Source organism: Chlorocebus sabaeus, chromosome 26 (assembly GCF_047675955.1).
Source record: "Chlorocebus sabaeus isolate Y175 chromosome 26, mChlSab1.0.hap1, whole genome shotgun sequence".
Classification (NCBI taxonomy): domain Eukaryota; kingdom Metazoa; phylum Chordata; class Mammalia; order Primates; family Cercopithecidae; genus Chlorocebus; species Chlorocebus sabaeus.
In genome coordinates this window covers 45,832,788-45,902,759 of record NC_132929.1, presented here as the reverse complement: position 1 = coordinate 45,902,759, position 69,972 = coordinate 45,832,788, and the positions used below count along the sequence as shown (strand labels likewise).

At 51.2% G+C, this 69,972-nt stretch overlaps 1 protein-coding gene across 16 annotated transcripts; it reads left to right on the top strand.

The window, feature by feature from the left end:
- The first annotated feature begins 16,774 nt into the window (after positions 1 to 16,774).
- TLE3 (TLE family member 3, transcriptional corepressor) lies at positions 16,775 to 67,349 on the top strand. 16 transcript variants are annotated; one of them, XM_008016079.3, is made up of 20 exons: positions 16,776 to 17,916; positions 18,432 to 18,532; positions 19,052 to 19,115; positions 20,124 to 20,168; positions 38,484 to 38,546; positions 40,047 to 40,121; positions 48,729 to 48,930; positions 50,437 to 50,453; positions 54,265 to 54,384; positions 55,438 to 55,488; positions 56,088 to 56,240; positions 56,613 to 56,745; positions 57,252 to 57,436; positions 58,546 to 58,622; positions 59,632 to 59,881; positions 60,244 to 60,491; positions 61,812 to 61,959; positions 62,663 to 62,813; positions 63,705 to 63,781; positions 64,965 to 67,349. In XM_008016079.3, exons 1-20 carry the CDS (start codon positions 17,893 to 17,895, stop codon positions 65,070 to 65,072), a joined length of 2,292 nt encoding a protein of 763 aa, XP_008014270.1. In that variant the 5' UTR covers positions 16,776 to 17,892; the 3' UTR covers positions 65,073 to 67,349. The 16 variants fall into 16 exon arrangements, with proteins under 16 accessions (XP_008014268.1, XP_008014270.1, XP_008014260.1 ...); XM_008016069.3 differs by having other exon boundaries at positions 56,613 to 56,754; positions 57,252 to 57,451; XM_008016080.3 differs by having other exon boundaries at positions 48,726 to 48,930; positions 56,613 to 56,718.
- The last annotated feature ends 2,623 nt before the right edge of the window (positions 67,350 to 69,972 follow it).

The following is a 69,972-nucleotide window of genomic DNA, read 5'->3' as shown; positions in this document are numbered from 1 at the left end:
TTTACTCATTGAAGGGCATCTTGGTTGTTTTCAAGTTTGGGCAATTACAAAGCTGCTGTAAACGTCCCTGTGCACGTTTTTGCGTGGATATAAGTGTTTAACTCATTTGGATAAATACCAAAGAGACAACTGCTACAGCAGCAACATCCTCTCTTACACAACACCTCCCATCCTCTCCGGACCCCAGCCAAAGAACTCTTGGAAGCAGAGAGTGTGTCTTGTCCTTGTCCATCTCCAAGACTTATGTATAATGGGTCCTCAATAAATATCTGTTGAAACGAAAAATGCAAACTGCCAATCATATACGTCAGATTTTCCAGGACATTTTAAATTTCATATTCTTTTATTCTTTGCAACAAAAATGATTTAATATAAGCATAACCAAATAAAAATGAAAAATGCCTATGTAAGGCTTTCTATCTTAAAACATTTCACAGTTTTTTCTTTTTCTTTTCTTTTTTTTTTAATGCGTCCTTTGCTAGATACTGACTCCTGCTTTGGGATTCCAAATAAGCAGTTGCCAGAGGGATGGTGAGAGGGACCTAGACTGGGCATCAGACCTCAGTCACGTCCCTTTCCCACATGGGGCCATCATGTCCTCCTATGACACAAACACAGGCTGTTCTAGGAATCCCTGTCAGATGAGCCTCCCCATCCCACTACACTCTCCAGGAAAGGCAGGGGATTAGAAGGGGAGAAGGCCAGGTCTCTGTTAGCTGAGGTCCCACTCACAGAATGGGGCCCCAGGCCCCAGCAACAGGAAGGAAGAGGGTAGGAGCACCCTTAACCTCTTTCACTGGGGATAAGAGTCATGTTCATTTTAACACATTGATCATGAGAACATTCATGTTCTTGATTGATTGATTTAATTATTATACAGCTCAATGATTTAGGGACTGTTATCTACATCACCATCTCCACGACTTTTAGCACCAGGGACCAGTTTCATGGACAACAATTTTTCCATGGACAGGATGGGGATGGTTTTGGAATGAAACTGTTCCACCTCAGATCATCAGGCATTAGATTCTCATAAGCAGCACACAACCTAGATCCCTTGAATATGCAGTTCACAATAGGGTTCGCACTTCTGCGAGAATCTAATGCTGCCACTGATCTGACAGAAGGTGGAGCTGCGGCAATAATGCTTGCTCATCTCCTGCTGTGCCTCCCTGTTCCTAACAGGCCATGGCCAGATACTGGTCCATAGCCCAGGGTCCACAGCCCAGGGGTTGGGGACCCCAATCCACATTCATAGATTGAGTTCCACCCACAAATATGTATTGAGTGCATACCACAGGCAAAGGTACTCTTTTAGGGCTATGGTAGTGAACAAGACAGAGTCCCTGGCTGCCTCATGGAGATGGCATTCCAGGGCAGGAGACAGACAGTAAGCAATCAACGTAAGCAAGCTTCATGGCTTGTTAAAAGGCGCAAGGGCTACCAAAGAAACAACAGGTAGAGCAGGGAGTAGGGTCAGGAGTGGTGGGGGTGGAACTGGACTGACTCCAGTATGGTAGGCCATGTTAAAAAGGTGAGGTTCTTAGCAGGATGTGAAGGAAGAGGGAGAGAAAGTTAGCCAAGAAAACCTTGCAGGCAGAAGGATCAACCAGTGTGAAGGCAAAAGGCAGGGCTGGATCTGGCACAGAGGAGGGGATGAGTGGAGTGAGCAAGGCAGAGGGGCAGAGGACAATGGGGACAGATCCTCTCCATGATCTGTCCATGGCCCACCAGGCCACTGAAGGACTTGGGCTTTTCTTGGCTAGAAATGGGAAGCCAGGGCAGGGTTTGGAGCAGAGGACTGACATCATCATTCTGACTCCTCTGTTGAGCGCCGACTCCACGGAGGGGTGGAAGAGTGGAAACACAGAGGCCTGTTAGGGGCTGCAAGAGTCTGCCAGCAGAGGCAATATAGTGGCTGGGACCTGCTGGTAGCAGCAGAGTGGGTGACAAGAGGTGGGATTTGGGATCTGGCTGGACAGTAGAGCCATCACGATGCCCTGATGAGACTGGTGTCTACTTTAAAGGTCTAGGGTGGAAGGCCTTACTGAAGCCCTGTACTTGGGGCAGCCCTGCCAGTGGCCCATGGGAAATGGGAGATTCCAGGCTTGCTTCTTTGCCAGGTAGGCTGCTGATGCTGGGGCCACACAGAGGCGGAAAGCACCTGGTACAACTCCCCTTCTCCAGAGTGCATGGGCCCCAATCCCAGTTCCTCTTGGCCTTACCGTCAATGGCACAATGATGGTAGCTTCCTATTGCACTCACCAGAAGCTGACCTCCCAGTCACCCGGCCCCAGCATTCCAGTTAAAGAGGAAGCAAGCAGGGTCGGAAGTCGAACTCATGCCCCAGCATCCTCATACCCAGCCAGGAGCCGGGGCCTCAGGAGGGTTGGTGGGGAGAGCAGGGGAAGGGGTTCCTCTCAGCACAATTGAAATATTGTGTGTCTAGCCATTGAGCTAGGTGGTGTTTGCATATAAGGTCTGAATGCCAGCCTTTCCTGGAAACAGCACTGGCCTTTGACTCGAAGATCTACGCAATCAAGTCCTGTTCTGCAGTTATTAGCTACCTGATGATGAGTACATCAGGAAACCATTCAGGTCTCTATTGCATCATCTTTAAAATGGGGACAATAGTATCTATCCAAGAGAGCTATAAGGGAGCAGAGATGTGAAACCACCTCATGAAGTGGAAAATGCTGCACGAAGGTCAGATGAATGCTCACAGCCTGGGGGAGAGACCACACGTACCCAGCTAAACATGGAGCAGGACAGCCTGAGATGAGGGTGTCAGACGCAAGTAAAGATACCATGCTAGCCCAGAAAGGGAGGTGACTCATTCTGACTAAGGGGGTACAGACAGCAAAGGTTTCACAGAAGAAAAAAAGGATCTTGAAGAATGGATGGGTTCAAATAAAGAAGAAAGGACATTCCAGGTAGAGGGAGCAGCATGGGCAAAGGCCTGAAGTGTGGAAGGACACAGTCTATGTCTGCAGGGAGCTATGGAATGATTCTGAGCAGAGGAGTGGCAGAACCCAATTTGCTTAGAGGTCACCCTGGTTCCTAGGGAGGGATGGAGTGGAATTGCTAGGGCTGGCTGAGCAATACTGAGGCTTTAGCCAGCTGCACTCTCCAGAGGAGAGGGGAGCCCGCCCAGGTTCCCCCCGCAGTCTGGATCTGCGTGGGGGAAAGGCAGATGGAAGTGGAAAGCCAGTGAGGGTGGGAGCCTGGGCCAGGCTGAGCCAGCTGGCTGCCCCCTCCCCCTCCCCCCAAGCCTCCCTCTGCCCCAGCCCACCCCCAGCCCCTGGGAGCCTGAAGACCTGTTTGTTTTCCTTGTAAAGAGGGGAGCCCTGCCCTTTGTGAGATTTCTGCTTGGGAAGGAGCGAAATGTCTACTTGTGCTGCTGCCTGGATTTCCAGCTATTGACAGAGACTCTGACAATGAAAGCAAAGGCCAAGAGAGGCAGAGACAAGGCGGCTGATTAAAATGTTCTTCCAGGGGGTTGTTCAGCCCTGCCCAGGGAGGGCTGGCTGGAAAACCCGTACTGGAGTCCTTTCCTCCAGAGCTGTAGGCCCAGTTCTGGTGGGGCTGTGAAAATAGTTGAGGAGTTTCTGCACCCCCACCCCAATCCAGTTGATCCAGCTCCCAAATCCACTGCTGTTGTTCCACTCCTGCCTTAATAACCAGGGTCACTCATAGGACCAGAATTCGAGGCTCAGTGTTGTTTCTCAAATGAGGGCAATGATAGTGCCCACTTGGTGGGGTTTGTTACAGGTCAGGTTCCCCAAAGCACAGACTGAGATGGAGCAGAGTTGCCAATGAAAATATAGGACACCCAGTACAATTTGAATTTCAGATAAACAACGGGTGATTTTTTTTTTAGTATAAGTATGTCCCATGCAATATTTGGGACATAGTTATACTAAAAAAAAATTCATTGTTTAAAGGAAATTCAAATGTAACTGGGTGTCCTGTATTTTTATTTGCTAAATCTGGCAATCATAAAGTGGAGAATATTCCCATGCTCACTGGGGAGTGCTTCATTGCCAGCGCCTCACCTGAAACAGGACGGGGCATAGGGAAAAGTACATAGGGCTTGATGAAGTCACAAAAAGGTCCCCGCGACCCCATGGGGAGCTCTGGAGCTGGGTTGGCCCTACAGCGCTGCCTCAAAGGGGCTGGGGCACGAGGCCTCCCGGGACCCTCTCATCCTAGCATCATTTGAGGCTGGCTTGCCTGGGGAGGCAGCTGGCTGTCTTCTGCTGAAGGGGTCTCAGCTCAGCGTTTTCCTCTCCCAATACTCTCTGCAGCTGGGGCATGGGGCTTCAGTGCTGAGGGGGCTCTGGGTGCAGCAATCATGACCCTGTTGTTACACAGTTTGATGAAACATTTGTGTCAATGGCTTAGCACAAGGCTGACAACTACAAGTCAGTCATTTTAGTATCCCCTGAATAAAGGCCAGGTCACTTAGCCTGGCCCTCAACCCATCAGCCATCCAGGGCCAAGTTATCTGCTCTTCTGATCTCCCTCAGCCCCTTTTGGGGAGCCCTTTCCAAAATCATGTATGTTGGAGTATCATCTGGGAAGGCGTCCATGTTCACAGTTCCCCCATGGGTTGATGACCCCATGTGTAGGTCCTCTCTATACCTCAATTCTGCGACCCCAACCAACGGTATGATGGAGATCTTCTAAAGATTCGTTCTGAAGCCCAGCCCTATAGACACAGTTGTGGGGGCTTTGTTCTTGCTCAGTCTGTGTCTGGCCTCATTCCTGTCTGAGTTAGAAGTTACAAGTCTGAAGTTAATTAGGCTGGAGAGGACCTTCTCATCATTGGCTAAAAGAGGAACCCTGTGTGCCAACTGTGGAGGGCAGCCTCGTTCTGGCTCTCATTCTCTCTGGGTTTGGCCTCCAAAAAGAGGGAGGCTACAGGCAGGTGGGCTGGGGCTGCCTCCATGTTTCGCCCTTGCTGGCTTTGGAAGAGCGTCTCCCTACCTCTCACCCCCTACACATACACTCAAGTCTACTGAAAACCCACCCACCTCTGCATTCTCCTTTTTCGAGGACTCCAGGGGCCCTTTGATGAACATTGACTTCTAACATTGAGGCCTCTGGCTCCCCAGCTTCCCATCTCTCTGTGTCTCCCATTAATGTGAGACATATTTAAATTCTGGGAGCAGAGAATCTGGCTCTAGGTAGAAAAGCATCCAAGCTTGGATTTAGATAAAGAGGCTGAGGAGTCTGAACACATTGAGACCAAGCGGCTGATGTGTCCTCATTCATTCAGAATCACTCACAGTCATTGAAGGCTTGCTGCCAGCCGCGTTATCCTGCTTAATTCTCACAACAACACCGTGAGCAAGGTGCTAGCATTATCCCAGTTTTACAGATGAGGAAACTGAGGCTTAACAAAAACAAGTGTCTTGCCTAAGGTCCTAAAGCAAAAAAGCTGGGGTGTCAGGATTCCAACTTGTGTATCTGCAAGTGGCACTTAAGCTCTGAGTAGCATACTGTGCCTCGGTTGCATGGAGTCACCTGTTCATGTGTATGCTTAACGGCCTTGTGTCATCATTACATTCAATATCACTATTCTAATAAAACAGATAAACATCAAGGAAACATAAATGACCCCAAAAAGCCCCAGTCAGACAGAGATTGACACAGTAGGGAGGTTTGTTGGAAGAAGCAGGAGTATATCAGTCAGAGGCCAGGTGCTGGGAACAAAGATCACCCCAGTTATTTGAGACAGACATTTAATAGAAGGAATTAATATCTTAAGCTAGAGGAGAGTCCTGGAGGCTTGGCCTGCAGGAACTATGACTAGAACTCCACAGAACTCACCTGCCAGAGGCGCTGCCACCTTTTCTCTATTTTTTAATCCTAGTAAAAAACACGTAACATAAAATGTATCATCTTAACGACTTTTAAGTATAGAATTCAATAGTAACTATATCCCTGTTGTTGTGCAACAGATTTTTCGACTTTTCATCTTGCAAAACTTAAACTCTGTACTAATTGAACAATAACTCCCCACACCTCTCTCCCATCAGCCCCTGGCAACCATCATTCTACTTTCTGTTTCTATGAGTGTGATTACTTTAGATTCCTCAAATAAGTGAAATTATACAGTGTTTGGCTTTTTGTAACTTAATTATTTCACTTAGCATCACGTTCTCAAGGTTCATGCATGCTGTAGCATGTGACAGAATGTTCTTCCTTTTTAGAGCTGAATAATATTTCATTGTGTGTCTATACACACACACACACACACACATCCACATCACATCACATTTTCTTTATTCACTTATCTGTCAATGGACATTTAGGTTGCTTCCACCTCTTAGCTATTGTGAATAATGCTGCCATGAATATGGGTATGCAAATATCTCTTAGAGATTCTATTTTCGATTCTTTTGTGTATATACTCAGAAGTGGCATTGCTGGGTCATATGGTAATTTTATTTGTAATTTTTTGAGGAACCTGCATACTGTTTTGCATAGTGGCTGTACCATTTTATATTCCCCCCAACCATGCACCAAGGGTCTAATCTGTCCACACCCTTATCAACAATTCTTTTTTTAAATAACAGCCATCCCAATGGGCGTGAGGTGATATTGCATTGTGGTTTTGATTTGCATTCCTCTAACAATTAGTAACGTTGAGCATCTTTTCATATGTTTGCTGGCCATTTGTGTATCTTCTTTGGAAAAATGTCTTTCAAGTCCTTTGCCCATTTTTTAATTAAGTTATTTGGTTTTTTATTATTGAGTTGTAGGAATTCTTTATATATTCTAGATATTAACTCCTTATAGATATGTGATTTGCAAATATTTCTCCCATTCTGTAGGTTGCCCTAACCCTCCTTTTTTTTTTTTTTTTTTTTTTTTTTTTTTTTTGAGATAGGGTCTCACTCCAGTTGCTTAGGGTGAAGTTCAACAGCGAGATCATGGCTCACTGCAGCCTCAACCTCCTGGGATCAGCTGATTCTCTCACCTCAGCCTCCTGAGTAGCTGGGACTACAGGTGTGCACCACCATGCCCAGCTAATTTTGTGTGTGTGTGTGTGTGTGTGTGTGTGTGTTTGTAGAGATGGGGTTTCTCCATGTTGCCCAGGTTGATCTTGAACTCCTGGGGCTCAAGCAATACTCCCACCTCAGCCTCCCAAAGTGCTGAGATTACAGGTGTGAACCACCACACCCAGTCCCCTTTTCTTCTCTTTTAATCTATTCCTTTCATGCACGGAAGTTTTTAAGTTCTAGTCCCATTTGTCTATTTCTGCTTTTGTTGCCTGTAATTTTGGCATCACTGCCAACACATCATTGCCAAATCCAATGTCACAAAGCTTTAGCATGTGTTTTCTTCTAGGAGTTTTATGGGGTCAGAGGGCTGCCTCTTCCAGTATAGTCAGGAGGATGGGGAAATAGATGGTCTCCTCAAGAACTTCTGACTTCAGGGAGGTCTGTCATCAAAATTCAGAGCTCAGAGAGTTGCACCCTCCACCCACACAACTTACACTGGACGTTTATGAAAGCAGTGGCCAGATACTGCAACATAGGTGCAGAAAAACTCACCATCTCCGCAAACATATCACCAACCAGAAAGAACAGGTAGCCAGAGACGGTCTCTGTCTTACTGCTGTTTTCCCATCTTGCTTGGGTGGATCTAATGGGGAAGCCATGTTTTCTTCAGAACCCTTGCAGTGAGTAAGTCTAGAAGCATAATGTTCAGCTGTCAGCCTCTGCAGTGCATAACATTTCCAGTGAGGAGGTTCAAATGGAAGACAAGTACCAGGAGGCCACAGTAATAAATTAGGTGATGTATTAGGAAGTGCCAGGCCCCTACTTAGCAGAGAACAGAGCATTATTTCACTGGGACCTGGCATGAAGGAATGGCGGTTTAGTGAGGCAGGATAGTATTGGGTAGGGTAGCGCAGTGGTGATGGGCACAGCCTCTGCAGCTCAACAGGGCTTACATAGAATCCCAGGCCCACCATGCATGAGCCGTATGACTTGGCTAGGTTACTCCACCTCTCCGGGTCTTCCTTTCCTTCCCTGTAAAAGGGTGGGAGGCTGCCCCCAGAATAGTCTGTAGCCTGTCCCTTCTGAGCTGCTCAGCCCTTCCACACAGCAAGGCCTGAATTTGAGTCTACTTTCCCTACCAATGAGGCTCTGGGGGTATGAATGGGGCTTCCCAGAGTCTCCCTTTTCTAGTAGGCCATTTCACAGGAGCAAATGAGATGCAAAATTAGAGCTAAAAGACTCCCAAAGAGCGAGGAAACACAAGGTCCTCTGAATGAGGCATCACCAGGACACCTAAACTATAAAACAGGTAAAAATTGGGGCTGTTCTGATTGAGGTGGGGGAAGTGATCCCTGTGACCACTCTCTTTACTTCCTTATCTTCTTGGCACCCCCATTAACTTCTGAGGATCCCAGGACCTCCTTAGAGCACAATTTGAAAGCTTGACTGGTTTATAGAAAGAATCAATTCCAGTGCCAGAAAGCCTAAGTTTGGTCAGAACTCACCATCGTCAACTGTGTGGTGGTGGACAAACTACCTAACCTTCCCTGGCCCTCAGCTTCTTCATCTGCCATGGGCATCATTTTCCTCACTCTCCATGTTGCGTCTTAACTAGGAACCCACAGACACGACAATGCTTTAAGCAGAAAACACAAGACAAAAGTAAGATGGTGTTGGTTTTGTTTGTACCTTGTCTCATCTTATAGCTTTTTTATGGTAGGTTACTGGTCAAATAATAAGTAGGAACTCCAGGCCCTCAAAATTGAGTCTCTTTTTTTTGGTTTCAATTCCACTCCAACATCAAAATCTATAGTCTTCTATGTGCCTTTCTTGCAACTGAGGCCCCTTTACCCCCTTTCTTGCCCCTATCTCTCTCTATTTCCAGAACTCCAAGGTCCACTTGCAGCTTGGACTTTCAGAGTCCCCATCAGTCTCCTGTGTTTGCCCCCCAACCTTGTTTCAACCCACCCCTCTCTGGTTGCCCCTATCTCCCTCCTGCAGAATCACAACTTCAGGAAGGGCACTCCCCAAAAAGGCAAAGAATACCCCATCACTAGGCCACACCTCCCTGCCAAACTCTACACAACTTAATTCCATTTAGCCTTCCACCCTGACATCTTTCAGGGATGTGCCAACGGCAACTTTTGTGACTATTTTCCAATGTTACACAGGCACCTAATGACCTAGGACTGTTGTCCCCACTTGGAGGAGCTGCCAGAGGATCCCAGGACTTCTCTAGCATTAGCTCTTCATAAAGTGACTTTATCTGAATGACTAGATAATTGCTAACTTGTAGGGCAATCTTTAAAATGGCTCAAATGCGGCACAAGGTAGGAACCTAGAACTGGGGGGATTTGAATTACTTTCTAGTAGAGAGGGCACTGAGAGGAGAGGACAGAGGGTAGGCTTTGGAGACAGAGGGGACTGGGCTCACCAATCAGCTTCTTCCCTTCCTGCACATGTGACACTTTGCTTCCTGTAGCTCAGTTTACTCACCTGCAAAATAGGGACATAGAGAACGGCCCTATTTGTTAAGATTACATGAGATAGTATATGTCAGGGTCTCTCAATTTCAGGACTATTGGCATTTGGGGCTGGATAATTCTTTGTTGAGGAGGGTGTTCTGTGCATTGCAGGATATTTCGAGGCATCTCTGTTCTGTACCCAAAGGCACTGCTACCCTGAGCTGTGAAAACCAAAAATGTCTCCAGATATTGCCCAAATTCCCCTTGGAAGCAAAACCACCCTCAGTTAAGAGCCACTGGTATATGAGAACACACTTGATACCCAATCAGACTCTCACTATTGCTGGATGTATGTGACAAACTCACATTTATAAATTTGTTTATTAAAAAGATACAAAGCTGATAACAGATCTGGGAGTGAAAATCAAATCTGTCAGGCAAATACTCTCTCATCTCTCGTTCCCTCCTCCTTCCCTGCCCCAACTCAGAACCTCCATCAAAGACCAGGTGTGCCTGGCGCGAATTCTGCCTAAATGATCCAGACTGACCCCAGAACTCCCCTCCACTGGCCTGGATAATTCTTACAGCGTGGGCCTCCACCCTTGTGAAGTTGAATGCATTAATACCAGCAAAATATTTCTTAATCTCCTAAGCCTCAGCTTTGAATCCTTAAAAAGGAAAGAAAGAAACGGCACAAATCTTTTAATTAGAACGCCCAATCACTTCGATAAATATTTACCCGGTTCCGGCATGAGGCATGGAAACCCTGCGCCATTAGTCAATAGAGGTCAGCAAAGTGCACCATGGGAACAGCGGGATGCAATTCAGCTCGGCTTTGGAGCGGGTGTGGGGGAGAATGTTTCCAGTCTTATTCTTCTGCTAAAGACAGGTGAACAAACACATTCCATGCCTACCCTGCACACCTGCCCCTCACAAAGTCTCAGGTGGGCATGAGGGCCTCATTGTAAATCATCGCCTGGTAGTCTGGCTTGCAAAGCTTTCTGGAGAGAGGCAGTGGCCTCTTCCGTTAGTTGGGCCATGGAGCAAACCAAACCATTCCCCAGTGAGTGTTCTCTGGAGTGTCCTGGCTGGGCACCTTTGCTCCTATCTGGAACTCTCTTCCTTCCTTCCCACTGAGCCACAGCAAGGTCCACCCTCTACAGGCAACTTCCCTAATAGTCCTGGTCCCCCCACCCCCACCCCCACCCTCCTACCCAATACTATTTCCCTGCACAGGTTCTATTTAGCTCTGAGGGCCTAGATACAGCCTGGAATACAACCTGGAATTGGGGACAGTCTCGCCTTGTGTATGTTTTCGAAGGCAAGGGCTTTCCTTAGATTTTGGAGGTAAGCTTTCCGTAAATTCTTGCCAGGTGAGAAATTAGGTACCATTATTCTCATTTGTCAGAGGTAAAAATGGAGACCCCAGGAGTTTGGGGGTCTTGCCCAAGATCTTGCAGATCTTCAGGCCTCCTGAAGCCCAGGTTGGTGCTGCCACACAGTCCAGATGAGTGGATCCCTCTCTCCTGGCTGTAGTAACCTTCAGAGGCATCCTCATTGGAGCCTGAAATGGGAGTGGGGATGGGAGCAGGGTCTTAGAGAAGCAAGCTCTTAGCTCTGTTCCCCAGAGAGCAAAAACAGCTTGTTGGGAGGCAAAACTAGGAAAAGACCCAAGGAAGCAGAAACGACCCAGGTGCTGGGGAAGGAGGAAGGGAAGGGTTTTGTTAGAAATATTTATTCTTCCTGCCCGCTCTGCCCACCGCAACTTCTGTCCATCCTTTTGAGCTGAGCTAAGCGCCACCCTTCCAGGAAGCCCTTCCAGATCCACCCTTCTCACAACTGTTCTTCCCTACTTCATACTTTATAGGCTTATTTCTTGTGGCTTGTCTTCTCAGAAATGCTACGAATTCCACTGTGGTGGCCGACAGATCTCTCTCTGCCTCTATCCTGACTCCCACCTCACCCCAGGGTTAGCTCTGAATTGCCCCTCCCCATTCCTTCCTTCCCGCCTCCTGCATGCTCCAAGGGTCCTTGGGCTGCAGGGATGCCCAAGGTCATCTGAGGACCCTGATAAAGAATGGGATTCCCAGAGAGGGAGAGGAAGGCCCAGTGACCTCAGGAGGGCCTTCTTGAGAGCCCAGAGGAGAGGAGCTAGGTATTCCCACTTGGGCGTGGCTGTGCCTATGTAGAATAAGGTTAGGGCTGCTGCCTGGCTTGCTCCCACCAGGGCTTCCTAGCCTCTCCAGGCACTCAGAAAATATTGGAGGAGTTGAATCACCCAGATAGTTGTGTGTTATCATCATGGCCACCACAGCTAACTGTTATCGATCACTTAATGTGCCAGGTTCTATACTAAGTACACCGCATGCATTATCTCCATTGATTCTCAGGACAATCCTCTCAGGTACTGGATTGTTATCTCCACTTTACAGATGAGGAAATGGAGGCTTAGCAAGATTAAATAAGTCCCTCAAGGTCACATAGCTTGAATCAGTCAAAGAATGGGAAGACGGAGTTGGGAGACCCTGGAAAGTTCTCTCCCTCCACTAGCCTCTGTCGCCTTCCCTGAGATGAGGTGGCTGCAGGATGAGCTCCCTCTGGGACCCTCTGGGGCCCTCCAGGTTCCTGTGGTCCCTCTTGCAGCCCTGGCCTGCATTCTCAGGAAAGCCAAGCTTGTAGATACAGCAGGGCGTAGTAGTTAAGGGCAGGGACACTGATGCCCAAATGCCTGGGTCCATCGGTCACTGATGTGATCTTGGGCACATCATTGTACCTCTGTGTATCCATTTCGCCATCTGTAAAATGGGGGTGATACTCATGGCATCCACTTCATTTCTTGTGTATTAAATGTGTTCATATTTGTCAAGTGCTTAGAGTAGCACTGCACACAGCTTGAGCACTATTTAAGAGTTTGTTAAATAAATAAAAATTTCCCTTCCTTTTGCTCTGTGTCGAGGTCCTTGCTTGTGGGGGAAGGTCTGGAATGCCTGGTGAGTGGAGGGGTGAGGGTAGGGGGGGACAGAATTACTCTAGTGATGAAGACAAAGCCCAAGAATCAGAGGAGCCTTATAGAATCAACCAAGAGGGCGGGGCATGGTGAGGGAGATTTCTGTCCTCTCTGAGCAGTTCCAACAAGAGGCTTCCAAAAATCAAAGCCAGTGGAAGGGATGACAGGGAAAGGTTTGCAACCCCACACATGGCACTGTGATCAGTTCCTCAAATAGGTGACCACAGCCTGGTGGCTGGCCTGAGCCATACCCTTTAATTCCTAAGAAAGGGGGTAAAACATATATTAACTCAGCTAAAGTGCTTGACGAATATTTTAAAAGAATCAGAGAAGTGGCTCCTCGGACTGGCAGACAGTCGCTCACCAGCCACCTTGCACCCCAGATGAGGGGCTGGGGGCTGGGGAGCCGCTGCTCTGTAAATCCAGGCCGGGCTTTCTGTCTCACCCGGGTGACTTTTTTTTTTTTTTTTTTTTTTTTTTAAAATGTGCCAGGAATTCCTCTCCCACGTGGGGTGGACTCCGAGGTACTCAATTAAGCAGCCAATGAAAAGTCAGCTCTCCGGTAGCAAATGACCCTGACACTTCTTGTAACATAAACAGTTGAAACGTTTCCAATTAGAACTGGAGACAGAGACGTTTGAACTCTTTCTCTCGACTCCCCTCCTTCTTTAAAATAATTGTCAAGCCTTTGGACGGGGTGTTGTATACATGTTTTTTATTTTCTTTTCTCTTTCTCCAGCATAAAAGACATGCATTTTTCTCCTTGTTTTTCCTAATTTGTGGGGTGGCATGTGGGGGTTGGGGGGGAAGGGGAGATATTGGTGGTAAGCTTAAAGGGATGTTGGCCTGGTTCCTTACCTCCCTGCCCCCTTCCTGCTCAGGGTTCAGGCAGCCGGTGAAAGCGGGGAGCGACGCTGGGTGAGGAGTGAGTGGGAGCTACAGGCAGGAGAGGCCTGTTCTCCTAAAACCAGGCTCTCAATAAGGGCTGGGAATGAATGAATGAATGAATGAATGAATGAATGAATGTCTTTTCTTCAGCAAAAACTCTCACGTATCCAGCTTGCGCAAGCAAAGGGGTCGCTGAAGTTGACCATTAAACTGGATTCGAATCCTGACCCTCTGCCCAGCTCGGGGCAAATGACTGAGCTTTCTCAGCCTCTTTTTTGCTCTATAAAATGGGGTCCCCAGCCAAACCGCTTCCCTCGGGAGTGAGGTAAGGGAGAGGAGAGCGCTGCCTGGGTAGTAGTGCCCTGCCTTGTACCCAGTGAGCACTCAAGCGCTGTTCTTCCTGACTGCGTAGAGTGGTTCTACCGCCCGGCTCTGCGGAGGAGGCGGCGCTCTGCAAAACCGCGTCGGGGACACTCAGCCGCGAACTCCTCCAGCGTGCCGGGCTCGGCGCTGGCGCTGGGGCTCACAGGTGAACTCGACGTGGGTCTGCCCTGCGGGAGCGCTCTGGCTCCTGTGGTCACCGGGGACGTGGACATCGGGGCAGGAGGGACACCCGGGCCAGAGACAGAGCTGCTGTGCTTTTCTGTGTGTACACAGTCCTCTTAAGACCCGACCTGGGGGCCCCGGGGCTTCTCAGCCCCCTGCGGGCGGGCGCCGTCGGAGCCAGTCCAGAGGGAGACCGAGAGGGAGGCCCGGCGAGGCGCCGCGTCCCTGGCATCTTAAAGGCATTGTGTTTAATAAATTCAAGCGAGACGCACACCCGCTCTCCTCCCCCTCTCCTCTCGGCTCCCAAATCGAGACCTGCTCTAGGACCCCCAGTTTATGGGGTCTTAAAACCCCCTCTACTTTGAGTGGCAGCTTCAAAGAGCTCTCTTTAAAGTTCGCCCCATCCCTCGCCCCCACATCCCCTTTTACAGGCCACCCCTCCTCCACCACTCCTTCTAGACTTCTGGAGGACGACGACAACAAAACACTAAATGCAAGTTTAAAGGGGGGAGCGGGGAGTCTTCAGGCTTCCTCCAGAACGTGGGCTGTAGAAGTGACCTGTTTCAGGCGTGCGCAGGAGTCGCAACAACGTGGAGTTTGGGTTTTCTTTTTCTTTCTTTTTTTTTCCTCTTTTCTTTTCCTTCTTCTTCTTTTTTTTTTTTTTTTGTTTGTGTGTGTGTTTTTACCTTTTATTATTTAAATTGATACGTTTCATTACTAGGGAGAAAAATAAAATATTCCTTTGATACACAAAATCAAATTGATATTTAGCCTCTGCTTACTTTTTTATGCATGGCTCCTTTATACCACATGGTAGTGACAGATTGTTTGAGCTGGAAGGAAAAGCCATTCAAAGCTAATTAAGCAGCCATTCCAAGCACTATTTGCAAGCGGGAGGCTCAGAAGCCTCGGCATTTGTCAGCGCTCCCCCACCCCGCGTGGTTTTGACTGACAGCTCTGGCCGCGGACTGACAAGGCCCAGCAACTTCGCCAATCAGCAACGAAGAGCCCCTTCGGCGGTCCGTGATTGGTGACGCGCACCTTGCTCGGAGGCGTGGTCGGCGTCCCCCACGTGGGGCTGGAGCGAGAAAGGGGCGGGTCGGGTAAGAAGCGGGTGCGCCCACCCGTGACGTAAGGGGGAGGGCAGAGAAGGGGGAGGGGGAAAGGAAGCTCCAAAGAGGAGCCATTTTGTGTCTAATGAATGCTGCGGCCAGATGCTCGCATCTGTCGAGCCGTGCTTCTCCCTCCTCCGTCTTCGGTGCGCGCCGAAACACGATTTATGTTTTTATTTAGGAGAATAAATAAATGAAGAAGGGAGCACAGTTCGGGGCTGGCGGCCGGAGCGGGCGCGGGGAGGTTCAGTTCTGAGGCGGGTGCTCACGTGTAACTCCCCGCGCTCCGGCCTCCGAGCGCCCGCTAGCTCTCAGCTCCTCATTAAGATGCAAAAGCTAACCTCCGGCTCCTAATGAGGGGAGAATATAGATCTCGGGGCGCGCGGTCGGCTCGCGCGCGCCCGCCGCGGGCCCCGGGGTGCGTGCAGACTCGCGGACTTGCCGGGGAGGGCCCCGGGGGTCCCGCCTTGGCAGCCCACCGGGCCGTGCGCGCTTCGAGGGCCACTCCCTGCTTGCTTGTCTGCCCCGCCGTAACCCCGAGCGCGGGAGGGCGAGGCCATCGGTTTGCGGGCAAGCTGGCCCGGGAGTCGAGTGGCCTGTGCGACCAAGCGGGGAGTCCGGGGGGCGCGGGGCAGGAGTAGGCGAGGCGCGAGTGGGGGAGCGTCCGCGCCCCCCGGGGTGCCCAGGCTGGCGACCTAGACACCTACAGGCTTCCGCCAACGCCGTGACGCTGCCGGGAGCAGGCTGAGCAAACCAGGTGGGAACTCGGAGTTCCCGGGCCTCAGCCGAGCAGGGTCCCGACCCCTTCTCCAACCCCCTCAGCCTGGGGATGCAGTGAGGAGCCCGAGCGGCGAGGCTACGGCAAGGGTGAAGTTGTCCCCACCGGGAAGGCGCCCCGAATGGGGCCAGCCGTGGCTGAGCCTGTTGTCCACGGGCAGCCAGGCCCTTCCATCTGCGCTGCCCGCCAAGCCAGAGTCCCTCAGACTTCTCCTCGCAGGCAGCCGCCGCACATCAAAGGAGCTGTTTATTTGGCTTTCTGAAAAGAAGGGCGAGTGAACAAAGGAGAGCTGGGGGCTATGGGGGGGGGGGGGGGGAGGCGGGCAGAAGAAGGGGTGAAGAAAAGGGGACATCCTCAGTTACAAGCAAATTTTTAAAGGTCGGAGGCAACTTTAGGAGCCACCATTTTATCAGTCCTAAATCTTTTGAAGTGAAAACATTAAAGTGACAAAGTGATTCTGTTTGTTTTATAGTATCTAATTGGGCTGCTTTGCAGACCTAATGAGATTAGATGGAGGAATCGTTCGCCGCCGCTGCAGAATAAACTGATACATTACTACCAGCCACAGGTTTTGAAGATTGTACAGCCTGTCTTATTTTCTTTTGTTGTTATTCCTCTGTCTTCCCTCTTTCCTCCTCCCGCCAAATAATTATTTGCTAGTAGATCGTGGGAAAAAAAAGAGGAGGAAAAAAACTCTAGCAGCCCAGGACTATAATATATATCTATTTATTATATGTCTTTCGGTTAATTCCTGATCTGAGGAGCGCTGTTTTTCACTCCCATGCGAAAGTCACCAGCGGGTAGGGCCTGATTGCTACTTTTCATGCATAGTTTTAGACACAAGAGGGCATTGTGACGTCGCGCCCAGAGGCACCCAGTCGTAGGCCGAGTCCCGCAGCCCCACGTGGGGGCCCCGCGCTCCCATTGGCCAGCGCCGGACGAAGCTGCCACATTATTTTGTTACTTTTCAGTCCCTATTTGGAACTGCTCTCGCGGCAGTTCAGACCTCGTGCTCGTCCCCCTCGCCTGTCTGTGTGTGGTATCCGTAGGTCCGGGGCACTTTTTTTTGGTGTGTGTGTGTGTGCGCGCGTGTGTGTGTTGGGTGTGTGTGTTTTGGGGGTTTGTCGGGGCGCGGAGAGGAGAGCCGGGCCGAGGGAAAGGAAGGAAGCCGCAGAGCTCCCCGGTCTCGGGCTGCGTCTCCCTTCCAGCGCTCTCCTGCTTGTGCGCTCCAAGGCGGCAGCGGCGGTGGCGCCGAGCGCTCCTCGCTGGGGACGCGGCGCTCGAGCTGGGAGCAGCGAGAACCCTTTGCGGAGGCTTCCCGTACCCGCTGGAGTTAGGATGCCAGGGCGTTTGATTTGCACCTACTGAGCCCGGAGTTCCTCCCCAGCCCTGGGAAGGGCTTGCAGCAGCAGCGGCGGCGGCGGCGGCAGCGTCAGTAGCAGACGGAACAGCAGGCTCTCCTCTCCGAGGGGGGGCGTCGAAGCGCCCGCGCCGGGCTCCCGCCCTCACCCTCCGGCGCTCCTGCGGCCCCAAGCCACCACCTCGTAGCCCGCCTCCTTCCTCTTCTCGCAGCGAGCCCCAGGCCCGGCCGCCTCTAGGATCGGATCCGCGCGTCTCGGATGCTTGGGGCTGCCCCGGCGCGCCCCCCTACAGGCGCGACGCGCTGACTGACCCAGAGGGGGCCCGAGCTCGCCCCAGGAGGGGCCCCCGGCCTCAGGACCCCGCGCCGGACCTGCCGGGGTGCCGACGATGTCCGCACAGTCCCGGGCACTGACGCGCTCGACGCAGCCCAGGGAGGGCGGCCGGCCGCTGCCCGCCGAGCCCTAGGCGCACAAAGCCCGCGCCCGCCGCCCGGCCCCGGCGCCCGCCGACGACTTTGCCGCCTGCTCCGCGGCTCTTTGTTTCCACTTGGGGCGGGCGCCCGACTCTGGGATTTCGCTGCGAGAACGAGCTGGGGGGGCCGGGGGCGAGCTCTCGGTTTCCCGGCCGCCCCCCGCTCGGGCTCGGCTCCCCCCTCCCCCGCACCTCCCCGGCCCGGGCTCTCGGCGCTTCCACGCTCTCGGAATCACGACCCCTCCCTGCCATGTATCCGCAGGGCAGACATCCGGTGAGTAATTGCAACTCGGTTTATTTAAGCATCTATCATGGCAGGGTAAACGAGGCAGTTTATCTGGCACCTCCATTTTGCTTGTTGCTACCTTTATGGTGTGTGTTTGTGCGTGTGCTCTCACACAAAGGGGATGCGGTCGGGGGGCGCCGTTGAGAGAGGAGGTTAATTCCGCGCGAGTGGCGCGGGGGGCTGCCTGTGTTCCAGGGGGAGCTGTTCACGCGGTCCCCGGCCCAGCTCTTAAGTCTCCCAACTCACCCGGCTTGTCTCCCGCCCCCGCCTTACTGGGGAGAGGGAGGCCCTTGGTGAAAGGCATGGGAGCCCCGCTGCCGACGGGGAGAGATGGGGCGCCCCCCCTCCTCCCTGTCGGAGAGCTGAGAAACTTGCTGGGAAGGTTCTGGGCTGAGGGTGGCCTCTCTGGTTGGGCGCCGTCGGGGAGGGGCCGGGGCCGCGGCCGCTCTGAGAGCCGTCTCATGCCCCCGCCCCCTCCCCTGTCTTGTCTTCGCGGGCTCCAGGCTCCCCATCAACCCGGGCAGCCGGGATTTAAATTCACGGTGGCTGAGTCTTGTGACAGGATCAAAGACGAATTCCAGTTCCTGCAAGCTCAGTATCACAGGTAAGGCCGGTGGGGGCCGCCCCGGGGCTGGCTGGGAGGGGCGGCCCCTGCGCGGCTCCTGCCATCCCCCGCGGGGACGGAGGGGGCTCCTGACCCAGGGGCGGCGGGGCAGCCCGGGCCTCCGCCTTTTGTTTCCCCTTTCCGAGCGCGCCGCCTTAACCCTTTATTGCCCGCAGCCGCCCGGCTCCCAGCGCCGCCTGTGGGGTCCCCGAATGAGGGTCTAGGTCGCGGCGAACGGATTCACTCCGGGTTCTGGGTGTGGGGAGCCAGCGTCAGGGTCCTGCTTCCATGCGGCCGTGATAAGTCCTCTGACTGGGCCGCGGGAAGTTTCGAATTGTTTCACATCCCCCTCCCCACGGCGGGGACCCAAATCCCCCCGCGTCCCCTGGCTGTGGGATAAGAGGGCGCCCCCGGGGGGTGTCAGGGAAGTGGAAAAGTGGCTCCAGAGGCCCTTGGGTCGGGGCCTCAGAAGAGGCTGCCCAGGCGCCAGGCTTGAGCCGGCTTTTTCTGCCCTCGCAGCCTCAAAGTGGAGTACGACAAGCTGGCAAACGAGAAGACGGAGATGCAGCGCCATTATGTGATGGTGAGATGCGGCAGTGGGCCTGGGGGGCAGTGGGGGCGCCGACCCCGGCCGGGGACGCGGCGTGTATCTGGGGAGATGAGCGCCAGGTCCCCACCACCGCCCAGCCGCAGGGCGGCCTTAGTAGAGGGCATAATCTGGTCTTGCCCTCCCCTTCCCCAGCTTCCATTGCCGGGGCCACTTGGAGGAGGGTGAGTGAGGGGAGGGACAGAAAGAGAAACCCCGATTCCACGCCGGCGACTTCTGTGCTATCTTTGTGTGCCTTTAATTTGTGTTTTGAAAGTTGCCCAGGGGCCGATTGTCATTGCCCTATCTTGGCTAGTAAGATAGGATTGGACCAGCCCATGTGAAATTAGGATTGCTAAAAATCTCTCTTAGTGACCCCTGCGAGTGTTTAGAAACTTTTCTGCTTTGCAGCTGGGATCTAGCCAGAGGGGGACAGAAGCCCTCCTTCCCCAGGATGTTGTGAGGAGTGGAGAGGCCTTATAAAGCCCTCTGCTTTCACTCCCCTCCTCAGGGATCCCCCAGCTGGGTATCTTGTCCAGGCTGGGGCAGTAGGCAGACTGTCTTCCTTTTGCCCCGTGTCCGTTTCAGCAAGTTTTAATCTTCATTTGTGAGAGGGCACGGCTGCCTGCACTGGTTTCCACATAAGAGGCCTTCGACACAGTGCTAAATAACTCTCAGAGGACAAGAGGGTCCCAGTGTACACACGATTCCCTGTTGAACCTGAACCTTGTATAAACAGGATATAGGGCACATGTGGTGCTTGTGGGAGGGAGGACCCAGCTCCCCTTACTACCACATATATAACGTTCTGTTGAGATGAGAGGAACACTCGCCCTTGTCAGCTCTTAAACCGCTCTGTAAGCTGGCTTTGGGGTTTGATTTAAACTTCTTTAGCAAATGTATTGTAAAAGTATGACTTGGCCAAACCTTTCCAAGATAAAACTGATTTTCAAAAATGATCAGATTTCTGTGTTGTCTGTTAATAGCCATTCTTTTTACTTTTAGTACTATGAGATGTCCTATGGCTTGAACATTGAAATGCACAAGCAGGTAAGTGCTTTTCTCTTTTGAAAAATATATTTCATTTTTTAAAAACTTACATATGTGGACGTCTTATGTTCTCTCTTGTTTGAAAATGAGCCTAGTTCTTCTATTCCTCCTCCTCCTCCTTGAAGAGTGAATGGATCAAGTCCTTGAAATGCAAGGTCTGAGGCTTTGCTGATTTTTTTTTTAGACACGTTGAGCTTTTAGCATTCGAGCTTGTGAAATTAGTCCTGGTCTTGGATCCTGGTGGAGGATAAAGGACCAAAGGGAAAGTTGTACCTCCAGGATCTGCTTTACAAACTCCTGAAAGCCCAGAGGTGGCTGGCTGCTTTTATCTGTTTTAATGTAAAATTCTCAAGAGGAAATACAGGAGGATTTTTTTTTCTTTCTCTTTTTTTTCTTTTTGCAAAAATGTGATGTTCTGCGTTGATAAGATTAAACTTCAAGAGCCTTAAAAGCCAGGCTGAGCTGTCGAAATTTAAGGGAATGAAGCTGCTAACTGCTTAAAAATATAAAGCCAGAATGAAATACAACTTTAATGCCTTGCATTGACAAGGTGGTTTTTTCATCTCTGTCTTGATTTGAAGGCAGCCGAATTCCCATTTTACAGAGAAGGAAGCTGAAGCTCCTGGGTGAAGTAACTTGCCCAGGGGCAGCCTAGCCAGGACTTTTGAGATGGCTGGGGGTTGAGCTCAGCTTTGAAATCCTGGAGTCAAACCAGTTTAGCTAGTGTGGTGTCGTTTGATGGATATGTCAACTACCTGGTATTGTCACTCTTCTAATAACAGTATACCTCAAACCGAGCAAATACAAACACCCTTTATCTCAGTGCATATCAGTAACTCGTCCTGGTGCTAGGCTGGGCTGTGGGAGAGGCCTGTTTGTGTATTTGTGTTCTGAGGAAAGGCTGCCTATAATTTGGCTTGGCCAACGATGAGAGTTGACTTGGCACGTATAAATGGAGCAGGCAGGCCGGTTGTTCTTTTTAACAATTGGTGTTCATGAAATCTCAGAAGACTGTTGACTCATTCTAGCCTTTGGTGACCGTGACTTGAATGGATTTTCTGCTGTAAATTAACAGTCGTTTACAAGGTTTCAATTTTGCTCTTTAAGGAGGCAGGACCCAGGGCAGGTGAGAAGGGCAGGTGACCCTGGAAAGTAGGCAGATTCCTACCCACTTGAGTGGCTTCCTGTAGAGCCTTTGGGATCTGTAGTTTCCTTTCCCCTCCTGGAGGGAGCCCCAGTGTTGGGTGAAGGGAAGCCAGAAAGGGGCCTGAGTTTATTGAGCAATGTGTGGGAAGCCAACTTGGGGCTTCCTGAGGGATTAGTTAGTCCCTTCGGAAGGCATATGAAGGCTACCATGTTTTTACTTCTTGACACACAGAAATAACAAACAGACAGGGCTTTATACGTAAAGATATTTCTCCTCGGGAAAATAGAATCGAGACAGGTTCTGCGACTGGAACGGGCCAGGTCCCGCAAGAATGCTTGAAATGGAACTGGGGTCGCAGGTGTTTCAAGGACCTTGGGGTGTATGCAGGGAGCCACTTCCTCCCTTTGTCTACCCCCCTTTTTTTTTCTCAACGCTTAGTATCTTGGGTGTGTTTAAAGAAGGTAATTGCACCCAGGTTTAAAATTTATAGCAGCAGTTATTGTAAGAGCTTGGTAATTAAGGTGTAATGTCTCGTTGCATGTTGAGGTCTGCATGGGTGGTGTTCCGCATGTCTGTGAATGGATGGTGCTTTGGCACTAAGAAATCCACCTTGGCTCGCAGCAGATCTGTTCTCTGAGTCCTGGGGATGCTGTGAACGCAGGAAGAGTTAAATATCTTAACGCATTTGATGGTGGGGTTTATATAAAGAGCAGCTGTGTACATCTGGGATTTCTGGCCATTCCCCAAACAAGGTTCTTAAGGGGAGAATGCCTGGGGTTTGGCTACGTTGTCTCATTTAATCCTCTCAACTGCCGGTGGTGGAAAGAGGGATTCTTTGCCCCCTTTTTATAGGTGAGGAAACTGAGGCTTCAGGGAGGCCAGGAAGTCAGAGCTGGGACTGAAATCCAGCCCTCTGGCTTTCCCACTGGGCACTTTACCTTGCTTGCCACTCACCTTTGCCCTCTAGCCTGAGTTCCCAGCCTGAACATGTGTGCTCTGAATACAGTGGCTTCTCAAGCTTATGGCAGTCTCTGAGTTGGGTGAAATCACCCTGTGGCTGTGGAGGAACAAAGAGGCAAGGAGGTGAAGAAACCTGTGCCATGAAATGCAACCCTAACCTAATGGAGTTGGCCACTCCCTAGGTTTGCAAGGGTTCTGGAGAAGAAAGCCCTGCCACTAATTGTAGTGTGGGTCTTGGGTGCATTTGGCGAATGGTGGTTAGGCCTGAGCAAACAAGTTTATCAGCTGACCTGTTTAGCGGTTGACTGGTGTTTTATCTGCACACACAATCAAGTGACTGGAGTGCTTGAATTATTCATGCAGTGTCCTGCCCTCTAGACTTGACTGTTCGTGTGATTACATCTGCCTGGAACAAACAGGCTGGATTCTTCATCTTTAAGCTGGGGTGGGGGTGGGGACTGTCTGTACTTTTATATAATAGATGATCTACAGAGCTAGCACCTTGGGAAGTGTGGCAGTCCTCAGCCTGCGTGCGCATACGCTTCACACTCACTCCACCATCACCACCACGTATTTTTTTAAAAACTCTCCTTTGCTGGCTCTATGGGAAATGCCAATTAGCTGGGAACCTCGAGTCCTGCCAGATGGGCCCGGGTATTGACAGAGGGCAGCTGATGAGGTGCGTCCAGCCCATTTTTATTTTACTGAGAGGTTAAACTCACTGTGGCTGGCTCCTTCTCTGGCTGTTTCTCTGTCTCTCTCTTTTTCCAAGCTGTCAAAATCCCAGAGAAGTAATAAATGGTTTCTCCTCCTACTCTTCTACCTCCCTCCCTAATTACGGTAAAGCAAAGATTACAGAATCACAGGCCTGGCCCGGGACTTCAAGGGGTCACCCACCTCCACCAAGCCCCCTGCTTCCAGGCCAAATGTCGAGGGTGGTTCAGAGAGGCTGGGGAGGCAGTGATGACTGACCGGCTCATCAGTTGCCATCTTGTTTGTGCAGAGGCTTTCCAGTGTCAGCCACAAATAACAAAGCCAGCTTAGAACCAGGGGCCCCAGAGCGACTGCCATGCATTGGATTTGAGGCACTGACACTCTGAGAAGCTGGGTCAGGCAGCCTTTTCACCCACTGTTGGTGAGCACTGATGTTTTTGAAAGTGGACTTGAGCCATTTTTATTTTGGGGCAGTGTTGTGCCAACACGATACAGTCACCTTTTTTTCTGTAAACTGAACAACCTTTCCTGTAAATTTCTTTTTGAATCCTGGAACTGGAAGAGCCCTTTGGGTTCTCATGCAAACTTTTCAAGTTACAGATGAGGAAACGGAGGCCCAGAGAAGGGAAGCTGATGTATCCAGTCATACAGTCCCACGTTAGTGGTAAAGCTGCTACCGCTGCTTCCCTTCCAGCCCGGGACTCTTTTCTGTCAGACTCAAGAAATGAAGAATGCTCCTTTTCTGATGTACTCTGTGTCTTTAATTACTATTGCTTCTTTCTGCGTTATTATCCAAACAGGCTAAGACTACAAACCTGGCCCCACCAGAGTCCAAAGTGCCCCATTTCGGGTTGTATAATCATATCGCTGAACCCTTATTGTCCACAGTCCTGTTTTGAATTGCCAGCTATTTGCACAACTAATGATTTGATGTGTGTGATAATAATACAGAATGCATAACTAGCAATCCCAGAGGAAAGATTCATTGACAGAGAAGGGAGGTACAACCTGTGAACTTTTTACCCTAGCCATGGGGTGCCATAAACACAGAGCTGAGGTGGGAAATGGAAAATCCCCATTTGTCACTCCCCTCCCCTCCCCACTCTGGATCTTCTCATCTAAAGGATAAGGGGCTCGGCTGGAAGATCTTGAGGCACACAGAAGTTCTGTGACCACGGTGAAGGTGCAAGGTACAGGTGGCCAGAGGGAGCTACCAGGCCATGAGGTCACAAAAGACTCTGCCAAGGAGTTGAGCCTGTCTTGGTAGGGGAATGTGGGACCACTTGCAAAGTAGAAGGGGTCAAAGGTCCTTAGACTAGGGAAGTGCCTATTTGTGTGGCATCTGAGTTGAACTGTGAATTTTTTTTTTCTTTTCTGCCAGAGTTCTATGCCCTGCTATCCATCTGACTTTTCCTGCCATATTGATCTTCCCTGGAACAGACTGTAATCAGAGTCCTCTCACTGCGGGGGTGCCTGCCTCGCTCAGCTTTGGGGTCTGGGGGCTCCAAGCTCACTGCACGCTGTCTAGGTAGAGGGAGGCTGCCCAACCCCTCAAGACTGCCTTTGGACCCCTTTTCTCTAGTTGCCAGTGGGAGTGGTAGAGTGGCGGTTTCAGTGCTTTTGGGGTCTTTTCCTTCTTGTGCATTTGTCATTGAAATGACCCTGGGAGATGAGCAAATGACCCCTTGTCCTTACTTTACAAATCAAGGGGTGGGAACCTGGCTCCTAATTCAGGACCCATTCTCTGAACTCTTTGGGACCAGGAGCCCATGGCAGACGGCAGCGTTCTTCCTTTGCTTGAACTCCTCCTTCCCACCTTGCAGAGGAAGGCTCTAGGCTGTTTGTTTCTATTTTGTTGAAGGAGGAGTCCCTCAAGGAATAAATCTCCCTTTGCTTTCTCCGTGGGAGAAAGTCCTTCTATCTCATTGTACAAAATACTGGGACACCAGGGGGGAAAAGGTGACAAAGACCTAACCTCGGCAGTGTTTTCCCCTGTGATCTGGCACTCATTCCTCATCTCATTTTTGTAGGTACGAAAGAAGCCCCTCTGCTGAGGTCTCTATAGCACTTAGTATATAATAGGTGCTCAGTAGACATCTTGGTTTTTCTTCAAAATTTACTCAGGTTATCTGAGAATAGAGTTGCGATTCCCTGAACTCTGAGTAGGAAGTGGGGATTTTAGTTGTGGGCTGGCCGCCCGCTCTGCAGGCTTCCTCCTATGGCCCGGCATCCAGTTTCTTCATCAGTGAAATGAGGGGGTTGGATTCATTCCCAAAGTGGTTATTAGGGGCCTGGGATGTGCTGGGTGTGGGCAGAGGTTGGTTACACAGCCGAATAAGACACCATTCCCTCTGCGGGGGAGTCGGATGTCTAAATAAGTAATTGCAATGCAGTGAGGTAAGTGCTAGTGTGGCCCGAGTGTCACAGGAGGAGCACCCAGCACAGAACAGCTTATTCTTCCTGGGAGGGGAGAGTGGGGTGAGAGCGGACTTCACTGAGGGCTTTACTTGAGGCGAGTCTTAAAGGGAGGGTTTATGAGGCAGAAGTCGGCAGCGGAGGCCCCTCCAGGGTGGCAACAGCTCGTGGCAAGGCAGTGAGATATGTTCTGGAAGCCACACGTCTTTGGAATGATGTGGGGCGGGGACTGCACTTGGGAAGTGAGGCGAGGTGGTGACATTTTGCAGCAGAGTGATCTCCAAGGCCCCTCTGCCCTTGCAGTCGCGGCTCCCAACTCTGTGACTCCCTCCATCCCTGCATGGCTGGCTCTCCAGGGCTGGCCTGAGTCCATCTGCCGCGGGGTGGGGGCCGGGGCCCGCTCTGGGCTGTCTGTGGCCTGCCCTGCCTGCTTTCCTACCGTAATGCGCTGCTTTGAACTTTATTCCCCAAAGTGGCATTGTCTCCTTTCTCATATTGGTAATTCTGTAATGACTGGTTATGACCCGCCCCCTCCCCCATATTTAATTCTCATCAGCCCAGCTCTCCACTTTGCTATTAATGATAGCAGCCAGCAAAATAGCTTTCAACATGCCATTGACAGTCTGGTTTAAGAGAGCACTTGAAGTAGTGCTAGACAGCTGAAAGCACCCATAATTGTGTACCAGAGTGAGAACTGCGTGCTCAAGGGCCTTGTTTTTATATGCTTAAAGGGACAATATCTTGTTTTCAACAAATGCTCTCTGAGACGCACAGCCAAGATACTTTCTTCCTTTTTTTCCTTTCTTCTTTTGACTTTCTCTTCTCTTTCAAAATACATAGTTTAAAAAAATTCTTTATAAAATAATTGTTCCCTTCAAGTTGGGGTTAAGGAGAAACTTAAGGAAGGGGGAAATGTCCTGCTGCCATGTAAGCGGGGAATATTTGGTGGGTTTGTTGTTTTGAAGCATCATCCTTTGCAGGCAGCAAACTGTGGGTCAGCCTTGCCCTACTGAGAGTCCTTAGGACCTTGTGTTTCTCGAGGTAATGGGGGAGTCTGAATTCACATCGGCATTGATTTTGAATTCTTTTGTTTGCTAAGGATGTTGCACAATCAGTGGGCTGTGGAGCTGTCACTGTGAATGTTTAGGCAGAGGCCACCTTCTGGGGGAGGGCTGGAGGAGAGGGGTCACCTTGTTGGAGAGTCAGGGCTGGACTGCTAAGGAATTAGATTCTAGGAGGCTGTTCACTGCAGAGTTGACAGCCCAAGAGGCCCATCTGGAAATCAACAGGGTGGGTAGGACAAGGACTTCTATTCTTAAGTAGAGGTTTGTCCCAGGCTTGGAGGGTTAACCAAGGGGCCCGTCTAGTCCACCCCGAAGTTTTTATCTGAGAACAAATACCTTTCTCCCCTTCACACCAGCCAACGTCATTATTGCTTTGAAGATGCAGTCCTTTGGGAGAGGTTTCCTTTGCCTCTCTGTCACCAAAGCCTCCCATTGCCAATGTGTCCTGTGAAGGGAGAAGAGAGAAGCAAGTTCCCATCTGTGGGGCCTGAGAGGCCAGAGAAACCCTGTTGAGGCCTGGAGTCCATGTCTCCTGTTCTCTCTCAGGCTGGCTGCTGTTGGTAAAGGGTAGGAGCATGGATGGGCTTGGCTGGTGTGTCTTAGGTGGTTCCTTCCATCACCGTGTGAATGATAGGATCCAGTATTCTGGCTGCTGCCACCACCAAACAATCCCAGGGGAAGTACTTTCCTGAGGACAAACTGTTTGAAACATTTCATCTTCCAGGTATTATAGATTATAATGATGTGACCCCTTAGAATTTCTGTAGCACTTGATTGCAAAGCAGATTTGACATTTTCATCTTAGCAGCTAAAATAATGGGTATTTGGGTCCAGGACAGACAGACATAGGATAAAAGCATCAGAGCATACCCTGAAAGCTTGGAGTGTGAAGATGACCTGTGTACTAGAGGGCTATGTTCTCAAATTGGGGTGGGGGAGGTGAGGCCTGTGCTGTGACAGGACTGTGAGTTCCATGAGGGACAGGACCATTTTGTATTTTTCACTAAGGGCCCTGAACCCTGAGCAGTGCTTGGCCCATACTGGATATACAGTGTGCATTTTGTGGGGACTTGAGGAGGGAAGGTAATATTCCAGCTCAGGGTTCTCTCTTACCCTGAAGAGTGTTATGGACTCTTTGGGAAGGACAGAAGCTTTATTAGTTTTCTGACAGAGGCCTGTAGGCTGCAAATGTTGTGATTATAGAAAGAGTTGTAAAGGTGTCATGAATCTTTATTTAAAAGTGTCTTTAATGTATCTTAGGCATCTTTTTCTTTTCATCTCACACTATGGACAGTTTAAGTGCAAAAGGGGAAGAAGGCAGGGTGGAGTGGGAAGAGATAACTGGGAGGGAGAGATGACAAAGCGGAGATGGGGAAGAGACAAGTGCTGAGTGGGTGAATTGGTAAACTCGGCTTGCCATGCCTTGGCTGTTTGGACTTGGAGTTCCAAGTGTTGTGTGTAGCCTGATCTCATGAGGCTTTTAAGTCTGACTATTGTTCACAGCTCTTCTACTGCTATTTTTGTTTGTTAATTTTGAATGAAAACTACCACAGGCCAATAGAAGTTGCTTTTTTGTTCGCACTAAAGGCTGATCCTTTCTTCAAATGGAGACTCAAATGCAGAAGAGCTCTTCCCACTAGTGTTTTAGCACTGAGTACCATATGCAATTTGGGTACAGGAGAGGGCTCTCCCTTCCTGGTCAGCCATGAAGACTTGAGGTTTAGATTCCTACATCACCCAGCCAGCTATATGACCAAAAGGTTGGAGGAGGCTACTCTTCACCCACTCCCCAAATCTTTCCCTTGGGCTAGCCCTCAACAGGTCTTTGCTGAGTTTGGATCTGAAACTGATTAATTCTGATAATACTGGCAGGGGCGTCCTTTGGAACCGGTGATGCTTTGCGATTTCTGCTGGGGAAAATGAGAAGAGGAAGGCAGTTCAGTGCGGACTAGTGGACAAGGGATGGGAGTCTGTTCTAGCTCTCTGATGGGGGTGGGGTACAAGAACTTCTATTAACCTTCCTGGCCTCTGTCCAGGGAGAAGTAGGACACTCAGAGGGCTCAGAAGCAGCAGGTGATGCCCGATGGTCTGGAATGAGGGTCTAACTGGTTGGGTGGGATAGAGGAAGGAGGAGCAGGGGAGATAGAGGAAGTGAGCCTGTTGGTACTGATTGGTCAAAATAGGTCTTTAGCTCATAAACCCTTAAACCCTTACCTGCCTATTTTCCTAGAAGGAGGCCCCTTCCTCTGATCTCCATCTCCAGTGAAGAAAGCTAAAGTCCAGTTCTTATTTTGCTTTGCCTAACAGCAGAAGCCCTGGGGAAAGACGGGAAGAATTACCCATCTCCCATCCTTCAATTCCTGGGATCTCATACTTTATCCCAGAGAAACGGGGGATCTCCATGAAGCCAGACTTGAAATGGGGGACAAGCAGCCTGGTTTAGAGCTCGAAAGACCTGCCGCTCCCCCACAGGGGCTTTCCGCTGTTGGCCTGGTTTCAGCCTCCATGTCACCCAGTCCTTGTGTGTGGCACCCACAGGCCCGGCCTGCAGGAACTTGAGAAGTGTCTAGATACCCCTTTCTCTTTGCATCTTGGGTTTTCTCACTGTTCTGTTACCTAGTTTTTCACCTTACTTCTCAAGAGACCCCTACCCAGCTCTTCCTCACTATCCATTTGCCCAAGGATGTTGGGCAAACTCCCTTCTTAAACTCCCAGGACGCTGAATGCCCATTGGGCATTTTCCAGGCCTACTGGGTGGGGTTTTTCTTGCCCAGTGAATTCCGTTTCTCCCTCAGAAGATCACAGGTTCTTGCCGGGTGATCCTGGAGAGTTACGTGTAGAGCACCAGGAGCTGGGAGATTTGTCTCTATGGCTAAGAGGTTAACTTGGGAGTCAGACAAATGTGGGTTTGAGTCCCAGATCAATTCCTGTTGGTGTGTGACTTTGAGCAGACTGACCTCTGTGATCTTCAGTTTGCAGTGGAGATAATAATAACACCTGCCTGTTGGGGCAGTGCTGCCCAGTAGAACTTTCTTCAGTGATGGAAATGCTGTGTGTCTGCACTCTTCAGTAAGGCAGCCACCAGCCACGTGTGGCTCGTAAGCACTTGAAATATGGCTACTGTGACTGAGGAACTGAGTTTGACATTTAATTTTAATTAAATTTAGCTAGCCACAGGTGGCTGGTGGCTTCATAAATTGTATAGTTACAGTTATAGGGAGTGCCATGAAGGATGCATATAGCCTGCTTAGCACAATACCTGGCACATGGAAAGGCCGAAGCAAGGTATTCTCACAAAGGAACAGAGTCTCCAAACTGTCAAGACCTCAGACGTAGAGGACAAGATCCTTGGTGTTGCATATGTTGTAAGATTTCTCAGAGCCCTTTCCCATATGTGACTTGTTGGCTCTACGATCCTGCAGCATAGGCACCGTGGGCGCCACGCATCAGATAGCAGCACTGACGGTTAAAGAGGTTGAGTAACTTGCTCATTGCTGCACAGCGGACCAGCGGCCAGTTCAGAACTGGAAACCAGGCCTGCTTCCCTCGTGGACCTCAGTGATCTTTATCCACAGACCGTATCAAGATGAGGTCTTCTGTGATCTTCCCCCATGTCCACCCCCAGACCACCGTACTATAGGCATTGATTCCAGTGCTAGGAAGAAACCAGATGAACCCTTGAAGAATTCAGTAAAACCTGAGTGTCAGCCACATGTGGATCAGGGATTCCCAACCTGGGTGCTGTTTACATTTGGGGCTGGATACTTTTTTGTGGTGAGGTTGTCCTCTGTGTTTAGGATGTTTAACAGCATTTCTAATCTCTTCCCACTAGTTGTCTTTATCAGTGCCCCAGTTGTGACATCCAGAAATGTCTCTGGGCATTGCCAGAATCCTTGGAGAAACAATTACTATTGGTTGAGAGGCCTTGATATAGAGGGAAGAAGTCCGGCTCTAACCTGGGAGATCTGCTTACCACCTGGTCTTCCTGTGTGGTCTTCCTGTGTGACAGCTTCTTGCCCACTCTGGGCCTCATTTGCCTCATCTGTAAAATGAGAGGTCAAATGGTGTGACTTGGGAGGAGGTCAGTTTGAGAAGGAGCTTATCATATAAAATAAGTTTCTAAATGACTGATCTTGATTTTCATAGCCTAAGAAATGCCATCACTCCTGCCTTCCTTATTTGGAGAAAGAAGACCCTCTAACCCTTTTTCTTTTAATTTATGGAAGAGGTATGCTCTTTGGTTGTGAATAAGATGGTGGGTAGATAGAATGGGGCTCTGTCTCTGCCCACAGTCAGTCTTTCCTCTTCCCCTCACCTTAGTCTTCCCTCATGCCACTTGGGTTTCCCAAAGAATCCATGCCCTTAAAAAATCCTAGCCAGCATTTCATTTGTAGTGCTGACCTGATGTGGGGAGACCCCCAAAATTTAATGAGCTGTCTCTGCAAGGGTAATGTGACTTTTACAGCCTGTTGAGGGGCAAGGGGAGATTTGCATAATGTTCCAAGGGGGATTAGGTGGCTGGGGGTTGCCATGGCAACCCCACAGGGATGAATTGAGAATTTTTCCTCCTGGCAGGAGTTGGCCAATGGAGTCTGGGAAGGTGGGGGAGGGGGCAGGGGGTTTTCTGAGGGGAGGGAGGAGGAGAAGGAGAGAGGGAAGGGTGGGGGTGGTGTGCCTGGGATGAATGGGCAGTGTTGGGGGAAGGTGTAATCTGAAAAAGCACTCCCTGTTCTGTCTGTACAAGCAGGCTCTTTGAGAGCCATCTCCCCCCACAAGTAGGGGTGGGAGGCAAGCAGAGTTTAGTGTTTGGGAACCAAGAAATTAAAGTGAACAAATATTTAAAGATTATTGGATCTTGTTAACAGGAAGCCCGGTAGATGGAAACTGAGAGTCTGAGGAATGAAACTCTTAAGCGTCCCAAAGCCAGGAGGGACTTGAGCTGTCATATGGGCCCTGTGGTGTCTGCCTCCAAGTCTCTGTTGGGTCTCCATGGAATGCTCCCAAGGGCAGGGCACTCACACAGCACCTAATTCATTTTTGAGAGCTCCGATTATTACACTGGACTCAGATCGGCCTTCTTTATTCAGTGGAAACTGAGGCCCAAGTGCAGGGTGGATCTGGGCTAGGAATACAGGCCTCTAGACTGTGTGTTGCCACCTCTTTCTGGGATTGGGTTGCCTGGATGCATGCTCACTCAGCCTCACTATCCCCAGTTCCCTTACACCGTAGACCCCTGGAAGAAAAGGGGAGGTGGGATTCCTTTCAGGGAAGTGTGCAGAAGGGTCATCCCAACCCCAGAGTCCCTTGCCGTTGGTTGGTCCTAGCTGGGGAACAGTGAGTGCGTTTCCTTCTCCCTGCCCTGGATCCTCACTGTCATCCTTACCCTCCTGTGGAGGGCACAGGGGCTGGTGCCCAGAGTGTCCTCACAGGCTGGCCCAGGCCAGCATCCCCGTCCCTCCCTGAGGAGACAGATCCTCAGGGTCACGCTGAGGGGGCTGGGCCTTTCTTGTACCAAGTCCTCCCTGCATAAAGAATTCAGCCGGCTTCCTCGGAGGGCATAAATATTTAATGGCGTTGTAGTTATATATAATTTGATCAATATGTCAGTGCTAAAAGGGCCTTTAAGAAGGCTCACCTATCATTGAGTGATCTGTGATGTGAACCTTCACCAGCCCCTCCAGTAGCGGGAGGGGCTACATTTCCCAAGGCTACTGCATGGATCATTTGTTGACCCTCCTCCCCTTCTTATATTGTAGCACTGCTTCCTCTCAGAGCCCATGGCGTGCATGGAACAGGGCCTGGGAACCCCATCCCAGCTTTTGTTGGCTGTCCCCCGGGCCCCCATGGATTTCTTCCTCTGTTGATAAAACACCCGCTTGCTTTATTTCAGTGTTCTCTGAGCTCGGCCTAAGGAGAAACTACCTGGCAAGGAGTATCCTCTTTTAGTCAAATCATTGAGGGGCTATCCATTTAGTATTGCCTAGGAAATGCAATGGGATATTTTAAGTTAAATGCCCAGACGTGGTGTTCTGAATCTGGGTGATTGGCGCCTGGCTGCTGGGAGGCTGCTGGGAAGGTTGGGGCCAGGGCCACCTCTTTCTGCACAGCCTCCCACCCCAGCCTCTCCCTGCAGCTCTGAGATTTAATTCGAGATGAAGCAGACTGTTTTCAAATCCCAAGGACTCAGAGAACCAGGTAAAACCTGATTAAAATTTAAGAACCTCAGAGCTGACTGAGACGACACTCCTAAACACACGCATTTTCTAGAGGAGTAACCTGAGGCCCAGAGGCCCGCTGGGATGAAACTCATCACTTCCCCATGGCTTTCCAATGTAATTCACCTTTCAAATGGGCAGGTCCCTTCCTCATCTCATCTTTCACGCACATCCACAAACGGTCTCTAGACTCACAGTACCATGCTCTTTGCATGACACTGCCCTGATTTTCGGAAGAAGAAATCCTCATTTCACAAATGTAACTAGACACCTAGTAGCGTGGGATGGCCGCTTGCCTGTCTAACAGACATGGAATTCCTTCCACTGAATGCAACAACTTGGAGAACCCTGGCCTGGTTGTCTTAGCCTCACCAACCAATCTTCCCTTGTGAATCACAGAAACTGCACAGTAGGGGCTTGACACTTAGAAATATGATATCATTGTTCTTGCCTAGAGGCTCTTCCGCAGCGAAGCGCAGTTTTGCTGATGGACAAATTTGAATGGCTCGTGCTCTGAAGGCTGGTCCTTGGGACCCAGCCCAGGTCAGCCAGCTGCCCAGCCAGCAGCCAGCATCCATCCACATCTCAAGGTGGCTTGGCTCTTCTCCGCTGGTCCTTTGTAAATTCATGTGATGCTCTGTTTTATGGATCTTTATGGAGGAAATTATAAGCTGCACAGTAATTTGGGAATATTTAGGGTTCTAAAACTCTATAAGTTAGCGCTCCTAGATCTTAATACATTATCTAGTTAATCCCTTCATTTTGCAGACGGCAAAATTAATGCCCAGAGAAGGGAAGTGATTTGCCCCAAGCCACACAACTAAATGGAGGCAGAATTGGAGGTAGAAGCCAGCTGATTTCTGTGTGGCACTGGAGCATACCACATTCTTTAAAGGGGCAGCTTTCTCTTCTCCTTGCCCTTATTTGGCTGAGTTTAAAAGGAATTGTGCATTCAGAGTCCACAGGTACACAGGACAGGGCAGTTTAAAACTAACTAGCAGACAGACCCTCTGGTGGAAGTCACTCTCGACTGTGTGTTGAACACAGTCACCTAAATTAAAAATAAGGGCAAGGACTAGCTGGGTGCTGCAAGCCCAGGAGCAGGAGGTTGCTGGGGGGTACAGATCAAGAGCAGGCTCCATCTCCCTTAATTTAGTGTCTTGGGTTAAGGGCCAAGGATAGTCCGAAATAGCAGCAAACGTGAATACTAGACTGTGGTTAGAGAAATAGACTTTTAGAATGCTCAAGTACCCTCGGTTTACAGCAAGATGTTCAGAGGTCCTGCTTTAATGAGGAGATGATCATGCAAATGGGAACTACTAAGACGCATGGAACAGATTGCTCTTTGGGAAATTACCCTTGCCCCCCACTATCTTGTTTTCTGTCATTTATTTGCCTAACAATCTCGACAGAGATGCAGGGCAGATGTTACTCCCAGCGCCCAGTTGGTAGTGCAGATTCTGAATGTAGCAGGACCTCTGTCCCCATTTCTCTGAACTGCTTCTCTGTCTGTATCTAGTAGATTAGTTCCTTCTGAGGAACAATGTTTTTCCACCAACAAAGCCGCCTGCTTTGAACCATACTTGAAAAGAAACTTTCAAAGGCGGCACCAGCCTCCTTGAACACCTTTTCCAAAGTGCTTTCCAAAGGGAGCCGTCTTCCCACCTCCCACCACCTCTCAGGTTCGCTTTTGAAGACCCGGCTCAAAAGCAGTGGCTTTGTGGGACCGGGATGGAGGGAAGGATGGAGGTCGGCCTCTGGAAACTACAGCTGCCTTATTGATAACAACGGATTGTGCCGAGTTGCCAAAAGGAATTTTCCAACGTATGATCGAGTTCCAGTTTGTGATTTGTGACCTGTCCCAATTGTTGAAGTCACACTTCAACAATTTTTTTTTCCCTTTTTTGGAACTGATGTTTAGAGCTTGTTTGAGTTGGATCCAATGCTGTTTTAACAGCTGTTCTAATCAGAAGTGCTGTCAATTATTAACCTTAATGGTGGTTTTTCTTTCAAAAATATTTCTCTAAGCTCTCTTGAAATGTCAAAATTCGGCTTCTTGGTAGGAAGTCATTTAGTGAAGTCACTTAATGGCTGGGCATCAGTTTCCCCATCTGAAAAGTGGAGATGTTGACAAGCGCCTTCTCTGCGGGGTTATTGTGGATGCACACATGGCAAGTTGGGTGGGCGATGTCAGCGGCCATTACTGTTGTTAGGAGGGCTTCTGTTAAGCCAGCTTTTCCTTTCCAGGAACTTCCCCTCCCGCAAGCGCCACCCTCCAAAAAATAAACATGTCTTAAAAATGTTGAGCAAACAGCTTTCCTGTTCATGCTTTGACTCTGCAGAGTACACGCAGCCCATTCTCAGGGTTGGGCAGCCTTTGTCGAGATGGGGGAGGACCAATCCCTGCTTCTACTTTGTGGGGAGACCCCAAGAGGGTACTAGGAGATGATGGCACAGTGACAGCTGGGAGGGATGGGATGTGCTTGCTTCACACCCCTTTCCCAAGGGAGGGGCTGGGTTTATGTTAGGACAACTTTTACCATGAACCAGGAGGTTCTCCCAACGTAAACCCAGCCCCTCCCCTCTGTCTGCCTCAACCCTACAGAGTCCTGTCTTGTGACGTGCCAAAGACCTTCCTGCCATGCAGAGAGGCCTCTCTTCATGGAACGTGGGCCTCAGGAAACACAGCCTGAACGCCACTACCCCAGGCTCGTGGAAGGTTCTGAATCTGTGTGGCGTTGTTGTGATAGCCCTCAGTTGATGCTTGCTTGTGGTGCTGGGAGGCAGGAACTACTTTAGAAGGGTGGAGGGGTGAGAATGAGAGAGAACTTGGCCTGAGCCACCCAGCTGTGGTCACCTGGTGGCCCAGATGGCCACATAAATCCTGGGAGATCCCTTGTCCTCATAACCAGAGTGAGCTGGGCTCCAGACCAGCCCTATGGGAAGATCCTGTCTGTGGGAAGCCTTTGGCCATGTGTTTGCTGAAGGGTGTGGGGAAGGGCAAGGTCAGCTACTTTTCTTTTTTGTCAACTCCCAAGACCCTGACCCTTGGCCTGTTTGCCAGTGGAAGGAGGCCACAGTCAGAACCTTTTTATAATCACCCTGCCCTCCCAGAGACTGTGAAAGTTAATAGTTGCTGAGGAGGCCAGAGTGACTGGGGATGTTCTGAACTTGCCCCCTGCCTTCCTGGCCATGGGGAGGGGCAGTGGTCAGAGACCCATCTAGGTGGCTTGCGATTGGCCTGGCTTGGAGATGCCGCCCCACACCATTGGTGAAGGGCTTGGGCCACTGGCTACCCACCAGCCAGTTGTATGTCAACACTCCATCCACCACGGCCCCTCCCACGGATGCTGCCCACGCTGGGGCAGGCCCAGATCCACAGCCAGGGGTCACTGCAATATGAAGTCTCAATAAATGCGTAGATGCCAGTGATACTATTCGTTGGGCCAAACATTTATGGAGCACTTATTGTGTGCCAGGCACTGCTCTATCATTGTTTGAGATAACAGGCCTTGGACCTGTGAGCTTCCTGAACAGTCAGGTTGGTTTCTTTTGTTTACTTTTGTTTGCTTTTTATTTTTACATATCTTTCTATTCTTATTTGGCATGTGAACTCAAAGGTGAGCGAACTTGTTACTCTGCAGGTTTGGAGCGAGGTGCAGCCTATGCTTGTTTCTAGAACTCCTGTCCTATCCAACCCGGACTTTTTTGCTTCATTGAACCCCATTCCTACTATCAGTTGATTTAGGTGAGGAAAAAATAAGCAGAGTGAGGAAGGACTCTGTTTGGGAGAGTTCTTCCCACTTAACTAGATTAATAATTTATATAATGATTATTCAGTAATCCTCCTGGGTTCTTTAGAGTATGAATGACGGGTGTCTAGGAGGCAGAGAAGCCAGGGATGCTGTTAAAAGCCCTACAGTGCACAGAACAGCTCTACACAGCAGTGAATTATCTAACCTCAGATGTCAATATATTGCATGACGTTTGAGGAAGCCTGATGTATGGTGTCCTGGCTAGAGTGCCCCATACATGTGTCAATGTGGAGTCCCAGTGGGTCTGAGCTGGGCAGTTCGGAAGTGGGGGCCATTGTTCACACCGTTGGCCTGGGATGTGAGTGACAGTCCTTCATCACAGGAATTGTCTCTCCCCAAATGCCAACAGTGGTGCCGGCTGCGAAACACTGACTCTGTTCCTGAGGAGCTGGAGTGTTCCAGTCAGAAAGCTGACAGCAGTGATTCCTGATCCTCTCCCCACCAGGATCCCCCACTGTAGCGGACAGGCTCTGTAGGTTGGCGAGCCCTACCACCATGGCTGGCAGCCCAGCACGCAGGTCTGCAAAAGCCCATAAGGCTCTTTAGTTGATGGCTTGCCTTTCCACAAACCAGAGATGTCCTCTTTAGTGGCCAAGGGTGGAGGGGGTGGAGGGTGTTAGCCCCAGGAATTCTCCCGAAGTCCAGGGTCTATTTGTGCGCCTTCAGATTGTTTTTATTTTAAGTGCACAAGGATTTCTTATCCAGAATCATTTGACATGCAGATACTCACAGATTTTTAAAGGCTGTTGTCATGGTTTTGTCTCTGAAAGATTGCTATGTGCTGATGAAAGCTTTGAAGCTAGCTTTGGGACCTTAGTCCTGGCGGGCTCAGGATTCAGAATGAGATAAGAAAAGCAACTCTGAGAGTCATCTGTCAGTGGTTCTAGGCCTTTCTATCTGGACTGAGTTAACTCTTATAGCACCACTCTTGATCTGAGATCTAAAGTTTACATAGGATGCTGGTGGAAACTGTTGACTTTCTAAATGCAGTCTTTTCTGGGGTGTTGGGAGATGAGGCAGAGAATTGATCTGCCTTTCTAAGATTGACTTCTGTGAGGGATTAGGGATCTAATGAATTACATCTCTGAGCAGCTTCTTAGACAAGGCAATGCTGTATCCTAAAAAATGAAGTGTTGGCGGGGCGTGGTGGCTCATGCCTGTAGTCCCAGCACTTTGGGAGGCCAAGGTGGGCAGATCACTTGAGCCCAGGAGTTTGAAACCAGCCTGGACAACATGGCAAAACCCAGTCTCTACAAAAATACAAAAATTAGCTGGGCATGGCGGTGCACCTGTAGTCCCAGATATTTGGGAGGCTGAGGTGGGAGAATCACTTGAGAAGGAGGACACCAGGAAGTCAAGGCTGCAGTGAGCGAAAATCATACCACTTTGCAGTGAGACCGTGTCTCAGTGGAAAAAAAAAAAAAAGAAGGTTTAATGGTAGGATTTTAGGCTGGTAGCATATATATGGGGTATGGATTGATCTTGGTGAGGGAGAGGCTAGTCCCAGGGAACCCTTTGCCACATAGGACCACTTATCAGCTCTGTCCCATTTGTCTCAGAGCTCGTGTCCTATTGGCACTGGGCACCAGCGGGCAGAGCAGTTCCTCTCTCACTAAACTGTGTTTCGCTCTTATGATGGATTTTGCTGGGTTGTTGTGGGTGATTTTTATTTCATTTTGCTTTAATTAGGGATTCCATCCAGAGGATGCAAACTATATTCTGATCCAGACATATATACCACCTCTGATGGAAATTGGAGCTCCCCAAAATGTAGGCAGCCTGGCTGTGAGGGAGTTGAAAGAGATTTCTTCATGCTGTGGATTTAGCTAGAGCCTCCTGGCAGGAGGTAGACGGAGGGCAAAAAGGATGGAGCCCCGTGGAGAGGGGCTGTGGTTTAGGGGGGAGTTTGCATTTCCACTTGTCTGTGACATTTCAGTGACTTAATTTATTTGCCTGAGCTTCATGTGGTCTCCTTGCCTTTGCAGACGGAGATTGCGAAGAGACTGAATACAATTTTAGCACAGATCATGCCTTTCCTGTCACAAGAGGTAAGACCTTCTTTTATTATTTCTTCCTTTTCTTTCCAAATCAGCCCAGTGGCTGGTGGGGTCTCACTAGAGCCTGAGCCCCAGCCCTAGCCCCAGCCTCAGCCCCTGTCCATTCATACTGACTGAGCTGACAACCTGGAGATTTCCAGAGCCTTCTCCGGCCAGTCTGAAGGCAGGGGGCCGTATCAGTGGGACCATTTGCTCCTTATTCTGATAGAATTGTTTCTCTGCCATTGCCTGAGTCCAGAGATGGGGGTTCTGGCGTGCGACCTAACCATCAGTGGGCAGTGGGTGCCTCTTTCCCATCCAAACTAGCATCCCCAGCCCAAAGGGGACCTCAGTTCCTGGTACAGAGTGTCCTTGCTGGGAGCATGACCAGGTGGTCATGCCACCTTCTAAGCCTGCCTTCCAAGGGACCTCCATTTCGGACAGCGGCTGGACCAGTGCCTGATTTGAGATAAATGCCTCCAAAGAAGTCCCCTGGTGCCGACCAGACAGATGGGCCGACTTTAGCAGGCTCTGTTTCTGTCCCGATTTCACTCCAGCCAGGGCAGGCCCTGCCCTCTACTCCCACTCGGTGGCTGGGACCATGTCAGCTCCCTCACGGACTCCTGGGTCTCGGACACAGAGTGGTGACCAATAAATGATTGAATTAATATATAAGAATCAGATATGGCAATGCCCTCAGAGCTTGCAGCCCAGTAGGGGAGAAAGCTGTGTATGTGGCTGGTACTACCTCAAGGCCAAAGGGAATTAATGCAACCACTTTTTAAAATAGACTTTATTTTTTTAAGAGCAGTTTTAGCTTCACAGAGATTTCCCATATCCTCCCCAACTATCAACATCCTCACCAGAGTGGTACATTTGTTGAAACTGATGAATCTACATTGACACATCATCACTCAAGTCCGTGGTTTACGTTAGGGTTTATTTTACCACTTTTTCTTTCTTTATCTGTTTATCTGGAAACATACTTTGTTTTCTCTCTATTTAAACAGATATGGGTAAGGTATATGTAGATACACTTTTTCCCCAAATCCTTTGAGTGTAAATTGCAGATATTCTGACAATTCACCACTAAAACTATAACTGCATCTCCTAAAAACAGGGATACTGTCCTTCATGATTACAGTATTGTTACTGTGTTTAGAAAATTAATAATCATCCTGTAATACCATCTGATATCCAGCTCATATGCAAATTGCATGGAAAAATTTGTGTGTGTATGATAGACTAATAGCCATCTTTTGGCATGCGTCTTTATTTTAGAACTTAAAAAGAAGTTTCAATTACAAAACTAATACATGCTCATTGACAAAGGTCTAAAAGAGAAAGGAAAATCACCTGTCACCCTCTCCGCTGCTTGTGTCCTATGCCTGTTCAGTGGGGCTCCTCTGTCTGCTCTGGGCCTCTCCGAGAGTCCCTGCCAGTGCTGCACAGTCCGTCACCTTCTCTGTCCAGGAGAGTGGCTGCATCTAACGCACACCCTCTTCCCTCCAGCACCAGCAGCAGGTGGCGCAGGCAGTGGAACGCGCCAAGCAGGTCACCATGACGGAGCTGAACGCCATCATCGGGGTACGTGGACTCCCCAGTCTGCCTCTTACCGTGTGTATAGCCCTTTTATTCCTCTCATTTATCATAACCAGAGATTGACCCTGACCTTAGCTGGCCTCAAAGAATGGCAGCCCCAGGGCTCCAGCTTCTACAAACACCCCAAGGGCTTGGACCCCTGTGGGACTGTTTCCCTATTGACTCCCAGTTGCCTCCTAGGCCTCAAACTAAAGGGGAGCCAGGCATGCCTCAAATCCACCTCTTCAGCCATCTGCCTCATCTTCCACTGGCTTTTGGTGTCCTTGCCATTGAGGAGGGTGGGGGCCTAGGGTCACCTTCAAGGCCAGGCCAACTGGCCAGTACCTGGCCGCCTCCTCACACTTACCCCGGCGCCTGTCTGCCTCCTCCCTGGCAGAAGTCTGCCCTTCTTTGGCCGCTGGGATCAGAACAGTCTCTGCTGTACTGTTGATGTGCATCGTGCTGTGGAATTTGGGTTTGCGTCTTGCTGTCCCATGTGCGAAGCTGCCTGGCTGAGCATTCATCACGTACGCTTGTGAACTCCAGCTGGGGAGCCTAGACCAGTTTTCCTGACTTTCTAGAAGTCCCATCTCCCCTTTACACAGGAAGACATACCCAAGAGTGCTCTGTGAGGCCCACTTCCGGACTGGCCCCTTAGTGGAAAGGGGAAGCTGGGTCTACCTGGCTTGTATCTTTAATGCATTTCTTAGGTTCAAGTGGCATCTTTCTCCTACTTGCTGCTTTGGTGTGAGGCTAGTGACATTTAAGATAAGCACCTGAGGAAGAAGAGTCTTTTAAGTGTGACTTTGGGCAAGGCTCTTACCCTTGGGGTGTACCTGTCCACCTTTCATCTCTAAAATGAAGCGGGTGGATGGGATCACTGCTTCCCAGTCCACAGAGGAGCTTCTGGACAGCACAGATTCAGGGGCACTTGCACCAGAGGTCTTTTCCATAGGTCTGGTGATCAGACTGGAAATCTGTGTTCCTAATGATTTCTAAATCATTCTGAAGTGTAGTTAGGCTTGGGAAGCAGTAGACTGATGCAACTCTAACATTCTGGGAACCTGGTTGGTCTTCTTTCCTCTTTCTGTTCTTATGGGAAGTCACTATTTCAAGGTGGAACTAAGACCCCAGAATTTTCCTCTGCTTGATGGGATACATGATAACTCTTGACTTTTCTGCCTGGGGCAGAAACCTGGAGGTCTGTGTTTTAGTCATAGTTGTTCCCCCATGTGACCTTTGGCAAGTCCCTTCTCTTCCTTGGGCCTCAGTTCCTGTATCTGTAAAGGGAGAATGTACACCGGCTCATCTCTTTGGGCACTCCTGACTCCTACCAGGAATGCTGGGAGGCTGGAATCACAGAATGACACTTACGGGCACCGACCCCTCCATCACGCTGTCAGGACCCGTGATGGTTGCAGAGTCCTTTGGTGAAGGCAGCCCAGTGGGTTTGCCCTTCTGGGCTGAGCCCATAGGGACACTTCTCATTGCTGCTTGGGCGGGTGGGGGTTGCAAGCATTGGCCTGGTTTGAATCCTGGCCTACTGTGTGGAATGGGCAGAGAGGAATCTTAAAACTGGAACGTGAAGAAGTGTTCAGTGCTGGAAGGCAGCACCCCAAGAGGAGAAATCATGATATTTTAATGTTTGAAGTATCATCAGAGATCATCTAGCCCAGGGATCGTCAACCTTGACACTGTTGAAATTTGGGGCCAGCTCATTCTTTGCCATCCTGTGCGTTGTAGGATGGTCAGCAGCATCCTTGGCCTGTAGCCACTAGATATCAATAACACCCCGACACTTGTGACACCCCAGAACATCTCTAGATGTTGCCAGATATTTGTAGGAGGCAAAATGGCCCTTGGTTAAGAACCTCTGATCTAGCTCAATGCCCTGGTTTTACCGAGAGGGGAGGTGATTATGATGTTTAGGAGCAAAGCCAGGCCAGAGGCCCGGGTGGCTGACTCACAGCCCAGGACTCTTCTCCTGACTCTGGTGCAGCCCTGGAGGGTGGCCTGTGTCATCTGTCTCAGTGACCAGCTCTCAGCTTGGTGGTTCTTCTGCTAGTGGTAGCAGGGGACTGCAGGAGTAGGACATACTTTGTGAATTCTGTTTTCTGACACTTCTCTTCCAGCTCCTCACCCCTATCCCGTTTCCAACCATCTCCTTGAGGTTTCCAGGCCAACTCCTCCTACCCTGCAGTGGCCACAGCAGGGTCCCCTCTCCCCCTCTGCCTCCCTCCCTCTTTGGGATTAAAATCCTCTTTTTTTTTTTTTTTGAGACAGAGTCTCGCTCTGTCGCCCGGGCTGGAGTGCAGTGGCCGGATCTCAGCTCACTGCAAGCTCCGCCTCCCGGGTTTACGCCATTCTCCTGCCTCAGCCTCCCGAGTAGCTGGGACTACAGGCGCTCGCCACCTTGCCCAGCTAGGTTTTTGTATTTCTTAGTAGAGACGGGGATTCACCGTGTTAGCCAGGATGGTCTCGATCTCCTGACCTCATGATCTGCCCGTCTCGGCCTCCCAAAGTGCTGGGATTAAAATCCTGTTATGAAAATAATTTTTTTTTAAGTTTTAAGAAAGGAGTAAAATTGGGAGAGAAGCACTGCTTGGATTAGCTGTACTTCCTTTAAGTAGTATTTAGGAAGCTACAAGTTAGGTCGAGGCAGCTCGAGGCAGACATTGGAATTCAATTAAAGCCAACGAGTGGGGCCTGTGACCCCCATTTTCAAGGTAATTGCTTCTCCAGCTCTGAGTGAATGCAGCCATCACCCTGTCATTAAGCAGGCAGCCGTCTAATCGCTGCGCCTGACAGAGCCTCACAAGGCAGGAATTACGGACAGCCGAGGCGTGCTCGCGCTGGGGAGCCGTGCTTGACTGCACTCCAGCGAAGGAGGCCGCTAATCTAGTCAGGGCATTCTTTATCTCCTCCTCGAGGAGAGCAGAGAGCGAGCCTGCAGCTGAGCTGCCTCTGGGAAGCGAGGTGAAGAAGGATAACAGGGGATGCAGAGCCACTGGCTGAGCAAAAGGGCAGGCATCCTGGCCCCAGCAGGAAAGGGCAGGAGAAAGAGGGTCCCAGGAGGCTCTTGGCAGCTTCCAGTGGCTACCCCCATTGCACTGTTGGATTTGCTGCTCCGGAAGGAGACCCTGGTCTTGGACTTAGAGGAGGGCTTTGGGCAAGTCGCTTTGTTCCTCCAAGCCTCAGTTTTTCCATCTGCCCTACTTGTTTAGTGGCTTTCTTGCTCGTGGAGTTGAAAGATTCTGAGGTCATGGCTCAGCTCAACTCAAAGAGAATATCAGATGCCTCTGGCATGGGCTGGGAGGTATCCAGTGGCATATTTATCATGAGGATTAGAGTATTCCTGGGGTCTTCCTTCCTGGTGAGAAAGGGCAGGATCCAAGGTCAGGATGGTGTGTGTGAAAAGGGGAAGGAAAAACAGATACAGGGAACTGGGTTCTCGAGCCAAGCCTACCCAATCCTTGCTGGACCACAGGGAACTCAGGTGTCCACTGAGGGAAGAGAGGACGAAGACTGTCTGTCTTCTAGCTGGGGCCTGGCGAGACTTGGTTACAGTAGCCCTGTTTCTTTTACATGCTTCTTGGATAAAATTAACAGGAGGGGCTTTAGAAGGACAAGATTCCCGAGCACGAGGAGGGAAATTTGACCCTTGGTCAGCAACTTGCAGAAGGCAACATCTGTCTTTCCCAGGCAGATTTAAGACCCTGTGAGCTGATGTATCACCCATTTCTGGAACCTTCTTTTTAAAATTGCTGTATCATGGCCCAAGGTCTTGGGACTGGAAAGTGGAGGAGGTCTCATCTGCTTACCCACTGACAATTTGGTCTTCATTCCCTTGGAAATTAATAGTAGGGAAGATGTTACAGAGCATTGACTTGATTTTTTTTTTTTAAGTGGGAGGGAGGGGAGGAAGAGGGAGGTTGTAGCTTGTCACAGAATACACAGGATATTTTGAAGCCATACCTAAGGTTCTTGCATTCACTCCAAGATGTGGATGAGCTGCGTTCAATTGACTGAATTTTGTATGAGGGAAAGGATGGCCAAGAGAATGTGCCTTAGGATCCGTCTTTCAGCCAGGCAGCTGTGGTGGAGGGAGGTAACGCCGAATTTGAGTCTGGGCTCTGGTTGCTGCTGGCTTCATGGAGCTGTTCAGCCTCCCGAGCCTGTTCGCCATCTCTGAAGTGGGGATCACAAGGGTTGTTGTGAGCACTAAAAGCTATTACCAACCCCAGAAGCTCAATGCGCACGGAGCTATGGTGCCCACTGAATGATGTGAAAGAGAAGGAGCAGTTGGAGGCCTGGAGCTGTTCTCGCTGTCCTTGGAGAGCAGAAGTGTTCATTTTATGCAGTCGGGACTCCGTCTTTGCCTCCTCTGGTGGGAGCCCTTGGTGTGTCTTGGCTCTGGAAATGCTTAGACAGCTTCACTAACTAAGTTCAAACCAAATTGTGAACCTGAGAAACACAGCATTAAGTTACCTAGCGAAGGCCTAAGGCGTGATGTGCATAATCCAGTTACACATACTCTGCAAGCAAGATCTTCCCTTCACCCTCTCCTGGAAGTGACCGCACCTTCTGAGCCAGGCCACAGGCGCTTATCACTTTTGTGGAGTACATGTTCGTTGTCCTGTTTATGCTCTGGCAGGAAATGTTCAAGGAGGGAAAAGTGAATGCCCATGCATGGGCTTGGTTCCAGGCTCCTAGCCCCTCTTTGGGGTTAGGGGTGCAAGAGGGAATTATTGACTTCCTTTCATATTGTGGATGGAGAAGTTCCCATATTGGAAGGAATGGTATAAGCTGGAGACAGGCATTCTTTGATGGTGGAATTGATTCCATTTCTCTGCCATGGGGAAAGCTACCCAGTTGCAAACAGTATCAGCCTCCCACTCAGACATCACTGTGTTTGAGCACATTGTGCTCTGAAGCCAACAGACGTGTTGCAGGGGATAGGAATACAGCCTGAGGACAGCTGTGCCCGCCTGCCTGCGGAGGTGCTGAGCTGTGATAGGGACGGGGATCAGGTGGGGCGTTGCCCACTGGCTCCCAGACCTGTCAGGGAAAAATCTTCATTTCACTTTCTGTTGTACCCAAGATTGTTGTTAGCAGACCCTCCATCTGACAAGCCCTGGCATCTGCTCTCGCACTGAGGAAGGAGCCTTGGAGTTTGGCTCTCCTGTCCCTGCTTCCCAGAGTCTGCTGGGCTGGTCCTCGCTGTGCCTTCAAACCACCCCAAGGAGACCTCGAGGGAGTTTCCGGCTCTTTGCAGCAGGTTGCTCTTGCACTCAGAAATGAGGAACGCTTCAGTTTGCATGGGAGATTCCTTTTCTCTTTTGCAAAGAGGATGCTCTTACCTGACAACACTAAGGCAGAAAACCAGCCTCTCAGCCTCGGAAGCTTAACAGCTTTGAAAGCCACCGCCTGCCAAACAGCCTCTGCTGCCTTTGTTCCAAGTTTCTGACGTTGGTTCTCTGGTTCATGTTTTGGGCAAGCAGGACGCCTCATGACCCCATTGATGCTTCCTGTCCCAACTAACTGTTCTGGCTGCATCTAACTGGCCTTGGAGGGAAGGCGCGGAGCTGAGAGGCGGTTGGCACCTGTGGACACCATTTCTCAGCCTCTTCATACACCTTTTCCAAAATTTTCACTAATTTACTTAGAAGGCATGTACTAAGCAAACATGCTAGGCACTGTTAGAGGTGCTAGGATGGAGAAGACACAGTTTCTGTTTCTGGAATTCACAGGTTGCCAAGCAGTGCACAAAGGCAAAAGAAACAGTTTTCACCTGGGATCTGTCCATTTGCTAAGACTGAGCACCTACTCCGTTTTTACCTGTAGTTATACATGTGATCCTTGCACAACACAGAGAGGTTGGCTGACTTGTCCAAGGACTCATAGCTGATAAAGGATAGAGCTGGAAGTCCGCCTTATTCTGCCTGGCTCCATTGTCTGAGCCGTTAGAGCTTGTAGAACAGAGAAGTCCATTCTAACCTGAGGTGGGAGGGCATCCAGAGGAGACAGCCTTTGAACTGGGCAAAGCTGAGCCTAGAGGGTTGGGTAGGAGAAGAGACCTTTCCTGGTAAGATAAGAGTCAGGGTGCGTGGAGCTATTCAACTCCATCTTTCCTTGGGTACAAATGTTCAATGCGCATTTTCTCTAGAAACAGACTTGTTCGTGAAAGGAGTTAGCTGTGTCTACAGGCAGCAAAGCTACTTCTTTGAAGCCTTCCTTCCCCTCCTCTTCCTTGTCTCTTCCTCGAGGGATCTTATTGGCTCTGCACTATAAAATGCGGATTAAATACCTCAGCCCTTGCTTTCTGGGATTTTACTAAATAGTTACCACCAGCAGAATTAACAGGCCTACTAACAATTGGTCTAAACAAAGGGGCCCTACTGGAGACTCACTTTAAAACCAGGTATCCAGATAAAGTTGTATTGTCCAACCACACCAGGGAATACTAGGTAGCCATTAAAAAGGTCAAGAAAATTTCTTCAAAACATTCCTAAATTAAAATCAAGCTGTATAGCGGTATGGTTCACAAGAGTTCATTTCTGTATAAATACATTTGAAATGTGTAGATTTTCACAAATAAAAACCTAGGCAGATTTAATAGTAGAATCTTCCGAGGGTAGGATTGAAGGGTAATTAAAAAAAACTTTTTAACATCTACTTATTTTTAGTATTTTCTTAAAATGAGCATGTATTAGTTTTGTAATGAGATATAAAAAATTACATTTTCTTAAAAAAGAAAAAGTGGAGGAGCTCAGAGCAAGCTCCCATCCTAGAGGAGCTGGAGTTTCTTAGCTGGGAGGGTTTGGATCTCCGCATTGGACTCTGTGATGCTGGCTCCAGCGGCCCCATAGCTTTGTGTCAGCCATAGTGTCTCAGTGCAGATGTGGGGTCGGACCACCCTGGGACAGTGCACATGAACTGCCTAGCAGCAGACATCACAGAAGTGCTCTGACAGCTTTGAGCGACGGCTGCGGTGCCCGCCTTTCACCCAGAACTGACAAAGGGAGCCCTCTGGGGCCAGGAGAGCCATGGCTACTGTGGCTGCCATTAACTTTGGGATGAGGCCAGGTGGCAGTTTGCAGCTTAGCTGGGGGAGAGTGGGGCCCTTTATCCATCACCTGAAATACTTACTGCCTCCTCCTGCCGGAGCCGTGGGCCTTCGCTATGTTCTGGTATCTGTTCACAGTTGCCAGAAAACCATCTCATATGGACAGGCAAGCTCCCTTAGTAAGGCGTGAGATCTGGAAGCTTCTCAGATCTATTCTGTATGGCACTCTCCGCCAACCCCTCTTGCTTTGGGGATCTTGTTAGGAATGAACATTCTTACGATGAGGGGTGGCGGTTGACAGATTTACTAGTGGTGGGATCTGGCCAATTACTAGCTACCTACTGCAGCCCCCTAAGCATCTATTAAATGGGCACAACCCCTCCCTTGCCAGGTGGTTGGAAGGTGCCCAGGCATTCATTCAGGCATCCAGTAAGTGTTAGTTTTCTTCTCTTGCACAAGTTGAGAAGAAAGATGTGTGCATAGGTGAATACCAGCATACCTAACTTCCCTTGCAGTAGTAGAGAAGAAGTTGGGTGTGGCGAAGGGAGAGGAAAGAGAAGCCCCTGAGGCTGGTGTTGAGTAGGGAAGCTGGGCCTCTGGAGCCAGGGCAGCGGAGTCCTTGACTGGGGAGGAGACAGAGAGAATTGCATTGTTGTTGTTGGTAATACTGACTTGCTGCATAGCAGGTTTTTAGAAGGGTTCAGGAATCCATTTTAAACTCTGTGTAAATATTAGCTGCTGCCATGAGGCTTAGTAGCTGTGTGCCGTGAGCTGCTGCAAACATCATCTTACAGTAATCCTCTGGGATCTGCTGCTTTCCCCTTTTACAGATGAGGAAATTTGAGGTCCAAGACTTGAGGTAACCTGCCCCAGGCCACACAGCTAGGCAGTGCCAGAGCTGGGATTCCAATCCTGGTCTGTCTAGTTCCAAAGCCTCCACTCTTCCAGTTACCCCGTTCTCCACTGATGTCCGGTGACATTAGCTCTCATTCCACTGGCCTCCAGCTCATCTGGCTCTGGGGCCTTTGCTGTGATGACCTGTCCTGCCCCTGCTCTGTAAGGCAGGCTTGGAGTTCCTAAGAAATAAGGAGACTTCCCCAGAGTCCAGCCTCAGGGTGGGAGCTGCCGGCAGCTAATGCTGAAGGCATGTATGCATGAGCAAACACTGCCAGGGCTGTGAGCTTAAAAATGGATCCGTCTCTACTCAGAGGGAACCCTGTGACTCTGGTTTTTTGATGCATGCATTATTTATCTCAGGCTTGGAAACAAACATTGAGAAATTCTTCCTGAAACTGGGGTACAACGGGTTGGGGGGTGCTTGAAGACATAAATCTTTACGTTGCAGTCTATTAACAGACTTCCTTCAGCGAGACATTCATGTGGACTGAGCTGGGGGCAAAGGTTTTGGGGGTGCTTCCCCCTACCACCCACCCAATGAAGGAGCAAGAGGAATGGGAAGAGCCACTCCCTCCCTCCCTCCTGAGGTGTCCACGCCTCCCCTGCCCTCCCCAGCTCAGCTGTACTCACCACCGACTTCATTGCAGCAGCAGCAGCTCCAGGCGCAGCACCTCTCCCATGCCACACACGGCCCCCCGGTCCAGTTGCCACCCCACCCGTCAGGTCTCCAGCCTCCAGGAATACCCCCAGTGACAGGGAGCAGCTCCGGGCTGCTGGCATTGGGCGCCCTGGGCAGCCAGGCCCATCTGACGGTGAAGGATGAGAAGAACCACCATGAACTCGATCACAGAGGTGAGGCTGGGCTGGGGCAGAGGGTGGGGTGGGGCAAGGCTGGGCATGGGCACTCATAGGCCTCACAGTGAGTGGACCCAGCAAGTGCTGTCACCCTAGGACCAAGAGTTACCAAGGATTTGAAGCCATCTGTTGAATACTTGGTGCATGGAAGCCAGCGCCATCCACATCCCATGCACCTTTTCCTAATCCTTGGTGTAGGAACTCCCTGTCCTGAAAACCCTGTCTGTTCATCTGGAGCTCCCTCCCATCTTCCTACGACACCTATGCCTGGCCTTCAGGGGCCAGCCCCAGTCCACCCCTTCAGGATGCCTTCCTGGTCAGACTAGGGGCCTTTTTCAAGTTCTCATAAGAGTTTAAGAGTTGGGAAGCCAAGGCTAAGTCCTTGTTACTGTCCTCTTACATTCTACCCCTGGAAAATGTCTTGTGCTTACCATGATCATTAGTTCCCTAGCACAGGGGCCAAGTTCTTGGGTGTTTTCCTTACATGTACATCTCACCAATGCAGAAACCTGGGAAAGGTGCACAGTCAGTGCTCAGGTAAAGGTTTGTTAGCTGGCTGCCTGTAAGTGGGGGTAGTGCACACCCCAGCAAGAGATCACATTGACTTGGAGTCAGAACTTGTTCCCTGACCCTCTGTAAGCCCTTACCATGAGGACCCAGGAAGCTACACCGAGCGTGGCCTCAAGAGTGGTTCATTGGATCAGAAAAGAGAAACTCCTGGCTCCCTGGGAGGCTCTTTTCAAAAACTGGTGCCAAATGCACTCTGCCCTTAGATACGGTATTTACCAGGGCACGTAGCCAACACCTTCTGAGCACTAGGGACCTGGAATGTCACCATCCTACCTTGGCCCAGGCCACAGGATGGTAGCCGGTCCCGAGAATTGAGGCTACATTTTTTTGTCTTACAGTGGGATGGTCCTTTTGGCAGAGGAAGAGGGGCCTCTCCACAGCAGACAGGAGAACTGGGGAGCTAGTGCTTAGCTGGGAAAATTATCAGAGGCTTCAGCTTTTAGGGGCATCCTGACAAAGAATCAGAGAATGGTGTTAATTTCAAAAACAAAATTAAAGAAACCACTCCTAAATTCCTTTTTATTTTTACAATAAAGTTCTTAACTCCCAGGTCCTGCTGGTATTTTGTATGGCGTGATCCTTCCCAAGCTTGTGGTCTTAAGACCCCTAGTCTGCTAAAGAGTAAACTTGGTGCCCTTTGGCATGCCAGGGAGCACTGGGTCAAAGGCCTCCCTTCTCCACCCTGGGGACTGGAGGGGTAGGGGCAGCACTGGAATTTGGGTGGCGAATTTCCAAACCGAGAAACGCCACCTAATGGCCCTGCCTTGGCTGATCCATGGAGACAGCGATCCAGGCCTTCTGCCCATTTTAAAACCAGTGCACTAGCAAATCACAAAAGCCAGCTGGACTTAGACTGACCTTTTTCCTTTCTTTTTTGTGTTTTTGTCTCGGGGTGCCTGACCTTCCTCCTGTCCTGGCCTTCCTTCCCCAAAGAGAGAGAATCCAGTGCGGTAAGTGTTGGCGCTCTGGTACCTGGAGGGGTGTTTGGGTGCTGGGAGGAGGTGGGACTTGGGGCTCCCAGAATCGTGGGCCTGAGACCAGTCAGTTGGTGTCCAAAGCTGGCTTCCGGGTGCCCGGTTCTGCTCTGTGGGTTGAAACTGGGGGTTTTGTTGTTTGTTTACTCTTGCCGAGCTAGGAGACCTGGCTTCAGTGCTGATGTCTTAGTCCAGAGCCAGTGGTGGTAGTGGCAGGGTGAGGGGTAGTTACTGTAATAAAATGGGAGCTGCTGTCGTCACCTGTTGAGAGTGACCTTCAGTTGTGGAAGCCCTTCATCTCCCCAGGCTTTAGGTCTGCCATTTGTCAAATGAAGAGCTTGGGCTAAATGAGCTCTAACTCCCTTTCATATGAGAGGTGATACTCTGAGAGGTCAGCTGACTAGCCCTGGGTCTTCTATTGCAAGGGGCTTTGTAGAGTCTCTGGGCTAAACCCAGGTCTAAGGACCGAGGTGTCCCATGTTGAGGGCCAAGGTTCTTACCCACCCCCCAGCTAGGATGCCTCTGTATCATCTTGCATCCACCTCATTCCCTTCAAACGCCTGCAGTTTCTCCCTGCTCTGGGCTTTCACTCGATGTAAGAAAGTGCTAGCAGGCAAGCATTAAGGCCAGGCCGCCTGCGTGTCTGCCAGCTCTGAGATTTGTTGTAAATCTTTCTGATCACACTGAGGCTCCGAGGTTCTGTTTCAAGTGAATAAGCCTTCTGAATAAGCGCAGTGGAGTCTGGATAAAAAAAATCCTCCAGCGATTAGCAAAGCTATTTTATTCCTCATCGCCGTCCTTGTATCTGGGGCCATCTAATCTGCTAGGATGGCTTTGGTTATTACCTCGTGTTAAGTAGGACTTGGAAGGTCAGGCAGTTAACTAACCATCTAGACAGCAGCTTCCTTGGGCAGCTCTCTCCAGTCCAACCCTCCTTCCCTTCCTGGCCCTCCCCCAACCCAGGCTGACTTTTTAAACCTCTCATTGGCAGTGAGGCTGGCATCGCCTCTTGCCCTGCCTACATGCTTAGGAATCCAGGACCACATTTGGGCTGAGGAATGGCTAGGTACCTAAAAGAGGAGTCATTGAAGCTGAAAATCCATGTTCACTGCCTCCGTACTGATCCTCTAACAGTGGCATTTTTGGAGAGGCAGTTTGCCTAGATAGAAGGGGGACTGGATTGGACATTTTAAGACTGAGGTCTGGTCCCAGCTTTATGAGAGAGACCCTGTGTAGTTCCCTTGGCCTCTCAGAGCCTCAGTTTCCTTATCTATACCATGGGAATAATTCCTGCTTGGCTAACCTCTCAGCTTTGTTTAGGAAGACCCATGGTAACTTGACTGAGGATCCAGATTACCTGGCTAGCAGGGACTCACTGCAGTGGAACTGGAGGGGGAGTGGGAAGGCCAGCACTCTCTAAAGAGCGTGAGTCTTTACCTCATCCTCATCCCTATTGGCTTCTGGCTTTGTGCCCCATCTGTGAAAGTTTTCTGCTAAAAGACCCTCTCTGGGAACCCCCAGGAGCTGGGCTCTTTACCATGCTCACTGAGGTTCAGGCCTGGCACACATGGGCCACAGGAAACTCCAATGGGAATGAATCAAGATGCTGGGCAGAGGCAGCAGTGGGCAGCTCAGGGCTGAGGCTGTGCGCATGGCATGTGGTGTGGTGACGGTGTCAGGGGCGGTATAGACTGAAATAATCAGGCTTTGGAAACCAGGTTGTCAACAGATGAGGCCTACGGCAGGAAGGACAAGGCTGTGTCAGAGTGGGAGGGGGGATGGGGGACAGGCTGGAAGCTATCCCAGAGGGGTTAGTCTGGAGTCCAATTAGAGGTAGCTTCATTCATATTTCCTTGCCTAGCCGAAGCAATAAAAAATACTTAGTTTTTTGGCCGCCTGCCAGCCAGAGGCGGGCTGGATCGATGCCGCTAAATGCCTGACATGACTCTCCGGTAGCGGCGAGGGTTTTCAGCCTGACTGCATGAGAAGAAAGAGCTCGCTGTTCTCCCGAGCCGAGCACCGGGTCGCAAGGAGAAACACGAGCAGCCGCAAGCCCCCTCCCCTGCCCGCCCGCCTGCAAGGGGCAGCCAGTGCGAGGGGCTGGAAGCATTTCTGCTTAGCACAGGGTGGCCGCCACCGTCAGAGGAAATGAAATGAAATGACGGTGATTTTTCTGCCGGCGATTGCAGCAGCTAATTGAATTGCGGCTGTGCGCGCATCGCCGCCGCTCCTGCACGGCTGTGGGGAAGGTTGAGCTGCAGTTCCATTATAACCTCCATTTTTTCTTCAAGGCTTGATAACTCTGCCATTTTAATTTGCTTCAGGCAGAAACTTGGCAGGGAAGGGCTGCCCAGAAACCGGCTTAGGAAAGGAAATTAAGTTCTGAGGCTGGTTGCCGCACTATTCCCACCGAATACTGCCCAGCTCTGTTCCCTCCAAGTGGCCCTTGCCCCTGAGCCACCCTTGGCCTCTGAGAAAGTGGAGAAGTGAAGCCTCATTCCACTTGCCTTCTGATGCTCTTCTCTTCTGAACAGATGTCCGTCTGTGTCTCCATGTGACCTCCTGTGTTGCATGGGGACTGGGACCCGGGATGGCCTGTCCTTTTCTTCCAGCTCCATCATAGCTGGACCGTAGCTGCTTTGGAGGGCCGGAATTGTGGCTCGTTCATTCTGCCACTCCTGGCCTGCAGCACCAGACCTGACCCAGGGCAGCTGCTTGGAAGTTGGTGGGTGGGTGAAGGTAAAGTTTGGGCTCTTAGGAAGGAGTAAACCGCACCAATATTGTAGAGGGGCATTGGTCCTGATGTTATTCTCTGGACACAGAGGTTTGCTGGCAGGTGCCTTTGCCAGTAGCACTTCCCTCCCTGCTCCCCAGCTCCGTGGTAACAGCCACATGGTGATTTCTGACCATTATCAAGCCCCAGGACTGCTCCGTCATCTTCCCTCTTCCCAGGCCTCCCATCCCAAAGGCTTCTCATCCTCGTTTGCTTTATAGTTGAGGGAGAACTCACGAAAATTTGGGGTTCCCTTTGTGCCACCTTCTGCTAGGGGAGCTTGGGCACATTCGCCAACCTCTCGGGGTCTCCACTTGGTAATGGCTACAGAGGCAGTGACTGTCCCTGCCCTTGCGCCTTTTCCTGTCTCTGTCAAAGGGGAAGGCTTCATGACGTGGCATTTTTGTTTTTCACAACCCTGGTGTTTCTCCAGAGTGCTGACAGCCTTGCCATGGAGGCGGGGGTGTTCACACCGAATGCTCGGCTGCTCATCTCCACTAAGTTGGTGGCTGCCTGACACCCTCCTTCCCTATCAATCTCCCCATTCCTGTCAGGCTCAGCAAATGAAGTATTGCTCATGGCCCCCGCCTGTCAGCTCGGATCCTTCTTACAAGACTCAGTGCAAATTCCACTTACCCGTCCTTTGAGCAAATGAGTGTGGCAGGCTCGAGATGGGTGGTGAATGAGACCCAGGTGACCCTCGCCCTCACGGAGCGTAGTCTCCCAGGCCAGAAGGCAGACAGCTCACTGCAGGGTTAATTATTTAATAGCAGTGCAGAGCTGCAAAAGAGAATTGGGGGTGCTCCTAGGGCATCTCCCCGGGAACTCAGTCTGGGGAGTGGGGAAGGCTTCCCTGGCAAGGCTCTGATGGAGCCACAATCTGCAGGGCAGAGAGGAGTTCAGCTTCTCTTCCCTCCTCTGACCTCCCTGTCACCTGCACTTAGCAGTGTGTGGATGTGTGAGTTGTTACATACAGCAGAAAGTTTTAACCCCAAACCCTCTTCTTCCTTCCAGAATAACTCTGTGTCACCCTCGGAAAGCCTCCGGGCCAGTGAAAAGCACCGGGGCTCTGCGGACTACAGCATGGAAGCCAAGAAGCGGAAGGCGGAGGAGAAGGACAGCTTGAGCCGATATGTACGTCCGAGGGGCCGTGGCGCCACTGGGGTTTCTGTTGGGTAGGGCAGGGGGTGTCTGCAGGGCCCAAGCTATGGCCAGGGTCCTCTTATGGCTGGCAGTGAGTCAGAGCAGCACAGGTGGCAATAGGCGGCCTCGTTGAGGAGGGCAGGGTGGGGACGGGGCTAGGGTGAAGTTCACACACTGTGAGCGTGTGAGCCACTCCAGGGCGAAGGTGGACGGGGAGGTCGTCCTGGGGTCTCTTCCCATAGATGGGCCAACAACCCCATGCTGCTATCACGGTGCTGCCAGAATCCCACTTGGCTCTAAGGAGCTGCTCCCAGTGCCCCGCAAAATGTGGACCCTACAGTCCTCTCAGTCGGCCCCAGACACGCACTCACTTGGTCACCCAGTCATGTCTTTCATTAGCCTTTTAATGGGATGCCCCCGGCACATGAGACCCTAGTGGAAGCAGGGCTGTTGTGTTTCCCCTGTGCCAGGCTGTGCAGGGCTGGGAGCTGGGACAGAGGGAAGGGGAGGATATGATGCAGGGCCTCCGCGGTCTTGCACCCAGCCCTCTTCAGCTACATGGCTGCTGTGTGGCTTCAGGCACATTGCACACCCAAAGGGCACTCAGCTGTGTTTCTGGGAGAGAAGGCAAGTCACTATCCCACACGGAGCGGGGGGAATGACCAGGTGAGAGCAGCACACTGACTGTGAAGGATGGTGAATGTAAAACCAGCTGGGAAGAAGGTTCTGGCTTCAGAGAGAAGCAGAAGGGCAGGCTGCGGGGGCAGGGGCTTAGAACTGTTATGATGGGGTGGGTGTCAGTGTGGCTGCCCAGTGGGCACAGGAGTGGAGTAACCTAGGGGCTGGGCTAGGGGACAGCCTCACAGGGGGACCGTGTTGAGCTGGAGTGGAGCCTGTGGAAGGGCAGGGCTGGAGTAGAAAGCATGGACTTTGGAGTTTGGCCTGGCGTCAGGTCCTGGCCAGTAGAAGGATAGGGTGGTTTGGGCCCGGTCAGGGGCGGGGAAAGTGTGGCCTCTTACCATTTGGCTTCTCCCTTGGTTGCAGGACAGTGATGGGGACAAGAGTGATGATCTGGTGGTGGATGTTTCCAATGAGGTATGGGCAGGCCCGGCTGAAGGGGGCTCTTGGTTGGGGATGGTTTGGGATTGTTCCTCCCCAGGGTGGGATCTGTTCTGTCTGTTCTAATATTGCTGGCAGCCTGAGCAGGGAGACAAGGCCTCCAGTCTTGGGGTCTCAGGGGGCCAAGAGGAGCAGGGCAGGGCTTTGCTGCATGGTGTCCAGGCATTTATGGGCCCGGAGGGCCTCCTGCAATGCGCCTCCAGAGAGACACCCCCAAAGATCCCAGATAGGGGCCGTCTTCTATTCCCCATGAGTGATCCTCCATCCCCCCAGGGGCTCAGCCTCAGGGGCCTGAGGAGGAGGAGCTGGAGATCATCTACACTCGGCCAAACCCAGGCAGGCTGATTGAAGTCCTGAACTTGTGTTTGACATTGGGCAGATCACCGTTCCACCCTCCCCAGGCCTCAGTCGGACCAGATGGTTAAGAGTTAGTTTCCCCTCACTGTGAGACCCCCAGTCTTTGAGCCAAGCTCTTCTTCCCATACCCATGCCCTCTCCCTTCCCACTCCCAGAGCAGGGAAACCTCAAGGCTGGCTGTTGCTTTCAGTGCATCTCTGCATCACTTGTGTTTTCAGGACCCCGCAACGCCCCGGGTCAGCCCGGCACACTCCCCTCCTGAAAATGGGCTGGACAAGGCCCGTAGCCTGAAAAAGGATGCCCCCACCAGCCCCGCCTCGGTGGCCTCTTCCAGTAGCACACCTTCCTCCAAGACCAAAGACCTTGGTCATGTATGTGGGGTCTGGGTGGAAGGGAGTGGAAAGGGAGCAGCGGGGACCAGAGCTGGGGTGGTGCCAATTGGCGGGCAGAGGGGTGGAGTGGAAGAAGGTGGATGAGTGATTGGCCCAGGTTTACCTCCTGTGCCTGCTGGGCCTGTGCTAGTGAGTTAACATTTTCTGAGCCTTGGTTGCTACATCTGTAAAATGGGAGTGATCACCCCAGTCCCTGCCAAACAAGGTTGGGTAAGGATTGAGAGGCTGTTCGGCAGAAGCTTCCTACGGGCCTGGCTCTGGGCTTCATGTTGGGACTGGCACCAGTTGTGCCCGGCTCCTAAGAGAATGGAAGCCTCATGGCCTCCCTTGTTGTGCATCTCCCCTCTTCAGAACGACAAATCCTCTACCCCTGGGCTCAAGTCCAACACACCAACCCCAAGGAACGACGCCCCAACTCCAGGCACCAGCACGACCCCAGGGCTCAGGTCGATGCCGGGTAAACCTCCGGGCATGGACCCGATAGGTATAATGGGTAGGCACCATGGGCTGGGTTGATCTGATTGGGGGGAGGCGGTCTGCCTCTGGCCAGGGCAGGAGTCACAAACACCCATGGGATAGAGCACAGGCAGTGTCTCCCAGGGCCTGCCCTTGGGGACTTCACGGTCAGACTTGAGGAGGAGGTGACACCAGGGTTTCTGGGGCCCCTGCTGGGCCAGACATATGAAAACAGCATCAGACGGGTCAGGGCTCCCAAGATCTGTTCCCACCCCTGTCATTAGTCCAGTGAGGCTCTATGCAAGCCCATTTGGGCCTCCATATCCTGCTCTGTAAAAACAGGTGGATGCATCTGCCAAGCTCTAAGTTTCTTTGGCTCTGAAGGCAGGGATCCCAGTTGGGTGGGTTCAGTCTGAGGGGACTGCCTGGAGCAGGCAGCTTGAGAATGCAGGGAGGGTTATTGCTGGTTGAGGCGGCCGTGGCCGTGTCCCAGTCCCCCTAAGGCCCACTTCCCTGATGATCACCCCCTCGCAGCCTCGGCTCTGCGCACGCCCATCTCTATCACCAGCTCCTATGCAGCGCCCTTCGCCATGATGAGCCACCACGAGATGAACGGCTCCCTCACCAGTCCTGGCGCCTACGCCAGCCTGCACAATATCCCACCCCAGATGAGTGCCGCCGCCGCCGCTGCAGCCGCTGCCTATGGCCGATCGCCAATGGTGAGCTTTGGAGCTGTACGTAGACCTTTTGGCTCCTTTCTTGGGGACTGGGCGCGGTGTGGGGAGCTGGTGGGAGTTGAGGGGTGCTCTCCACATGCCAAAGGGGGCCTGGGGGCCCCTCAGGGTCTCGAGGTCAGGCAGCTGACCCTGTGGGGAGAAAATGTATCGGAAACAATTGAGACTTAGCTGGAAGGGCACACGCTTTGGGGCCAGCAGACCTGGGTTCCATCCCCCACTGGCCTACGAACTGCCCTATGACCTTACGCAAGGCAGCCTCCCTTTCAGTTTGCGAAACGGGGCTGACCCTGCCTTTCCCAGCTCTGGGGGGTGGGAATCCCAGGGCGAGTCAGGTGATGTTCATGGAGCAGGGGTCTTGTAGATGGGACTGGTCGTTACAAGACTTTCTATTGTGGTGAATGAATAATAAGAGTTAGGGGCCTGGCACGGTGGCTCAGTAATCCCAGTACTTTGGGAAGCCAAGGCGGGTGGATCACCTGAGGTCAGGAGATCGAGACCAGCCTGGCCAGCCAACATGGTGAAAGCCTGTCTCTACTAAAAATACAAAAATTAGCTGGGTGTGGTGGCAGGCGCTATTCAGGAGGTAGAGACAGAAGAATCCCTTGAACCCGGGAGGCGGAGGTTGCAGTGAGCCAAGATTGCGCCACTGTACTCCAGCTTGGGTGACAGAGCAAGACTTCATCTCAAAAAATAAAAAGAAAAAGAAGAGTTAGGGTTGGCGGAGAGAGGGGCCCTTTTTCAGGAGATAGTTTTCCTTTTTACCTCCTGGACCTTGGGTGGCCTCCTCTCCACTGGCAGGCCCACTAGGACCACAGGAGAGGAAAGAAGTAGGGCAGGGCCAGCTCTGCCTTGCAGAACAGGGAGGATGCTGGTTCAGAGTGGGGTCTACACACTGTCACCCCCTCCCTGCCATGGGCCTTCCTGGGCCTGTGTCTCCTCTGAATCAATGGGCTCTGCTCTGCTCAGCTTGTCTCTTGGGTTATAAAGTGGCAGAGCCATGCAGGTAGGACCCCGGGTGGGTGGTGGAGGAGGCAGGGGTGGGGGTGTGTGGCAACACGGCTGATGGAGGGCTGTCTTGCCTTGCTTTACAGGTTGGTTTTGACCCTCACCCCCCCATGCGGGCCACAGGCCTCCCCTCAAGCCTGGCCTCCATTCCTGGAGGAAAACCGTAAGCTTTGGCTATACTTACTGCATGCTTTGTAGGGTGGGCAGGAGAGAGCACTCTACCCCCACTTCCAACAACACATGTCATCCCCTGACAAAGAATTTGCCCTGGTGCATGTCCCTTTGGAAAGGTATCTGTCCCTCTGGAGGCACCGAGGCCTGGTTGCAACCCCAGAAAACTATAGCCAAGCCATGCTTCTCAGCACCCACAGAAGCTCCCTCCAACAGAGGAGCCATGGGGTTAGCTAAGTACATGGCCACTGGGCTGGGAGAGAAGGAACACTCCTCACCGAGTCACCTGGAGCTGTGGTGGGCCTTGCCGACTCCTTTGGGCTCTACCTGCTGGGAAGGCCCCAGTGCGGCTGGTCGCAGGCCCTTCCCTGTCAGCAGTGCTTTCCTCCCCTGGAGGGCACACTCTCCCCAGCCCTTCACTTCCTCGGGTTGCTAGGAAACTAAAAGATTGAGCCTACAGATAATGCGGAGACACTGCCTGACACAGTCCTCTAATTGTCCACGAGAATCTAGATGCTGATTGAGAGGGCACCCACCAGAGCCGGAAACAGCAGGCAGGCCAGGCTGGCCCCCACCGACTCTGACACGGACTTTCCCATTTGCTATTGAGGGACAAGCAGATCCCTTCCCTAATACCGCCGGCTCCTAAAGCAAGAGGTGGCATTTCAGCCATGCCCTTTCCAGGGTTGGCTTGTTGGGGGAATGTATGGATCGTGGGAAAGGGCATTCCCTCTGGTCTGATTTGGAGCAACGATACATAACCGGGTGTAAAAATCAAAGCTGGTCTGTTAAGCTGGTCTGTTAAGCACTCTCCACCCTGGTGGAACCCTCCCAGTACATGGGGTTACTGGGTTCGAAAGGTTTCAGAGCAGAGGGGCCTGGAGGCAGGGCAGCCAGTCCTGGGGGTGGGGGGGGGGGCGGTGCAGGTGACCTGGGCCAGGCCTGTGGGAACTCTGAGGGGCCGGGGTGGATGGCAGCAGTGACGGTTCTCACCTTTTCAGAGCGTACTCATTCCATGTGAGCGCTGATGGGCAGATGCAGCCCGTGCCCTTCCCCCACGACGCCCTGGCAGGCCCTGGCATCCCGAGGCACGCCCGGCAGATTAACACACTCAGCCACGGGGAGGTGGTGTGTGCCGTGACCATCAGCAACCCCACGAGGCACGTCTACACAGGTGGCAAGGGCTGCGTGAAGATCTGGGACATCAGCCAGCCAGGCAGCAAGAGCCCCATCTCCCAGCTGGACTGCCTGGTGAGAATCCCAGGGCCGCCGCGCCTCCTCCAGCTGGTGTAGGAGGATGGGGCAGCCTGGGCCACGGGGGAGAGCCCCACGGCCCGGCTCAGCATCGTATTGGCTGAGCAACTTTAGGCAAGCTGACTAACTTCTCTGAGCCCCAGTTGTGCCTTCTGTGTGTGGGGCTGATACTGACCTCCTGGTATTCATGAAAGATCAAAGGCTTGTGAATTTGAGGAATGGGGACAGCCAGGCAGCTGCTGGGTATAGGGGAGGCTGTAAGCAGGGCTGGTGAGGGTGCTCAGTATTGCTGGACAGGACTCTCCTGGTGCCCACGAGGGGAAGTAGGCAGCACTCAGCCCTGTCCCTTCTCCCTCCAGAACAGGGACAATTACATCCGCTCCTGCAAGCTGCTTCCTGACGGGCGCACGCTCATCGTGGGCGGCGAGGCCAGCACGCTCACCATCTGGGACCTGGCCTCGCCCACGCCCCGCATCAAGGCCGAGCTGACGTCCTCGGCTCCCGCCTGTTATGCCCTGGCCATCAGCCCTGATGCCAAAGTCTGCTTCTCCTGCTGCAGCGACGGGAACATAGCTGTCTGGGACCTGCACAACCAGACCCTGGTCAGGTGAGCCGGCAGGAGGGAGCATTAGTGCCTCATCCTGGGGAAGTTTTTACCTACCCTGCCTGGCCTTGTTTGCTGTGACCTTGACCTTGTCTGAGGTGCTGTGGGGTGGCCATAATCATTGGGATGAGCGATGCACAGGTGAAAAGACAGCTCCGCCTGCCTTAGGCGAGGGACAGAGGAGGGAGGGCCATTGGGCCCAGGAGCTTGGAGAGGGCTCTGGGAAGAAAGTGGAGCTAGAGCATGTCTGGGAAAGTGGAGGTCAGATTAGTGGAGCAAGCAGAGAGGCTGGGAGCAGAGGTCCAGAGACCAGATTGGGGAGACCTGACTGGGAAGCCACATTATGTGGTGTCTAGACAAGCCTCAGGACAAAACTGCTGGGTTTGAATCCTGCCTCCACTATGACCTAGTGCAAGTCACTGAACCCTTTCGGCTCAGTTTCTTCCTGTGTAAAACAGTGACAATGGAACATCTGCCTCTGACTGTGCTACAGTGTAAAAGCAGACGGACTGTGCTACACTGTAAAAGCAGACGGACTGTGCTACAGTGTAAAAGCAGACGGACTGTGCTACAGTGTAAAAGCGGACAGACTGTGCTACAGTGTAAAAGCAGACAGACTGTGCTACAGTGTAAAAGCAGACGGACTGTGCTACAGTGTAAAAGCGGACAGACTGTGCTACAGTGTAAAAGCAGACAGACTGTGCTACAGTGTAAAAGCGGACGGACTGTGCTACAGTGTAAAAGCGGACGGACTGTGCTACAGTGTAAAAGCGGACGGACTGTGCTACAGTGTAAAAGCAGACGGGGTGCCTGGCCCAGCTGACTCTTTTATACATGGGCTGTGTGTGTTATTCAGTGTGTTCATGGATGGCCTCAGCCCCATAGTTCATGCAGGGTGAAGAGATAGATTAAGAGGGTAAATTGAGGGCGCATGGAGTGCGGGCTAAGGAGCTGTGTCCTAAAGCAGTGGGGCCCTGCATTCTCTTTATCAGTCATCTCACACATAGCTTCCCCAGGGCCTTCCTGAGCCTCCAGCTCCACCTTCTCCAGAGGCCCACCCTGGAGGGATTCAGTCTCAGAAGCCTGGTGTGAGGTCCCCTTTTCAGCCCCCATTTCCCACGGGACTTGTCCCGGGGCAAACCCTTCTGTGGAACTGGAAAGAGACCAGAGCTAGCTTTGCTGCAAGCTCACTAAGGGACCATGTGCATAGTGCACTCTTCTGGGCCTCAGTTTCCTCTTCTGCTCAGACTGCCCCTGGGATGGCTGCCACCTGGCAGTCTGTGGTTCCCGGGGCTCATCCTCCTCCCTGCTTGACTTTCATAGGCAGTTCCAGGGCCACACGGACGGGGCCAGCTGCATAGACATCTCCCACGATGGCACCAAACTGTGGACAGGGGGCCTGGACAACACGGTGCGCTCCTGGGACCTGCGGGAGGGCCGGCAGCTACAGCAGCATGACTTCACTTCCCAGGTGTGCGGCCCAAGACTCCTCCCTTCCCAAAGAGCAGTGTGTTCCCTCCCTCCAGGGCCCCAGTGGCTGGGTCAGGGACAAAGGGATCCTCACAGAGTGGCCATTGCCAAGAGACTCGGGACCAACCTGAGCCATCTGGGAAGGCTTCTGGAAGGAAGCAGCAATGAAACGGAGATGACCTTGGGGTTGGACACTTTTGGCCCAACTGTAGGAATTCGATTTCTTTCTCTGCTGCTATTGAGCACTTTGTCCTCCGCGTCCTCATTCACAAAATGGAAATAATAGTAGCACCCTCCTAGGTCTGACGTGGGCACTGAAATGATCCCTCTAAAAACCGTAGCCATAAACCCGACTCACAGAAAGCATTCAGGAAATGCCAGGGATTATTATTTCTTATTTGCATTCCCCACTTTAATATTTTAATCTTAAATGTTTAATATTTTAGTAGACCTTTTTTTTTAACTCAGTTTTTTCTTAAGGAAAGACGAAAGTCACAGAGACAGAGTAACTTTGAATGCAAAATGTTTGTGCTTTCTCACCTATAAAATGGGGATGGAAAATGACCTCCCATACTCCTGGGTTATTGGGTGGGTAGGGAGGGACCATGAGCCTCAGAGGATCTGAGCAGCACCTTTGGGAGCCGCCCTCCTCTTGAGGGCAAAGAATGCTGAGCTCAGTCCGTCTCTCCTCCCACTGCCTGCAGATCTTCTCGCTGGGCTACTGCCCCACTGGGGAGTGGCTGGCCGTGGGCATGGAGAGCAGCAACGTGGAGGTGCTGCACCACACCAAGCCTGACAAGTACCAGCTGCACCTGCACGAGAGCTGTGTGCTCTCCCTCAAGTTCGCCTACTGCGGTGAGCCTGGGATGGGCCCAGGCCTGATGGAGTGGGGTGGGGAGCCCAGGGCAGCCTGACCCAACAGGACGGAAGAGGGGCCCAAAGCTTATAGAATGAACCAGGCCTCCTGACACCTGGGCTGGTGCCCCTTCAGCACCCTTTAGTGATCTTGTTCCCCATCCTTGTTTCTCGGATGCAGATGTCACCATGAGTTATTGAACTCTCAGGACACTAGGCCAGAGCCAGTTCTTGCATGCTTGGGGCAAAGGAACAGGACAGTAGCAGGGCAGGCAGTTCCTCTTGGTGGTTACAACCACTGGCTTTGACATCTGATAGCCTTGGGTGGGAATGTCTGCTCCTGCACTGACAAGCTGTGCAGTCTTGGACATCTCACCCTCTCTGAACTCTAGTGGATTTTCCTTTCTGGTCGGGAATAGCATGGTGTTCGTGGCTTTCAGGGAGCAACAGAACTTTAACACATGTAGAGTCCTGGCCGAGTGCCTGCTTGGAGGAAGGGCGCCCACTGACTGCTGTCTTCAGCCAGGTCTCCAGACTCCCAGGGCTTGGATATTTTCGGTATTTCCCGCCACCTTCCAGTAGTAGAATTTAGAAAGGCCAGTCAACCTTAGTGGCTTTAACAAGAGTCTTTCAGGGCAGTGTTATCACTGCAATTAACTTCAAATCCTACCTTTTCCCATCCTAGCCCCGCCCAGCCCTCCCCCTGGATTTCAAAGAAAGGCCTTCTCCAGGTATCCACGTGTCGTTTGCAAAATGCCTCTCGAAATTGAAGCGTCATACTAGTTAGCAGTTCTCACTGCTTTTCTATGGCAGCCGGTCATGTATGGGGCTGGTCTTGCTTTAGAGGGCAGTGAGCTACAACCTGATCATGCCTTTGCATCCCACCTGCAGGCAAGTGGTTCGTGAGCACTGGGAAAGATAACCTTCTCAACGCCTGGAGGACGCCTTATGGAGCCAGCATATTCCAGGTACTGCCCACCATCTGAGTCCTCCTCTGGGTTCCATCAAGAGTTGAAACTTGGCGGTGGTGATGGGAGTGAGGATAGCAGGAGGAAGAACAGGAGGAGCCTGGAGCCAGGATCAGACCTGCCCTGGTCCCCTCCCCACCCCTACCTGATGGGGGAGCAAGATGGGTTCTCCCAAGGACCTGGGGACTCCAGCAAGACATACGATCTGCTACTAATGGCTTCTGACCCCCGAGGGCAAGGGCTTTTAAGCAGGGGCCTTGTCGGATTTGGAGAGAGAGGAGTAGCATAAATGTTTTTGCTCTGGGCTGGATGCTGAGCACCTGCAGGAGGTGCGCTGGGCAGCTTCCCTCCTCGAGTGAGTGAGTGTTTGCACCTCCATTCAGCACCAGCAGGGACATGGACAGGAAAGAGAGGAGGAAAGGAAGAGGCTTTTTATAATCTACCAGGATCTGGGGCCTGCCATACTGCACTTTGATTGGCACACACACGTATGCACACACACACGTGCACTCTTTCCCACACACGATCAAAGTCACACTCATTTACTCATGCACACTCGGTCTCCCACACACACTTTCTTCCTCTCTCTCTCTCTCTCTTGCGCGCGCACGCGCGCACACACACACACACACACACACACACACTTGCGTTCTCTCTCACTCCCTCAGCCAACATGCCACTTTCTGGACCCAGACTGAAATGTCTGGTGTCCAGCGTGTCAAACCTCATTGTTAGGGTCTCTGGTTACAGCACATGCTTCAAACATCAGGTGCCAATCCTTTTCCTAACTCATCAGGCTGTGGGCCTGAGCTGCTGACGCCAGCTCCTCGCTCGGAAATGCTTCTTCCTATTTGTAAACTCAAAGAAGCTCGTGCTGAAGCGTCCTGTTGTGATCATTATGACTTACTGTAAAGATCACACGGGAGACTGTTGCTGAGCTTTTCCTTGTGGAAAAGCAGGTGGGAGGGGAGCTCTACCTGAAAATGCTTCATGGGTGGTTTAAAGCCTCCCCACCTCCTCTTCACTGCACTGTGCTCCAGGTTGGAGCATTAGAGAGGGGCAGAGGAGGGTGATTGTTTCCAAGAGAACCGAGATGGTGTTGAGCACTGGAAAATGAATTCCTGTCTTTTTTCTCCCCGCACCCCACGCCTTCCTGCTGCTTCTCCTCGTCTTCCTCCTCCAGTCTAAAGAATCCTCGTCTGTCTTGAGTTGTGACATTTCGGCGGATGACAAATACATTGTAACAGGCTCTGGTGACAAGAAGGCCACAGTTTATGAGGTCATCTACTAAACAAGAACTCCAGCAGGGCTGTCAAACTCTGGGAGAAACCGACTCGGCTCTGACAGGGAGACCCCCAGGCGAGGGGCCCTGAGGATGGCGGAGGATGGGCCGCAGGCAGCCGCGCGTTCGGGGCTGCGCTCCGGCCGGCTGAGAGGGCGCGTGCCGCATCACAGTCTGGACTTCTGGGCCTAGATTGATGTGTCTCACAGACTCGGATGGGTTCTGCTCCTCCTCCTCCCCCTGAACAATGCTGGCAGTTGCTACAAATAGATTTATTGGAGGCTTATGGCTCCGGTTCCCCACAGACCCGCTCATGAGTCTCTTTGTTCTTCCCCTTTCTTTTGCCCTGTGCCCCACCTTGGGTCGGGGATGCTGGAGTGGACCACATTGTTGTGCTGGGGGAGGGGGTCTCTTTTTGCCGATTGTGCAGTGCACAAGATTTGTGAAAAATGTAAATAACAGACTCCTATTGCGGACTGACCAGTGGGAGAGGCCCCTTCCCACCGGAAACTCTGACCGTGTGTTTCGCCTGCTGTATTTGTAATCCACTCGTGGTGGTGGCCTTTTTTTTTTTTTTTTAAATAAACAGATGTTCTCACCTGGGAAGAGGAGACAGGGAGAGGAACCAATTGAAGAATGAGGAGAAAAGTCTTAGATTGTGGAAAAGGCAACCAGGTTGGCCGCAAGGTACCTGCCGGAATGCCTGTCCGTCCACACGGGTCTGGGCATCTGGACTGAGCACCAGCCGGCCAGACTGAGGGATGGAAGGCACTGAGACAGGGGCCCGTTCGGGCAGACGCCTGCAGAAACAGAGCTTTCTGTGGTCTCTTGCACTCTGGCTGCTTCTTGCCCTCTCTGTGTCTCTCTTTCTTGGTCTTTCCCTCTCTCCTCCTCAGCCTGGTCTTTCTCTTTGGTGCACACTTAGTTATTGTTATGAGCAATGGAAGTTCAAAGGAACTCCCTCTCCAGCTCTTCTGAATCTTGGGACACAGCCTAAAAAGGACAAAAAGTTAGAAGACAGCATAGCAACTCAGCTCAGGGAGCTACCAGAGAAAAATAGCAACTGATGTGGGTGCTTTTTTTTTTTTTTTAATTTGAATAAAAAGAATTAGAAGTGATGTCCTTTTATAAAATGCCTTCTCCCCCTTCCTGCCTACAGCCTCTTCCTCTCCCCTTAGAGGGGGGAAAGTGTTTAAACCTACAGGGTTGTGAGTCTGAAAGGAGGATCTCCCTCACCTCCGCCCTGGGCAGGGCAGTGGGGGTTGGGGGCTGGGAGAGGGGGACACAGATCTGGCACACTGTGGATATTTCTTGCAGATTGCAGTCTCTCGTGGCCCAAACAGGTTAGGTAGACTATCGCCTCTGGCAGGTGCCACCTTTCGGTGCCATGTTCTGAGGTGTTAGGATTTGGGTTGTTTTTTTGTTTCTTTTCCTTTTGGTCTTTTTTTCTTATTCTTCTTTTAAAGAAAAGCTAAAGGCCGCTGTGAGTCCTGGTGGCGGGCTCTCCATGGATGTAGCATATCGAAGATAATTTTTATACCGCATTTTTATGGATTATTTTGTAATGCGTGATTCCGTCTGCTGAGGAGGAGGGAGGGGCTCCAGGGAACGCCACCCACCTTCAGTGAGGTTGCTCCCCAGCTGAGCGCACCGGGCATGGGATGTGGAGGCTGGCGCCACACCCTGTGCCTCTCCAAGGCTGGGCGCGTGGGGCATCCGGAGTCTCTCTGGGCCTCAGATGTCCATCTGCCACCTCTTGCTAAGGCTCTAGCCAGAAGGGAGGGTGAGGGTAGAAGAAAGTTATTCCTGAAGAAAAAAAGAATGAAAAGTCATTGTACTGAACTGTTTTTATATTTTTAAAAGTTACTATTTAAAGGTTGGTTTGATTGTTGCGTCTTAATTGCCTCTCCCCCCAGTTTGTCAGTCCCCCCCCCCCCCCCCCCCCCGCAGGAAAACAGCCAGGCCAGTGTCGCTCTCACATTCTGGAGCCTGGGCCATTTCCCGTCCGTGTGAGCTCTTCTTATCTCACAGCATTCCCACGCGCTGCTCCCCCCGCCCCCCAGATACCCAGCAGCGCACCAGGGGGTTCACAATCCCACACTGCGTCACCTCCCATCCAAGCGCCAGGGAGGGTGTGGGGTAGGAGCTAAGACTTCCTCTGGACAGATGGACAGGGCAGAGTTCACTGAGGGGAAGGAAGACCACAGGTTAACACCAAAGTATTGTACAGCTGTCAATGCAAAACTTTTTTGGAAAAAAATTAAATGTAATGAACTTGAAGCGAAACTGCAAAGTGTCTGTGAGCATCTGGACCCTGGAAACTTGCACCATTTTATTTTAAACTTAACATGTTTAGGTGGGACAAGAGATCTTCGATCTCTAGGTCACAAAGGCGTGTTTCTGGATGATTCAGAAGGAAGCATTTGCAGAAGGGGCAGACCCAGAAATGCAGGTTATTGTGCCCAGGGAGGGAGTTGGGGGCTGGGAGGGAAGAGGAGAATGCTGGTGCCCATTCCCAGGGGCGGTACCCAGGCGCTTGGATTTCATGCACCCATTAGCGAAAGCTCTCAGGGCACTGGAGATTAACATGATTTCCAACTCCTTATTTTGTCAAAGTCATTCTCAGTCAGCACAATTGCCTGCTGTCATTTCATACAAGAAAGGGAATCTAACATTAAAAAAAAAAGAGGAATGACAATCTCAGCATAAAGCCCAGTCTTTATGACTAGAAAGGACAGCTGGCCTCTCTCCACACAGAGGGGTCATTTAGCTGGAGAGGGAGGTCCTCTCAGGCTTATGGAGGAGACAAAGCCAGCAGGTAGAAGGGACCGGACTGAGGCTGCAGTGGGTTACAGCTCTGCCTCAACTGGTTGCAGGGGTGTGAGGAAAACAGTGCACCTTGGACCATACCTTTCTCGTGTGTCCATCTCTGGGCAATGCAAGAGGGCTGGGGGGCTGGGAGCAGGCTCTGGCCAGAATAAGACTGTGTGTTTGTCAAGAGCATGAGGTTACCCATGGGTGCCAAGATCAGGGTGGAATTGGGGCTTGCAGGCCCAGGTTTGGGAGAAAAGGAAAATGTCCCTCAGGGAATACTAGCCCTCCAGGCTTGTCCTACTAGAAAGCAAGACCAGTGTTATTCTTTGAGGAGAGACTGAACCTCTGCAAGGCTGTTACACACTGAGATTTCCTGGGCACAGTCAAGGATGGAGAGATGACCAAGATTCAGTCCCTGTCATAGAAGCTCACAGTTCGAGATGGGGGAGATGATACAGCCCATTCCTTCATTTGACCTGTGTTCCCACTGCTGCTGTCCTTAATGCCAGCACACTACGCCTCCCCTGCACTGAACCTCTCACTGCACATGCTTCCTCCTGCTGCCTCTCCCCACCCACCACCCCTCCATTGCTTTCCACCCAACCCTGGCTGGCGGCACAAACCACATCTGGGAGCTGGTTAGAAATCTAGAATGAGCTCCCTCAGTCCTACCGAAGCAGAATCTACGTTTTAACATGCTGCCGCGATTCCTGTGCACATCAGTATTTGGGAAGCATTCCAGTCTAAGAGAAGGGGCCCACTCCATGGTTAAAGCTATTCCCATACTTAATCCCCCCACGTTACCCCCTTTTTACTTAACATGATGACAGGAGGCCTTGATGCCATTTTTCTAGCCTTTCTTTGTCACCCTCTAAGGGTTCCTTTCCTCTTATGCAGAAATCCAGGCTTATAGCAACCATAGCATTGACAACATGGTCCCTGCACCTATTTGCTTGTCTCTTCCCACCTAGACTAGCTTCCCTGGAGGGCAGTGCACAGGACCTCATCAGCCCAGGGCAGTGCTAGTGAATGAGGAGCTTTCACCAGTTTGAGATTATCCTAATTCACAGTGTCTGGCGTGATACCCAGGGCATCGGATGCTCAGTAACCGGAGCCCAGAGAAGTGAAATGATGTCTGGAGTGTTTTCAATTCTATTGTGCTGTTTTTGCTCAAAGCAAGATACGTATTTTTAAAAATGGAGGACCATAGTTGTCAGAGGCCAGGTTTAATGGTTTTAGTTCCCATCAAATTATAAACAAATGGGCCGGGCGAGGTGGCTTGTTCCTGTAATCCCAGCACTTTGGGAGGCCGAGGCGGGCAGATCACCTGAGGTCAGGAGTTTTGAGACCAGCCTGGCCAACATGGTGAAACCCCATCTCTACTAAAAATATGAAAATTAGCTGGGCCTGGTGGCAGGCGCCTGTAATCCCAGCTACTCAGGAGGCTGACGCAGGAGAATCACTTTAACTCGGGAGACAGAGGTTGTAGTGAACCCAGATCATGCCATTGTACTCAAGTCTAGGCGACAAAGCGCGACTGTCTCAAAAAAAATGTCTGGGTCATCTCTGGCAAGAGCTGAAAAAGCCACCCTTTCTAGCTTCCCTCTGAGTCACAGCACTGTTCCCTGCCCCCAGGTGGCCCCAACCCCAGCGTGGGCAGTAATTATGTAACTTGTAGGGTCTCTGAGAAGGTATGGAGACACAGAGATCTGGATGCTGGAGTGAGAAGAGGCCTTAGCAAACCTGCTGAATGTTAGGTACTGGCCGTCAAATAGCCCATGATGATACAAGTGTAATTTTTTCCCCCAATAACTTATTCAGTGTTTACAAATGAGCATCATTTTTAATATAAAGCAAACAAATCTGAACTTTTTAAAAAATTGTATGATTAATGGAGCATTTTAAAACATTATACCAAAATTGGACCTTTCATATTTGAAGAGACATCTATACTAAGCCCAATTTTATAGATGGGGCAATTAAGTCCCAGAGAGGGCAAGTGACTTACCATGAGCAAGTGACTTACCATGACTCACAGAGTCCAAGCCAACATTATGATGAAACACATCCCCCTCCCCTAAACCCTTAGCACACT

Excerpts from the sequence above, each read along its gene's own strand:
- TLE3 (XM_008016076.3), top strand. The coding sequence starts at position 17,893 with ATGTATCCGCAGGGCAGACATCCG. Across the intron at positions 17,917-18,431 it reads ATCCGCAGGGCAGACATCCG|GCTCCCCATCAACCCGGGCA; the intron begins GTGAGTAATTGC and ends CGCGGGCTCCAG. Across the intron at positions 57,452-58,545 it reads CAATGGTGAGCTTTGGAGCT|GTTGGTTTTGACCCTCACCC; the intron begins GTACGTAGACCT and ends CTTGCTTTACAG.